The sequence below is a fragment of the Phascolarctos cinereus genome, unplaced genomic scaffold (genome assembly GCF_003287225.1).
Source record: "Phascolarctos cinereus isolate Bilbo 61053 unplaced genomic scaffold, phaCin_HiC Scaffold_4;HRSCAF=312, whole genome shotgun sequence".
NCBI classification, from domain to species: domain Eukaryota; kingdom Metazoa; phylum Chordata; class Mammalia; order Diprotodontia; family Phascolarctidae; genus Phascolarctos; species Phascolarctos cinereus.
The window spans coordinates 442342520-442414608 of NW_027555847.1; the positions used below are offsets into that span (position 1 = coordinate 442342520).

General features: G+C 38.8%; 2 protein-coding genes and 1 non-coding gene across 3 annotated transcripts; 2 read left to right on the forward strand and 1 right to left on the reverse strand.

Moving 5' to 3' along the window:
- Positions 1–4476: 4476 nt before the first annotated feature.
- Positions 4477–21200, reverse strand: LOC110214738 (serpin B6-like). The gene is made up of 6 exons (XM_020995774.2): positions 21032–21200; positions 13534–13671; positions 11951–12068; positions 10201–10343; positions 9825–9977; positions 4477–5313 (listed from the first exon to the last, which is right to left on the reverse strand). Exons 1-6 carry the CDS (start codon positions 21194–21196, stop codon positions 4900–4902), a joined length of 1131 nt encoding a protein of 376 aa, XP_020851433.1. The 5' UTR covers positions 21197–21200; the 3' UTR covers positions 4477–4899.
- On the forward strand, positions 16415–16517 carry LOC144457239 (U6 spliceosomal RNA). Its single transcript, XR_013486566.1, has one exon. It is a non-coding gene; the product is annotated as a U6 spliceosomal RNA (small nuclear RNA).
- Positions 21201–42052: 20852 nt separating the features above from the next.
- On the forward strand, positions 42053–54380 carry LOC110214739 (serpin B6-like). Its single transcript, XM_020995778.2, has 6 exons — positions 42053–42190; positions 47824–47964; positions 48370–48487; positions 50628–50743; positions 50964–51134; positions 53970–54380. The coding sequence occupies exons 1-6, from the start codon at positions 42053–42055 to the stop codon at positions 54378–54380; spliced, it is 1095 nt and encodes a 364-aa protein (XP_020851437.2).
- Positions 54381–72089: the final 17709 nt, after the last annotated feature.

The following is a 72089-nucleotide window of genomic DNA, read 5'->3' on the forward strand; positions in this document are numbered from 1 at the left end:
ATGGCCAAGAATCAAAGTTGATGGGGAGAGGAAATTCTTCTCAAACCAACCTTCCATCAGAGGGTCAGAATTCCATGAGCCTCCTAAGCATGGAGATTTCCAAAGAAGGGTCATTTGACCCTCAGCATCACGGTTAGATTTTCACATGTGCCAGCCACCAGGCATCACACTTTCTCTCTGTCTCTGTCTCTCTCTCTCTCTTTCTCTGTCTGTCTCTCTGTCTCTCTCTGTCTCTGTCTCCCTCTCTCTCTCTCCCTCTAACTCTCCCTCTCCCTCTCCCTCTCTCCTTCTCCCACCATTTCTGCCCTCCTTTCTCTCACCTCTCACCCTCTCATTTCCTCTCTCTATTTTTCTACCTCTTCAGGGCTTCCTCCCTCCTTCTCTGTCTCCTTCCCCTACTTTCTCTTCTGCCCTCCCTTCCACTGCCTCTCTTCCTCCTGTAGTAGCCCTCCTTCCCCACTTCCATCCCTCTCTCTCCTTTCCTCTGTTCCTCTCTTTCCCACCCTGTGTATACTGCCCTCTCTCCCTCCTCCTTCCCTCCATTTCCCTTCCTCTCCTTCGACCTGGCTCTCCTTTCCTCCCTTCCTCTGTCTCTATTTACATGCATTTGTCTGGGTGTGTGTGTGGTATGTGTGTGTGTGTGTGTGTGTATGTGTATGTATCAGACTGTCTCTCTGTCCCTCTCTCTCACACCCTTACACACACACACACAAATACTGGGAGGGCATGTTGTGTAGTATGACCTATGGGAATGGGAGGAAGGTGTGTAAGAGCTGTGTTAGGCTGCGGGCACAGCCTGGGGTGCATTCAGAAAGTGGTGAAGTGATAGGAGCTGCTGGATGTTGGTGGGGCTGAACATTTCATGGACAACTTCATCTAAGGTGTCGAGAATGGGCAAGATATGGATGGGGGCCAGGTGGGCGACCAGGTCGGGGTGGTAGCTTTCTGGCTGGAAGCCTCCTAGGGGGTGCATGTTCAGCATCACCTGGGCCAAGTCGTGCAGGTGGCTCAGGTCCTGGGCAGGTGCCAGCAGTTGCAGCTGAGTCTGAACGTGAGCAAGAGTGTGGAAAATGGAGGCAGTGTTGGAGTCTTCCCCCACATCTCCCAAACACTCCAGCAGCTCATCCAGGAGCTTGCAGAGACATCTGGGACCCCTTCTTGGCCAGAAGAGGGGCTTTGCAGCAGGTGACAAATGCAGCTGGGCAAGAGGCCAACAGCTTCTTGCAGACACTCCAGGCCATACATGAAGCGCCCCTCCTCCAGGCCACGCAGGATCTCGGTCACTCCTTCCAGACGCACTCTCAAAGTCATCCACCATGCTGGCCAGAAATCTCCAGACGATCAGCTGCCACGGGTTCTTGGCATCTACTGTCAGCAGAAAAAGCCTACCTAGGCTGGGGAAGCCAAAAGCACCAAGCTCTCCAAGCTCTCCAAGGTGCAAGTGGAAAATGAAGAGGGAGACCCACTCCACCTCCTTATATGGGCAGAGTACTAGGTGTGGCCAAGCGGAGACTGGGTGGCCAGCACAAAAGAGGTCTCCCTGGTGGGTGAGGCTTCCTGGAATCACTTGGTACTTCCAAAAGTTTAACCCTCCAAAATCCTCAACACATCCAAGGCTTTGGCACCTTACTCACAACTACCAAGGGAAGCCAGGACTAAGCCAATCACAGTCCCTGGCTACAAGGATGTCTTCTCCAACCGCCATTCAATCCATGGGTTGCCATTCCAACACAGGCCTAGGCAGTGAGATTACAGAATAAAAGCCATTCTGCACCTCCAAATCAGCCTATGATTTCCAAACTCACAAGTCACCAACTATTTCTCTTTCTCTCTCTGACTCTCTCTCTCTCTTTCTCTCTCTCTCTCTCTCCTTTCTCCTTTTCTCCCCCCCCACCCCAAAACCTCTCTCTGTCTTTTCAAAATTCTCTCCTTCCCATCCTCCCTCATCTGACTGATACCTAACAGGGGAAGTCCCATGGCCAAGAATCAGAGTTGATAGGGAAAGGAAATTCTTCTCAAACCAACCTTCCATCGGAGAGTCAGAATTCCATGAGTCTCCTAAGCAGGGAGATTTCCAAAGAAGGGTCATTTGACCCCTCAGCATCACAGTTAGATTTTCACATGTGCCAATCACCAAGCATCTCTCTCTCTCTCTCTCTCTCTCTCTCTCTCTCTCTCTCTCTCTCTCTCTCTCTCCCCCTCTCCCCTTCTCCCACCATTTCTGACTTCCTTTCTCTCACCTCTCACCCTCTTGTTTCCTCTATTTTTCTATCTCTCTTCAAGACTTCCTCCCTCCCTCCTTCTCTGTCTCCTTCCCCTACTCTCTCTCTCCCTCTTGTAGTAGCCCTCCTTCCCCACTCCCATCCTCTCTCTCCTTTCCTCTGTTCCTCTCTTTCCCTGTGTATCTTGCCCTCTCTCCCTTCTCCTTCCCTCCATTTCCCTTTCTCCCCTTCCACCTGGCTCTCCTTTCCTCCCTTCTTTTGTCTCTTATCTACATGAGTAGATAACGTTCAGACATCTCCAGAGGATCAGCTGTCATGGGTTCCTGGTGTCTATTGTCAGCAGAAAAAGCTTATTTAGGCCGGGGAGGCTGAAATCGGGTGACCAAGATGGGATTGAATCCTCCGGGTGGGAGGGGGAGGGGGGGTGGCGCATGTTCAGCATCAGCACCTTTCAGTCTTCCTGTCTCTCTTCTCTCTCTCTGTTTCCTCCTTCTGTTTCCCTGTGTCTCCTTGGCTCTCTCCCTACTTCTCTGTCTCCCTCCTCTACTCTCTCTTCTCCCATCACTCCTTCACTCTCTCTCTCTTCCTCCTGTAGTCTTTCCCTCCCACCTCCCCTCTCTCTCCCTTCCTCTTTCTCCTTTTCTCCCTTCCTCTATTTGCCATCCTGTCTACCCTTACATTCTTCTCTCCTTCCTCCATTTCTCTTTTCTTTCAACCTCCCTTTCATTTCCTCCCTTCTTCGTCTTTCTCTGTCTCTCTTCCTCCCACCCTCTCTCTCCTTCCCTCCCTTTATTTCTCTTGTTGCCGCCTTCTATTTCCCCTCCATCCTTTCAAAACTCTCTCTCTCCTTACCCCTCTTTTTCCCATTCTGTCTTTTTGTTACCAGTGGCCACTCCAGAATTTTATTTTTGTCATTATTTAATAATTTTTTGGAGTGAAATACATCCATTTAAAGTTTATCATGGCATTTGGTGTTAGATTCCATTATTTTTCACCAGTTTGCTTTCCAGTTTTCCTAGCAGTAGTCAAATAGTGAATCTGGGGCTTGGTGTCTCATTTAATACTAGCCTTCCAAATTTATATTATTTTATATACTTCCTACCTAATCTGTTCTACGGATTGATTTCACTTTTTTTTTTTGCAAAGATCATATTATTTTGATGATTGATGTTTTGTAATATAATTTGAGATGTACCCACCTTAGTCTTTCTTCTGAGCTTCAGTCCAACATCACTGCCTTTTGTATATCTCAAATTCATCACATCAAAAACCGACTTCATAATCTTTCCCGTAACATCTACCCAACTTCTACATTTCCTTATTGCTTTAGAGTTTCTCATTTTTGGCATAATATTTTTACATAATATTTGCGTCCCTTTCTCTTCATTCATTGACCCGTTACTCTAACTGAGGTCTACATCATTTCCTTCCCATAGTATGGTAATAGACTTATACTTGTTCTCCTCAGCTAAAGTCTTTCTTTCCCCTCTCCAAACCATCCTCTAGTCAGCTTCACATATTTTTTTCCCTATAGCACAGATCTGACTACCTCCCCACATCAAAGAACTCCACTGAGTCTCTGTTATATGGAAGCTATTCATAACCTGCTCTTTTAGTACCTTTTCAGTCTTCGTGTATCTTAGGCTCTTCCATGCACTATATATTCCAATAACACTGGCTTATTCTCATTTCAACATGACACTTCCCCTGCTTTCTCCACGCTTTCACACACATGGATGTGTTACCCCCTCACTTCTACCCCTTACTTTCCCAGATTTCTTTTGAGATTCAGCTCAAAGTCCACCCACTGCACAAGGCCTTTCCTAGTTCTCACAAAAAATGACTTCTCCTCTTGGAGGCTCTTCCATGGACTCTGTAAATATCTCTTATCTAAGTGTTGTCTTCCGTATTACAATGCAAAGGTATCTAGGTCAGGGACTAGTTTCTTCTACCACCCACTCCTTTTTTGTCTTTCTTTTCTTCCCCTCGTACTTAACTAGACTTATTTTTTCAGTTTTAAAACTTAATTTATAGTTTCCATGTGCTCTAGAACATAGTCTAGTTTTATAAAGGCCCAATGTACAATGCTAAGAAATATGTATATTCTTACAATTCCCATTTAGATGTCATAATTTTTCAGGTATTAATCTTCCATAACCTCTCCTATCATTAAATCAAAAATGTTTTCTTATTGTTAAAAGCACAGCACTTTTAATCACACACAGTATAGTTCTGTTATTTAATCTCAGGAAAACAAAGGTATAGGTGGTAGGAAGGATGGTTTTTTTTATTAGAAGTATCTCTAGGGCTCAGCCTACAAGGACTCAATGAAAATCATTGACTAATTCCCTCTACTTCTACTAAAGATGTAAGAACATAAACAAAGAAGAGAGAATATTTGATAGACTTAGACCCTCCTACCCAGGTCACACTAGTATAGGCTTTTCCTTTTACATTCTAAATCTTCACACTCCCAACCTTATCCCCAGTGCCTGCCAGGATGAAAATTTACAAGGTTATACAGTCCATATGCAAAGTTTCACAGTAAAGTGTTTTACATATTTTTGTTTCTTATCTAAGGCTTTATACGCACGCAGATAACATTTTTATGGATCTTAGGAAGAGAGAGTCAGGGAAGTAGCAAAAGGGAAAATGCTGGGGTAGTGACTGCATCTCTTTAAGGAGAGGAAACTCTGCCACAGAACAGGATACTTTTAGTTTTATAGCTCCAGATAAAAAATAGAAAGAAACCATTAGCCTTCAGTCCTTCATCTCTCTTTGAAGCTGCTGGTATCTCTGCTGCTATAGTGGCAGCAGATGCCTTGATGCCCTCTTCATTGATTTCCAGGCAAGATGTATGCAAAACCTTGGATAAATACAAATGTTTGAGTATCAACATTCCAGAGAAGTCAGCCTTTTGCTCATCAAATGCATCTGACATTCCCAAACTGTAGAGGACATGCTCCAAGTCACAGGTCTCTTCTATCTTGACTTTGGGGAGTAAAAATGTCTTGTCATGATTTTCCATCAAGGCCATTGCTTCTGGCTTTGTCCAGGTTATAAATCTTTCATAGGTAAGCCCTTTTTCCAACTGGAAGACAAAAGTTGAAAATCCTAAGATCCTGCTACCTGCATAACTCTATATGTTTATATTCCTTCCACACTGAAGCTACAAATCAGCTGCTTCCCTAGAGTCTGTTGCAACTTTAGTCTGTTTGCTAGTCAATATCTATGCTTTATGCCTCTCCTCCTTTCTTTCCTTCCTGCTAACCTCATCTTCCAAGATACATTCTTCCCTGACCTTTGGGATTAGGTTTAATTTTAACTATAACCACATAATTGAGGAGGAATTGAAGAAAAGTCTAAGCACTTTACAATTTCCTGTTAATAATACAGGACTGGGATTGGGGGTGAGAAAGCTAAAGGGATTTGACACAATGGATTGAAATCTGACAAACCATAGATTGGTTAACAGTTGGTAAATATCATGTGTTGCACAGAAGTGGATGGTTCCAGCCACACTGGAACTGGAGTAAGGAAGTCCGAGTTGTGTCTTAGACATACAACCCTTGAAAAATCACGTAACCTGTCTCAGACTTATTTAATTCATCTGTAAAATGGAAATATAGGACCTACCTCTGAGTCGTTGTGAAAATCAAATAAGATAACATAGGTAAAGCACTTTGCAAACTTAAAATACTTGTAAATGGTAGTTATTATTGTTGTTGTCGGATTCAGCATACAAATCACCCAAAATAATATGTATTCTGTAGCTTTGTGTCAATGAACCTTTCTTTTATCTTGTTTCTGAGGCATTGAATCAGGATCTCTATTAGCAACTTTGCACTTGATCTTTTCTCTTTTAGGGGATTCTGTTCTTGGCTTAATTTCTTCAATCTAACCATAAGATCTGAAAGGTCATGCTTAATCAAGAAGTAATTATTATCTATTATGTGCCAGCCACTGAGCTAAGTGCTGCAGGTATAAAGAAAGGCCAAGATAGTTCTTGTTCTCAAGGAGCTCACAGTCTGATGGAGGAAGAAAACATGGTAACAACTACGTGCAAACAAGACACATACAGGATTAATTGGAGATAATTAACACACGGAAGACACTGACTTTAAGAGGAACTTGAATAACTTCTTAGAGAAGGTAGAATTTTAGTTGGGATTCAAAGAATGCTAAATGCATACAGAATGGACCAGGGTTCACCTTGTCTCTGATACATACTGGCAATCTGACTCTGGACAAGTTCCTTAAACTCTCAGTAATCACAGGTAACTCTCCAAAACTACAGATTACAGAGAAAGTGCTGATCTGCATTGGAATTCACTTTGCCCATGAAATAATGGGTAGAATTAAAAAAAAAAAAGATTTAGAAAGCCTCTAGTGCAAACCCCTCTTTTTTACAGATGAGGAAACTGAGGCCCAGAGAGATCAAGTGACCTCCCCTAGGTTGGAGAAGTACCATTACCACTTTTTAAAACAAGATGAAATCAATAAGGGTATCTTAAAATGGAGAGGCTAAAACCCTTTCCTACAAAGTGTAAATTCAATGGTTTCTAATGCCTTTCCAGATAAATCAGTAACAAGTCTTTACAAATAAAAGAAATACACGGTAATATTTATAGAGTTCTTTGATAGAACAATAGGAGTTGGACTGGTGATATCTTTGTTAAGGAAACACTTGAGAGAGAAACCTTATTCCCTATACTCAATGACCTGCATTGGGTCTACAATTTATAGTCACACAGGTGCCTAGATCAGTGGAAAGTTAAATGACTTATAGCACATCACACAGCTAGTTTGTGTTAGCAGCAGAACTTGAATCCAGGTTTTCCTGGGCTCCAGGCTAACTTTTTATCCACTTTCCTTTTCTACTTCAAATTCACTCTATATAGCAAAAATAGCATTGCTTTCTATTCTTCATTTGGTGACAGATTAGATGGAATGAAAGTAACCTTTAGAGCTGCATGTTCTCTGCCAGCCTGCTAGGCCTGTCCAGCTTGTTTGAGATTCCTGCCTCTTTACCAAATGAGAAGCATTCCAATGATTTATTTGCAACTTCTTTATAGGTGGTAGAAAGAAAAAATGGAAGAGGAGTTTCAGATAAGGGAGGTTATGATTTATGTATATTTGCAGTGTCTTGAAGGAGTTATGAATGTGCAGAAATACATGCCCATATAATTTCACAAAAAATGTGTTTATATACACACATACATACACAACACACACACAAATATCATGACACTCCAATTGAAATAAGACCAAATTCTGGGGTGGGAGGTGAAAATATAGGTAAAGATTAGAGGTAGAATATGGAAGAATTCACCTTCTATGCTTGGACTGGGAAATGAAGGGAGATTTAGGGAAAGGGAGCCTGGTTGACAGATATATATATATATGTTAGTTCAGAGTGGGCTCCAGGACCTAGAATAAACTAATAATGTTTCTTCACTCACAGAAACAGCCACATCTAAATGTCTAGTAACCTTAACTAGACTAGTTAAGGTCTAACTTGTCTTTGGAGGAACAGGATGCTATCTGGTTGGAGATACTTTGGATTTCTTTTTGTTTGTCATCTTCAAAGGGCTAATTCAGGTTAATCTTGGGGGAAGGGGAACAGAAAGAAACAAACATTTATATAGTACCTACTGCATGCCAGGTGCTCTCATTTGATCCTCAAAACAACCTTGTAGGTAGGTACTGTAATTATTCCCACTTTATAGTTGAGGAAACCGAAGCACACAGGGGTGAAGTGACTTGCTCAGAGTCACAGAGCTAGGAAATGTCTGAGGCTGTATTTGAACTTAGACCTTTCTGACTTCAGGCCTGACTACCTAGCTCAGGGCAAACCTGGAGGTTGCTTGAGAAAGCCTAGAATGATTTCAGGGTAAAAACAAAACAAAACAGAACAAAAATCAAAACCACTTCTTCTTCCTCATCCTCCCATCTGCTTAATGTTTCCCAAAGTTCCTTTAGTGACAAGAAAAGGCCACTTTTATTCTCTAAGGAGAGATCAAAGGTACATGACAGTGTGAACGTGTATTCAACAACTGAATAATTAATAATACATTTGTTCCTGTCTTTGAAAGAAGGAAAAGATGACGTTGTTGTTTTTGAAAGGAGGGGACAATTCCTTCTTGCTGTGAGAAGGAGTCTGGGCATTTAAAAGTTTAGGACAGAGGTTCCCAAACTTATTTGGCTTACCACCCCCTTTAAAAAAAAGTATTCAGTGCCCCCTTGAAATGTACTTTCTTTAACCCCTTAATTTTTTAAAAAATTTGTGTCATTTGAAAAATATGTAAAATATATATTTAAAATAATGCATCTTAAATTTAATAATTTATTGTAAATTCGTGGGGTTTTCATGCCTTAAAATTTTGATGATGCAATATTGCTTCATGTAACTGTATAGTATCATATTGTACACAAGAAATTACACGAACAAATTCCTGCTGAAGCTTGCTGGATTTCCTGACAATGCTCAACAAGCTTGCCTGCCAACACTTGTTTGTTAAGATGTGTTGGTGGACTTCAGCACTGATCAGTTACAACTTGCCTTTTGTGTGTTTATTTGGTTGGGGTTTTTTGTTGTTGTTGTTGTTGTTGTTTTGTTTTGTTTTTAGGCAATTGGGGTTAAGTGACTTGCCCAGGGTCACACAGCTTGCAAGTGTCAGGTGTTTGGTCTGAGGCAGAATTTGAACTCAAGTCCTCCTGACTTCAGGGCTGGTGCTCTATCCACTGTGCCACCTAGCTGCCCTAGTACTCTTTCTTTTGTATTTTAACCCCAGGCTTAGCATAGTACTTAGTTAACTGCTTAATAAATTCTTTTGCATTCAGACCAAGCCTGCCTCATTTGCAGGAGAATCCAGAGGCAGGAGAGGGGTTAGGACATCGAAATACACAACTGAAAGAATACCAAGATGTATCTAAAGCAGGTACACTGTGAGAAGCTGGTTGAAGAAAGGAGGGGAATTATCCATGGAACGGAGAACAGAAGTAAGAACAAGAATCAACTTAGATTGGGAAACTAGGAAAAATAGTGGATATGCATGGTGCTTAGACATACAGGTAGCCATTAATATGAGAAGGTAATATCAATGTGGATTGTACTTGTTAAAAACAGATAATGACACTTTAAAAGGGTCAGGTTGTAGACATCAAAAACTAAACATTTTCCCAACATACCTACAAGCAATCCAAATCTCTGCTTCGTAATTATTACTAAGTTTTTTCTTCTTTTTCTCATCTTTCCTGTCCTCCTTACTCTCCCCATCCCCCAGATGACTTAAAGGAACTCAATTCTCAGGACATATTTCCTCTTTTAATGACAGTAACATCATTTCTCTTTTTTTGAGCAAATACATTTATATTGCTCTCAAAATCCAATGATGTTTCAGAAAAAAAAAAAGCTTTATTATCTCAGGAACCCATTCTGTCTTTTCTTGCCACCAGCTATGCCTGACCATTTGAATATTCAACATAACAGAACGGGAATCATTTTCAATGACTTTTGTAATAATTGTGTCCCATGGAAGGTATTGCTGGAATGAAGATGTGCCACAATGTAATGTTGCCATTCTATCCACCCAGCCTTACCTTAGTTAGGTCACTATCAGAAGTAAAGACAAGGATCATGGTTAATTCCATTCCACGATAGGGAAAGATAAATAGCTGTCCACCCAGCTCCTCTAAAGGAGATGTCAGAAACTCCTCTTTGTTCTTCATAATCTGCAATGTCGTTCTCTCATGCTTAAAAGGAAACAAACAGATTCATGACTGAAGCCAGATTACTGAAAAGGGTAGAAAAAAAGCAAACAGGTATAATTTAAAATATTTTCAAATTTATAAACTATACATGGGTACTCTTAAAATTGAAGAATACTGTAATTAATTCCAATTTATCTCTTCCTGACACTTCTAAGGTATCTGGAAACCTATTCCTCTATCCCCCCCATTCATGTTCACACTCTACCTGATTGACTTTTAAAATATCAATATAGGTGTGTTTTGGATCAAATGCCCTCTCCCAGGTTGCTTTAAAGTTGATGGCATTCACAAAGACCAGCAGGCTAAGTGGATCAACAAGACCATCAGGAAGAGCCTCTGAAATATTACCTTTGAAGAAAAATAGGAATTGGGTTTAGTTTTTTTCCCCAGAAAAAGTATTATTTTTAATAACATTTGACATGGTTTATGCAAAATAGAATCTAGATTGAGCACTGGGTTTTCAAAGTTTCTGAACTAATTTAATATTAAGCATAATCTTAATAGAAATTCTTCATTCTCAAAAAAAGATCATTTATATATCTACAAGGTACATAGCACTATATTAGGCTACTAGTGGTTTGGTAGCATGTAATCCCTACTATCAAGGAAATAATCTTTCATCAAGTAATGAGAGACCAAAAAAAGTGCACAAATAAAATACATATTTAATGTCTCGATAATATGCTTCCATGGAGATAACAGCAACCTTCCTTCCATATCTTTGTAGATTATTTATGAGTTGCAATGGTTAAAAAACAAATAAGCAAAACAAAAAACTTCAGTGGGATAATCTTCTGAGATAACTTCTCAATATTTAGTTATATTGGTCAGTGGATCACAGAAATCTACAGACTGTCACTGGACCCAGACCCCAAGTACTTCATTTTGGGAGATGTTGTGCCACACTCCTAAAACTTTCAGGAATCCAGGGTCAATCAATCAACAAACAGTTGTTAAGTATCTACTCTGTACCAGGTATAGTGCTAAGTACTGGAGATACAAAAAGAGGCCAAAGATATTCCCTGTCCTCAAGGAGCTGATAATCTAATGGATGAGACAACAGATAAAGAAGATAAGTAGAAAATACTTAATAGAAATATAGTACTAGAATTTGAAGGGGTTGGGAAAGCCTTTCCATAGAAGACAGAATTTTAGTTTGAACTCAATGGGAGCCAGGGAATGACTCTGAAGGATTAGGTGAAAGAAAATTGATAGAAGAAATAATGTAAGCAGGTCTCATTGTTGAAAAAAAAAAAGTGAAAAATAGAAAATGGGAAAAGGACACTTGGCTGGGATGGAAGGCATGAGTATCAGTTTCTGAAAAGGTGACTGTGGTTAAATAGGGTGGGAAACTGTTTTAGCGCTTCTAGCATCCTACACAGGCTTCACTGCATTTGATCACTGATTGGGCCAGAAATCACTAGAGAACTGTAACATAGCTGAAAAATGCAAGACTACCTAGGGTAGAACGCACAGAGAGGTAGATTTGGGTTCTCTGTAACGACAGTTTCCTAAAGATTATAGCATTCCAAATGTGGAATGGGCTGCGTTATGGGATACGATGTTCCTGCCCACTACATGCCTATAAAGAAAGGTTAGATGACCCCTTGTCAGGTCTGTTGTGGGAGGGATCATTGGCAAGGTATAGGTAGGACTAAATGGCTTCTGATGTGCCCATCAACAATGAGATTCTGCAGTAATGGTAGCCATCTCTAGGGTGGGGGTAGGGGTGGAGGAAAGGAAAAAAAGAAAAAAATTTGCACAATATATTTGTTGTATATTTGAAAGGAATAGCAAGCCATGCATAGTAGATTTGCAGTTTCATGTACATTCTTCTTTTTATTGTGTAAAGTTACAAAAATGTTTGTTTTAGTCCATAAATTAAAAATAAAATGAAATGAATTTTCCTGAAAAGATGACCAATATAGATAACACAGAAAGACAGAATTTATAACCTTCAGTCTTCTCTGCTACCCAAGCATTTATGTGTTTCCTGACAGCCTCTGTCTCTTGAGAAAAGCAAACATCTTCCATCACTGAATTGCAGAATTTGAAACAGGAGTCCCTAAAGGACTAGAAGAGGAAAAAATAGATCAGAGCAACATTCCTCCTTCTATGTCCCCCACATTTTCTAAGAGTTTTATATGTGTATGTATGTATATATACATATACACATATATATGTATATATACATATATATATGTGTATGTATATATATATATACATATATATGTATATATATACACATATATATGTATATATATATGTGTATATATATACATATATATGTATATATATACATATATATATGTGTATGTATATATATATATACATATATATGTATATATATACATATGTATATACACACACATACACACACACACACATAGATATGTGTGTGTGTGTATATATGTAATGTGCTATACATGCACACACATTTGCTATGTGACCCTGGAAAAATCCCTAATTCTCAATGCCCCAGGTAACTCTGAGACTGCAAGTAGCACAGAAGGTACCATCCTGCAGAGCAGAAAGGATTTTCCTCATCTGGGAGTTCACTATACTAGTTAAATCACAGGTCCAGACAAGCAAATAAATACATATCACTCCTTCTCATATACCGTTAACAACCTAGAAAAGAAACACTCTATTCAAGACAGAATCTATTCTAAAAACTAAATAAAAAAAATTCAAGAGTGTTAGTCTATCTCAAAAATGAGGTAGTAAACTTTTCAAGGATAAATAACCAATCCTATACAGATTTTGCATTAGTTTTATTTTACAGTAATGTCTTGAATACATCGTAGGTACTTATATTTGTTGAGGCTTGATGAATATGTAGTAATTGCTACCATTTCTTCCCCAAGTTTTTGGCTACCCTAATCTAGGGCCTTCATCCATTCTTAGCAATTAAGAGACTAGAAAGAAAAAAGAGTAATATCCTTATTTCTGAAAACAATCATCAAAATTTCCTAGGATTTAGAAAACTTTTCTTTGGACTGGAATGGTGGTATGTGCCTATAATAAGGCTGAGGCTAGTGAATAGCTTGAGCTGGGGAATTCAGAGTTGAGACAGGGCTAATGTGGATGGGCTGTCCACACTAGGTCTAATATCAAAATTGTAAGCTTCTAGGAATGAGGGCCACCAGGTTGCCTATGGAGGAGAACACTGGCCCAGGTTGGAAAGATAGCAGGTTAAAGCTCCTGCGCTCAAAGATTCTCAAGAGACTCTGCCATGAGTTGCCCCTGCACTTCCAGTCTGGGTGAAATAGAGGGAAGGGAAAGAGAAAACCAAACAGAAGAAGGAGGAAAGAATTTTTTCCCCTCTAATGAGCTACATCCACATCTTAACCACAAGCCCTCAATGTTCATGCAAATTGTGTTATTAGACAGTATAGTGTCTAAATAGAAGCAGTGAAGTAGGGTGGAGAAAGGACTAGTCTAGTCTCAGATTTTCTTTCTATTTTCTTCATCATTCATTGTTGTCATTTCCATTCTTCATTACCACTTTATGATAAAGTAGAAATATGTTACTTACTGCGAGGAAATTTAGAGCATTTTCTCCAAAGAGCTTGTTGGTAGTTTTAATCAGATACCAGGTGGATGACGTGTTCATTTCAGCAAGAAGTGACCGGAATCCCCAGAAAGTACTTCCACTTCTGTTTAAAGAAAGCAACTAAGAAAAACAAAGACATTAACTTTCTCAATTGGTCTCCGAAGAATGATTAGCAGTGACAAACCTCACTACTGAATGCTTCATAGGCTCTTAGACTATTGAGAAAATGGTTCATTGTGAAAGGACTCATAGGATTATGTATTTGAGAAGGAGGCAGGTGCTCAATTAACACTTTTACGCAAGGGAGAAAGGGAAAATAGCGGTCAGACTGCTGATAGAACAAATCTAACGTCATTCTGGAGAGCACACAAATGCATAGAAATAAACAGCAGTTTTGTCTGCAAAGCTGAAAGTAGCTCTCCAGACTCAGACTTCCAACTGGATTTGCTCTCATGAAGTCATAGATTTTGAGGCCAATTTTTTTTTTCCTCTAACCAGAGTAACTTGTGAAACACTTTGTAAGTTCTCTGCTCTGACCAAGCTGAATTAGCTCACTTAGAGCTGGAATCATCAGGCCCGGGTTTAAATGATGGCTCTCCCACCTAATAGCTAGGTGGCTATGGGAAAACTGCTTCAAGTAAACACTGCCTGGTAATACTATTGTGAGGAAAGCATCTTCTAACCCTTAAAGCGAGACAGAAATTGTCTTAGCTTTCTTAGGTTATATTAGTTGAGTACAAGCTCTGGGAAGTACTGCTCAAAGCTAGGAAGTCTTCAGAGGTTTTCCAACAGATCAGAGCTTTATTTGGAGTCAGCAAGACCTGGGTTTGAATCCTTCCTCAGACACGTATTAGTTGCATGGCCCTGCATAAGTTAGGCAGTTAAGTGGCGCAGTGACTCAAGTGCTGGGCCTGGAGTCAGGAAGATCCCAGTGCAAATCTGGCCTCAGATATTTACTAGCTGTGTGACCCTGGGCAGATCACTTAACCCTGTTTGCCTGAGTTTCATCATTTTTTCCCCCAGCTGGATAATAATTTATTAAACACTTCTTCTTCTGTTCATTTCCACTATAATTCTGTTTCACGCAGAAGGCTTTTTTAAAAAAGCTTTTTCTTCTTTCATTTTTCCCCCTTATATAATTTCAGTTTTACTTCCCCCATTTTGTCTGCATATTTCACTATCAGGTAGATACAGTCTTTTTACAGGGTTCTGCAGACTACAGCCTTCATTTCTTTCTTTTTTTTTTTTTAATTAAACAATTTATTTATTAATTTTTAGTTCTCAACATTCATTTCCATAAGATTAAGTTTCAAATTTTCTGCCCCTCCCACTCCTCCCCCCTCCCCAGGACAGCATGCAATCTGATATGGGCTCTACTTATAGGTTCATATTAAGCATATTTTCACATTAGTCATGATGTAAAGAATTAGAACCAATAGGAGCAACCACAAGAAAGAAGAATCAAAACAACAAAAGAAAAGGAGAGCAAATAGTATGCTTCCATCTGCATTCAGATTCTGTAGTTCTTTCTCTTGATGTGGATAGTTCTTTTTTCCCCCATTGTGAGTCTTTTGGAGTTGTCTTAGACATAGCTCTTCTCAGTAATACAAGGATCTATCAAAGTTAGTCATTGCACAACATGGCTATTACTGTGTACAATGTTCTCCTGGTTCTGCTCACTTCACTCAGCATCAGAGTTTTTCCAGGTTTTTCCTGAAGTCTGCCTGCTCATCATTTCTTACAGCACAACACCATTCCATTACATTGATATACCCCGGCTTGTTCATCCATTCCCTAATTGATGGGCATCCCTCACCTCAATTTCTAATTCTGGGCCACCACAACAAGAACTTCTATAAATATTTTTACAGATGTGAGCCCTTTTCCCATTTGTATGATCTCTTTGGGATATAGCCCTAGAAGTTCTATTGCTGGGTCAAAGGGTATGCACGTTTTTATAGCCCTTTGGGCATAGTTCCAAATTGCTCTCCAGAACGGTTGGATCAGTTCACAATTCCACCAACAATGTGATCTCCATCAGTTTTATTATCTTAAAATGAGCTGGAAAAGAAATGGCAAAGCACTCCAGTATCTCTGCCAAATGGGATCACAAAAAGTTGGACGTGACTGAACAACAACAATAATAACCTGGGTAAGTCACTTAATCTCTCTGAGCTTTAGTTTTCTCATTTGAATGAGAATGTGTGATGGGGGTAGACTTACTAAGTCTTAACGTCCCTTTCACTCTCAATCTATAAGCCTATAATCGGTGCTTCTAAGTGCAAAGAGATGTGTCACCAGATGGTATGACCACAAAATGAATAAAAAAGATAACCTTCAGTCCTATGCAGTACTTTTAATCAAGCAATAGAAGAGACATCACTTGATTTGAAGTTGGAGGACCTCGATTCACATCTCATTTCTGACAATTACTACTTATGTGACCTTGGGAAAAAACCATTTCAACTTTTGGGACCTAATTTGTTAAATTAATAGGTTAGAGTAGAGGACTTCTAAACCTATTGTATCCCTTGTATTACACTCCTGTGATCATCTACAAGAATTAATGGAGTGGTTGGAGTTAATAACCAAACCTTGCCCAATGATAAACAAGTTGGTACACCACCGGAGAAATGGAACCACCTCTACCTTTACGTTTTTGCCATCAAAACAACCAGAACACAAGAGAGTTACACTTAAGTCAGAGTTAAAATACAGGACTGACTTCAGACAGGACATAGTAGAGGAGTTGGTGCTACTGGTTTCATCATGAACCAAAAGAAAACAAAAATATATATTCTGAGTCAACTGCCCTCCTCATTCTACATAGTTCACTATGACCATGAAAAAGAGAACCCTATGTTTGCTTCAGCAGCTCATGTACTAAAATTGGAATGATACAGAGAAGATTAGCACAGCCCCTGTGCAAGGATGATATGTGAATTTGTGAAGTGTTCCATAATCAAATCAAAACAACTCTGAGGTACCACATCACACCTATCAGATTGGCCAACATGACAACAGAGGAAAATAAGTGCTGGAGAAGATGTGGGAAAACTGGAATACTAATGCATTGTTGGTAGAGTTGTGAACTGATCCAACCATTCTGGAGAGCAATTTGGAACTATGCCCAAAGGGCTATAAAAATGCACATACCCTTTGACCCAGCAATACCACCTCTAGGGCTGTATCCCAAAGGGATCATAAAAATGGGAAAAGGACTCACATCTATAAAAATATTTACAGCAGTTCTTTCTGTGGTGGCCAAGAATTGGAAATTGAGGGGATGCCCATCAATTAGGGAGTGGCTGAACAAGTTGTGGCATATGAATGTAATGGAATACTGTTGTGCTGTAAGAAATGACGAGCAGACAGACTTCAGAAAACCCTGAAAAGACTTGGATGGACTAATTTCGAGTGAAGTGAGCAGAACCAGGAGAACATTGTACACAGTAACAGCCATGTTGTGATATGACTAACTTTGATAGACTTAGCCCTTCTCAGCAATTCAAGGATCTAAGACATCTCCAAAAGTCTCATGATGGAAAAATGCTATCCACATCCAGAGAAAGAACTATGGAGTTTGAATGCATATTGAAGCATACTAGTTACTATTTTTTCTCCTTCTGTTTTGTTTTCTCCTATTGGTTCTAACTCTTCTTTGCAACATGGCTAATGTGGAAAATATGTTTATTAGGAATGTATATGTACAGCCTATATCAGATTGCACACTGTCTTGGGGAGGGATGGGGAGAAAAATTTAAAACTCCAAAGCATAATGGAAGTGATTGTTAAAAAATAAAAATAAATTAATAATAAAAAAAAGAAAAAGAAAAAGAGAACCTAAAGCTGACACCAACTTATGCACCAATAGGCAGGTCTCTTCAGTCTACTTCACACCGTGCCCTGCCTACTGAGGGGACTAATTCCAAGGACTATTATTCATTGATGAGTGCAATGCAGAATGTGGAAAAAACAGGCTCAGGAGTAGATGACAAAAACTGTGTTGGAAAACATGGTTTGGGACTCAAGCAAAGGAGGAGCCCAAAGACTTGCAAGCTACTCAGAAACTTTATACCTATATGTAAAGAATACTTTCTTCATGAAGAAAATTAGATGGGGAAAACACTGAACAGCACCAAAAAGAAAAAAGAAAAAAATTGATTATGTCTCAACTGATAGGAAGTTGATTACCAATATAGTAGTCATTTTAGAATTAGAGAAAAGTTTCTGCCTTTTTAGAAAAAGTCAAAACAAATACCATATTAGAAGGTGATATGGTACTACCTGTGATTTTACCAATATCGAGAACTCCTACGTGAGTAACTTTCCTTTACCTGGAGCTCTTAGAGAAATGTTCAATGACTTGCCCATATTCCCATAGTCAGCATGTGTCAGAGGCAGGGTTTGAACTCCAAACTTTCCAACTTTGAGGCCATTTATCTATCCACATCATTTTAACTTCAAATTAGAAGAAAAGATAAAACTGAAATGTTATGAAGTACATTATAGCAGCTCTAGTCCAACCTATCCAAAGAAATGGTCAACTCTGGAAAACAGACAAAAGGAAAGACATTGGTTCCCTGACCATTTCTTAGAGAAGTTGACCAATGCAAAACAGTGCCACGTACAAGTCAAAGAACCCAGAAATCACCTCAACCAGTGATTCCTTAATAAATGCTTTTCAACTTATGAACTGCCAAGTAGAAAGAAGCAAAGGACGATAACAGTTTCAAATATAAGCTCATCTGCAAAATATGACTGAGGAAAGTGAGGTATGATTACAAATATCATCTCACAAAATGGTGAAAAGTAGTGGAGAGAATGAGCCTGCAGAGAACTTGATGTGAAAGAGAATACAACGTAGGTTATGTTTGTTATCCATGTAGGTTGTGTGTCTACATTAGTCTGCCTAGAAGTGGCTTTCAAGAAGGCCATGAATATAGTCTTCTCTGCCCACCATTCTCCAAGGAAAACCAATTCCTGGTAGACAGGGAAATGATCAGAAACATGAGGCTTGCTGCTCTCCTCTTAGAGAAGAGGTAGCAGACTACAATTATATTTATCTGGCCTCCTAACTATTGTTAGTTTAGTGGAAATAATTTTCAGGTTCAAACCACTGTCTCTTTAATGGGACAGAAGTATTCTAAGCTATATATTCAAAGGCTTAGCCCCTTTCCCACCAAATACCAGCTCCACAATAACCATCACACAAAATAAATAGCAAACAAATCAATTTATCCAAGCAAATTACAAATAGATATTGGAAGAAGTTATACAGATTAAAATATATTGGACAACATACACAATGAATGAGCTCTTCCACTGGAAATGAGACATTTCAGTTCAATCAAAAGAGTCCCTGATCTTACTGTGGAAAAATTCCACAGTCTCTAGCAGGTAAGTTAGGAACAGGAACATGAATAAGGCACTGATTCTTCTGCATGTCCACTTCTTCCCAGAGTCATCTTCCCCCTCCAGGGACCTCTTCCTGAGGAAAGCCTGGAACCATGTGTGGTCCCTCTCAAAGCTGGAGACCCAAAGAGCAAGGATCTTTGCTCTTCCACACTCTTGCCAACTCCACCCCCATTCACATATGGAATTAATCTCTATCAACGAGAAGAATCTTATGCAATTGGGTTTGAGCATTGGGTTACCTTCTACTCATATAATGCTTTTTGTAGGAGAAACCAGAAGAAAAATACCAAAGACATGAAATCTCTAATTCTATTATCTTATTATAAAAATACATAAATGTTGTGGAATTGGGTAGAAAAGATTTTGCATGTTTCACTACTGCATTGCTTCCTTGCCAGGCAGAGATGCATCTAACATTCTTCCTGTGTCCATCCATTCAGCTTTTAAAGATCTCTTGGAGAGGCAATTCATATTTTGAATGATTCTCACTTCCATCACTCATAAATGAATAATGTTCTTTGCAATTGTCTCCTAAGTACACAGGGCATAATCTTAGGTGGACTCAAGAAGCCAGCTTGAATATTGATCTCATTCTTCCCTCCAACATACTCTGAAAACTCCCTATTAGGGTCACTCCTTTAGGTTAATTAGTCCCTAAGATTTAGGTTTGGGGAAAAGGCAAGGATTCAAGGATACTTTTAAAGAAACACAAACACTAGGGACAGCTAGGTGGCCCAAAGGATAGAGTTCCAGGCTTGGAGCCGGGAGAACCTGAGTTCAAATTGACCTCAGACACTTGACACTTAATTAGCTGTGTGACGCTGAGCAAGTCACTTAACTCCATTGCTTAGCCAAAAGAAAAAAGAAAAAAAGAAACACAAACACTGTAGAGATAGATATCTAGCTCTTAGCCATCATTATACTAACACAGTTTCATCTATGAGTATAGTTTCTTGTCACTTTAGAAAGCAGAGAGAGATTAGGCTTCATATAGTGAGACACACAAGACTAGCAACTCAATAGGAAGGTTGGAGACTGAATCTATAAGCCCTGGGTTGTTGGTGAGGGAAAAAGAATAAGGAAGAAGAGTGGGGCCATGATTCAGTCCAGTGTTATCTGGTTGCCTTCCCCTTGTAATCTATGTTCTTCCTTGCTCTGGCACCTTCTCTTACATTCCCTCGGGGGAAATTGGGACAGTAAAGAATAAGGCACCAAGAATAGAGGGCTTGACAGTTTTGATTTACAAAGGTCATACAGCCCTGAAACTTTAGCTTTCCCTGTTCCGTGAGGCATGTCTACTGTAAGAAAGAGTTCAGGGGTTAGTTAGGCTTCCACAGCAGGATAAGAAATTCCAAGATCTTGTGGATCGCCCTCAGCCAATCAGAAAGTGCTCCAAACTTTTCTATAAACAACTAATTCCTTAAGAAAGAGCCCTAGAAGGTAAAACGGTTGCAACCTGTCAGTTCAAGGACTGGGCTTTTCTCCACTGCACTTGCTTAATAAGTTTATTGAATATGAACCGACACACCCCAAGGGCACAGATAGCCACCATTTTTGAACATGGGACCCATGAGTTAGGCGGAGTTAGCAGAATACGGACAAACAGGTGATGGGCTGTTCAGGAAGGGTGTAACTCAGATGAACTAGACCAATCGTAGCCCTGATGGGTAGAGTATGGATCTTATTAACAGTTTGAAAGTTGATTCTACGTGCTAATAAAGGGCATCATGACTGCTTCTCTTGTGAGAAGCGTAATAAAGGCTTTCCTTCACTCAATCACTGTAGTAGGTTTTTGTTTCAGATTTTTCTAACATCTACTTTCAGAGTTCTCTCTGATGTTTTTCAAAGATCAACCAAAGTTTTCTAAAATCCACATGTGGGTTGGTTGGTTTGTTTGTTTGCGATATTTGGACTTGACTTTTTTGTTTGTTTGCCATCCTAATCACAGTATGTGCTGGACCATTACATCTCTATCTCCTGATAATCTTGAAACATACTATAGGCACAGGGCTCTCTCCCCAACTCACTTGGGACATGAAGGTGGCAGGATAGGTAAACATACCTGTGCTATCTGTGCTGCTGTTTCTGTCCTTGTTCCCAAGAGGATCATGTTCAGGGCAAACGAGATGCTTGGGGGAGAAAACACCACATTTCGTGGTTTTTCTTCACAAAGCTTTTTCAGAAGAGTAATGGCAAATGTAACATTTCCTTCAGAAAGAATATCCATGATGGAACCTGGAACAATAACACGGGAAATGCATAATAAATACAAGGCTTGGGAGCCTTGCAAGGCAAAAAATGCTTTGCACATAATAGGAACTCAATACACATTTCATTTTCCCACTAGGTTTCCCTCAGTATTCAACATTGCCAAACCTTCAGCCTACAGAAAAGACAAAACACCTTGAAGGAAAAGTGGATCTTCTTTTGGTGGTCTCCCAAGCCTTGTAGATGTTTCCAAAGGTAGTTTTATACTAAGTGAAATGGGCATGCACTGAACAGAACTATGCCCAAAGTATCTAAGCACTTTACAAAGGATAGGAGCAGCTCATTTTACACCCACATCCAAATGCAGACTGTGGGAAAAAGTCCACAGGGTGCTTCTGCTGTGAGCAGTGGTGAAGAGGAAGGAACTTTCCAGAGCAGTGATCCGTAGGGATAAGGGCCAGCTGTGAAGGGAGTGCTACTGACGCAGCGGTGGGGAAACTGCAGCCTTAAGGCCACATGTGGCCCTCTAGGTCCTGAAGTACAGCCCTTTGACTGAATCCAAACGTCACAGAACAAATCCCCTTAATAAAAGGATTTGTTCTGTAAAACTTGGACTCAGTGAAGAAGCCACACTCAAAGACCTGGTTGCTAGTCAAAGTAGGAGCAAAAGAAGCTGGAGGGTTATTATTAAGAATTATTTAAGGCTAGATCTAGTTTTCATGAGGGTAGAACTATTCTCCCCCTCCCCTCCCCCCCAGTTCACTAGTTACATAAGCCATTTGTTTTCCACATAGAAGGCACAGACTAAAGTCAAACCCAAAGAATAAAAATGAGTCTATGCAGGGGTCCTCATTAGTAGGATTCTCACATCTGGAAGACACACACAGAATTTAGAAGTCCTTGTTAAGATTGAACATCCCCTGGGCTTGATGGGGGAGGGTGTGTGTGTGGAGGCAATACATAACAAATGCTACAGAGTTTTTGTTGTCTTGACTTTCTTAGTATTCCTACTTTCTCACTACAGTCAGAAAATAGTCGGATGGTAGGGATAGTGTGTCATCTCTTAATGGTGAGGACTCTTGCCCGTTTTCACATACTGCCTTCTCGTTCTTTTTTCACCATAGTTGAACCTCAATCAGTAAAAAGGGATTGAAGGTCAGTGTAATTTAGCCCAACCAAAGGTTCTTCAAGGAATAAAGGGTACGATCCTCAAAGCAAACTGAACCCTCCCCTAATCCCTCCACATATACACCATTGAGTACTAGAAAGAGTGCTAAATTTGGAAGCTAGATGACACGGGTTCAAATCCCACCTTTACTACTTACAGTGAGTTTTCAGCTGCCCTAAGGTGAGACTTACTCCTTACAGTGAGTTTTCAGCTGCCCTAAGGTGAGATGCCATTGTAGGCATCATTTTTCTCATCTACAAAATGAAAGAATTGGACTAGATAAATGTCTAAACTTACAGTCCCCTGAGTTCAAATCCAGCCTCAGACACATAACACTTACTAGCTGTGTGACTCTGGGCAAGTCACTTAACCCCATTGCCTAGCCAAAATAAATAAATAAATTAATTAATTAATTAAGATAAACTTATAGTCCCATGTACAAACCTTCCTTTTGAGTTAGTTGGCTGTGGTTCCCTCTAAACGATTGCCTCTCCAAACATTCACTTTGCTATAGAAATGTAAACCTGAGCCCTTACCTGCGAAGTGTCTCTTCTGTCCTTTTTAGTTTTATTGGGAAGCTATTTCTCTGAGGTAGTTGGGAGAGTTGTTAAATAATCAGGAGTAGGTTTGACAGGTGAAGGGCATCACTGGAATTAGAGGTCATCTAGCTCTCCTCATTTTGCAAAGGAGGAAGTTGAGGGAGGATAAAGTCATGCATAGAGTGCAGAGCTTAGGTTGACCTTCTGTCTCAAAATCTAATGCTATAGCAACAAAATTACAAAGTATAAAGGGGATTGTAAATAAGGTGAATTTTAGTGTGTATAAGGTGGATTTTTGTTATTCTTTATTAGAGTTTTCTTCCCAGGATTCATAGTCATAACAATCTCTAGTTTCCAGGTGTTAGATATGAGTTCTCACCAATGAGTTTCAACCAACTATGGTTGAAAACAGCTTCTACTACACAAGCTCAATAACTATGGAGATGAAGTAATGTAAAATTGTGAGGCTATTGCTGGCAATATGCCTTCTTTGTCTGTTGCCCTATAAAGCAAGTGGGTGCTAGTCAGTGAGTGGGGACCCCCTTAGGGATGAATGCACAATCTGGAATGCTGTGCATGCCTTGATTGACCCCCATCAAGGCTTGGGAGAGGGGATCTGTGTGTTTGCCTCAACCGGCCCCCATTAAGGTTTGAGGGGATTTAGAGGAGTGCACAAGTTGTAGCTGTCTCAATTGACCCCATCAAGATGGAGGGGTAGTTGCTCTCTCTTCACAACGGCCCCTGCAGGAAGGGTTGTTAGGGAATGCTGTAGGAGTTGGTGTTCCAATTATCAGCAAACTCCATTTGAGAAGACTAGACTAGAATAAAGTTAACCCCTTCTTTTGACTCCATTCCCGTCTTCCTATCTGACCAGATCAAAAGCAAACCTGCTAGTGAGAGGTGCTAGAAGCCCTCCTGTGTATCCTGCCTAAGAAATGTAGTAGGTGTGTTTACCTGTCTAACAGGGACACTATGGTAAAGAGAACAGGAAATTAAAATGGCCGAAAGAAATACTGCAGATGCTGAGACTCTAATATTTTAAGGGATCCATGGTCTCACCAATGATTCCTTCCAGTGGGGCTGGTTAGAACACATCCACACTTCATCTTCTGTAACTCTTGTCTACATCTCCTACAGTCATCTGTAGAGTATTGATCTCATGCACTAGAGAACTTCTTCTAGAGTCTGTCTTTTTACTATCCCATGGACATCAGTGTAGCACTCATACTTCCTGTTACTCCCCATTCTAATTATATGATTGGCCTCCATTTCCAATCATCGTAGATGATACCTTTCAGGCTATTTCTTGCACAGTTCACCAGTGGTGATATATTGTAGCCTATTTTGACTCCTGCATTTCTCCATATCTCTTAATCTGTGGTGTTGAACTTCCCCCCCCCCCCCGCCCCAGTTCAGTAGTTACATAAGCCATTTGTTTTCCACATAGAGGGCATAGACTAAAGTCAAACCCAAAGAATAAAAATGAGTCTATGCAGGGGTCCTCATTAGCAGGATTCTCACATCTGGAAGACACACATAGAATTTGTAAGTCCTTGTTAAGATTGAACACCCACTCTGCTTGGTGGGGAGAGAGCCTGTGTGTGTAGATTGTGGTGTTCCAAGAGTAGCAGAATTTTTAAAATTTGTTTTGAAGCTGTATTTTGGCAAGGAAACAGTTTAAGATCACTGAAGAACTATGCATTTCTTTTTATTTATTTTATTTAGTATTTTATTTTTTCCAATTACATGTAAAGACAATTTTCAATGTTTATTTTTATAAGGTTTTGCATTCCAAATTTTTCTCCCTCTCTTCTTCCCTCCCCAAGATGGCAAACTATCTTATATAGGCTGTACATGTACAATCATGTAAAATATATTTCCACATTAGTCATGTTATGAAAAAAGAAATGGAAAAAATCATGAAACAAATGAAGAAAGTGAAAATAGTATGCTTTGATCTGCAATCAGCCTCCATCAGTTCTTTTTCATGATGTGGATAGCATTTTCCATCATGAGTCTTCTTTCTTGGGCTCCAGTTTCCTCATCTGTAAAATGAGAGGGTTGGGCTAGATATGATTCTCTAAGGTCCTTTCCTTTTCTGAATCTATGATCTGATGATTCTGTCTCTGGATCTCAGCCTAGAATTGGACAGTCAGGATTGCTGGGCCAATGTTCCTGTTCATTATTTACTGGGATGGGCACTTTTACTGTCTCCTTTCTTGGGGGTGCAGACCCCAGTGTGGGGACAGCAACTGCTAACCCAGTTTGATCAGAGACTAGCCATCGTGAAGGATGCCATCTATCCATTGAGTGGCATTTGGGAACAGTGATTTGATAGAGTCAAGAAAATCTAAGAACAAAGGTGCAAAATTTAGTGTTTGTGATTAAAAAAAAATCCTGAACAGAGTGTGTGAGTCAATCATTATACGTTACTTAGAAAGGGACACCATCACTGGGTTGCCTCAAACTGCACAGAAAAAGGGAATAAAACTAAGGTCTCTCTGTTGCTGCTACCACTGCTGCAGTCTCATTTGCTGTTGCTGTGAGGTCCAGGAGGGAAGGAAAGGAATTTCCTTTGTGTCTATGTCTGAGTTCTGAATTTGGAAGCAAAGACGCTGGAATCTAATGTCCTTGATAATACTTACTGCTTGCCTAACCTCGGACAAGCTATTGAAGGTGTTCCAGCTTGGCAGAACCTCCCCTAGCTGGGGCTCTTCTGACGTGGCTTCTCAGAACTGTGACCTCCACACCCCAGTGAGACAGAGGTATAGGATTTCAGTGGGGCATGTCATGGATCCAGCCTTGACCCTTAAGCAAAAGGAAGGTAACTGAGCCTGAATGAGAGTTAGGTTCATAGCTCTAGAGCTGGCAGGGACATCAGAACCAACTAGTTCCACTCCTTCGCTCTGTTTTACAAATGAAGAAACTGAAGTTCAGGGTGATTAAATGAATTCAGGTGATAGAATCATAGATCTAGAGCAAGAAAGGACACCAGAGGTTATCTTGTCCAACCCCTTCATTTGTCAGATTTTACAGATGAAGAAGCTAAGACCTAGAGAAGTGATGTGACTTAGTATTACAAATATAGACTTGGAAGGAACTTCAGATACCATCTGGCCAAACTCTCTCTTTTTTTTCCTTTGCATGTTTTTTTATTAATTATTTTCAGTTGTCAACATTCACTTCTATAAGATTTTGAGTTTTTAATTATCTCCCCCCTCTCCTCGCCTCCCTCCCCAAGATGGCATGCAATCTGCTATAGGCTGTACATATGCATTCCTATTAAACATATTTTCACATTAGTCATGTTGTAAAGAAGAATTAGAACCAATGGGAGGAACCACAAGAAAGAAGAAACAAAACAAAACAGAAGGGAAAAAAAAGGGCAAATAGTATGCTTTGATCTGCATTCAAACTCCATAGTTCTTTCTCTGGATATGGATTGTGAGACTTTTGGAGATCCTTGCATTGATGAGAAGGGCTAAGTCTATCAAAGTTAGTCAGCACACAATGTGGCTGTTATTGTGTACAACTTCTCCTGATTCTGCTCACTTCACTCAGCATCAGTCCATACAAGTCTTTACAGGTTTTTCTGAAGTCTGCCTGCTCATCATTTCTTATAGTACAATAGTATTCCATTACATTCATATACCACAACTTATTCAGCCATTCCCCAATTGAAGGGCAGCCCCTCCATTTCCAATTCTTTGCCACCACAGAAAGAACTGCTATAAATATTTTTGTACATGCGGGTCCTTTTCTCATTTTTATGATATCTTTGGGATACAGCCCTAGAAGTGGTATTTCTGGGTCAAAGGGTATGCACATTTTCATAGCCCTTTGGCCATAGCTCCAAATTGCTCTCCAAAATGGTTGGATCAGTTTATAGCTCCACCAACAATGTGTTAATGTTCCAGTTTTCCCACATCTCCAACATTTATCATTTTCTTCTTTTGTCCCATCTCTCTCTTTTCACAAATGAGGAAAACACAGGTAGATTGATTTACCCACAGGTAGATTGTCTGGGTAGCTAGGTGGTACAGTGGATAGAGACCAGGCTTGGAGTCAGGAAGTTCATATATGGCCTCAGACACTTACTAGTTGTGTCACCCTGGGCAAGTCACTTAACCCCCATTTGCTTCAGTTCTTCATCTATAAAATGGGGGCACATTGGAGAAGGAAATGGCAAACCACTCCAGTATCTTTGCCAAGAAAATCCCGTGGATAAAAAGTCCATGGAGACGTGTAGAATTGGACACTACTGAATGAGTCAACAACAAGTTAAATGTCAGAGATAGGATTTTAACTCAGGTCCTTTGACTCCAGAGCTAATACTCTTCAGGTGTAGATAGCATGGAAGATTAAATCCCACCTACTTTATAGGTTCATGAGTTCATATAATCATACAGTTTAGAATTCAAAAGTACATTAGAGGTCATCTTGTCTTCCTATTACAAGGGGAACTGAGATGCACAGAAATTATGTGAATTGCCCACAAGGACAGAGTAAGGGACTGGACCTGTGAAACTTCCCTTTATTTGTTTTTTTCAAATGGAGACCCTTCCCGTGTTTGAGTGAACCTCTCTAACTTTATTTCTTCCAAATTCCAAGAGAAGCAAGACTCCATCAATGGAGGCACTACTTCTTCCTCTGTGGATTACAAACTCTTCCCACTTGACAGACAGTTATATGAGTTTTATTGACTAACAGCCTTCTCATTTGTGGACCCGACCTCAGGTGATGAATCTCTATAAGCTGAAGGTAGGTTCTTCAAAAGGAGCAGATAACAGCTTGTCAACTGGCCCTGTACACAAAGCTTTTCCAGCTTGATAGGAACTTCCAGAGGCTTATACTACACTGGCATAGCTATTGAGAACCCAGAGAAGCCTCATATCTTGATGAGACATCAGAGGAGGACACACGAATAATAATAAATGGCCTGTAAGCTTCCTTCTGACTCCCAGGTTCTATGATTTTGTTTTAAAAAGTCCATCCCTGAGTCTTAGGCTTCAAAGACTCACAGTTAAGCTCTTCCTTCATAGACTATCCGAGGTATTTTTACCTATTGACCCTATTTAAAAATCAATCAATCAACAAGCATATATTAAGTGCCTACCATGTGCCAGGAACTCTAAGTTCTGAGGATACTTGCATGCATGCACACACACATCATACATTTTTTTGCTCATGAAGAATTCATATATATATTTTATTTATTTGTTTGTTTGTTTGTTTGTTTATTTATTACTTGCCCAGGGTCACACAGCTAGCAAGTACCTGAGGCTACTCCTCCCAACTCCAGGACTGGCACTCCAATCACTGCACCAAAGAATTCACATTGTAACATGGGAAATAATATATAAAAATAGATACAGCATAAATATAAAGGTAATAAATACAAATATATAAAAAGTAGTTAAAGGTGAAGTAGTTTGTAAAGGAGAGCATTTTAATAGGGAGAAAACTAATACATATAAAATATATGTGGTGTAAATACAAAGGTAACAAATACAAATTTGTAAAATATAGTTTGATACAAAAGAGTCAGGGAGGGAGGGCATTGGCAGTTGGAGGAGACAGGAGATCAGGAAAGAACACGCACAAGATGGTACCTGAGTTGTATTTTAAAGAAGCAAGAAACTCTAGGTTAAAATGGAGTATGTTCCAGGCATTGGAGCAAAAGACACTGGGATGGGAGATGGAGGGTCTTGTGAGGAATGGAGACAACATTTTGACTAACTCATAAAATGTAGAAGGGGGAGTAATGTCCAGTGAGGCTGGAAAGAAGAATTGAGGTCAGGTTACGTATGACTTCATGAACTAAACAGAGGAATTTATATTTGATCCTGCAGGCTAAATAGTGTTTGTTTAGAAAGGGAGTCATGTGGTCAGATGTGAACTCAGGGAAGAATGTTTTGTGTAGATTGGACTGGAGTGGTGAGCAGAAGGTTCATATGGTCAAATTTAAGTTTCAAGAAAATTACTTTGGCAGGAATATGTAGGAAAACTGCAGTGATGAGAGCCTAAAGTGATGAAAGCTCCAATTTAGGAAGCTATTCCAATATTCTAGATGAAAGGTAATGAGGACTAGAACTTAGGTGTTAAATGGATGGGTGGAGAAAAATGGGCATGATGCAGGAGTAGTGATAAAGGTAGAAATAGTAAGATTTCAAAACTGCGATGAAGGAGAATTGAGGAGTTGATAATTCTGAGGTTGAGACCCTGGAAGAATGGTGATGCCTTTAACAGAAATAAGGGAAAACAGGGAAGTTTGGTAGATGTGAGCATTTATAGGGAGAGAATGAATTCTATTGTAGACATGTTGAGTTTAAGCTATCTTTAGAATATACAGTTTGCAAACTTCAAGGTTCTAAAGAAATGGAAGTGATTGTTATCAAAGTGCTTTATAAACATTATCTCATTTTATCCTCACAAGATTCTGGGGAGATAGTTGAATGAAGCTGAAATGCTGCTAAGGTACATCAACAAGTCACTTGATGAGTGGGTTGAGGAGTATAACTAGATGATAATTCTCTTTCGTTTAAAATTCCAACATCCTCTGATGGTTCCAAAAGAGGAATCCTGACCACTCACATTCTGATATTTTCCAAAATTTAAATAAACAAAGCATAACTTCTGAACCACTTTTCTCAGTGTCACATGGCAAAATAGTGAAATTGCATCTAATTAGTTAAGATACCTAAGAAAGTTTAACATAAAGTAATGTCGGTCAGATGGTATGTGGAACAATGGAAAGAGTCCTGGCTTTCTAGCCTCAGTACCTGGGTTCAAGTCTTATCTTCTAATTATTACCTGTCTGCCTTTAGGCAATTCGGTTGCTCTTAACCTTTCAGTTCTCCCATCTATAAAAAGAAGTAGATCATTTTGAAAGTCCCTTCAATCAGTGACATTCAGTTGATGTTCAAAACTATGCCTATTAGACAAATAACTTCCTTTAAAAATTTTATTTGAAAAATATCAAGCATCCATTTTCCTCTCCTACTTCTACTCCCCTCCACCAATTTGGCAGGGAAAGGGAGAGAGGGGAGAGAGAGAGAGAGAGAGAGAGAGAGAGAGAGAGAGAGAGAGAGAGAGAGAGAGAGAGAGAGAGAGAGAGAGAGAGAGAGAGAAGGAGAGAAAGGGAGGGAAGGAAGAAGAGAGGGAGAGAGAGAACAAACATTCATAGTTATACAAAACAAATTTCTATGCTGACTATGTCCAAAATTGCATATCACATTCTGTGTATCTAGTCCATCAACTCTTTTTCAGAAGGTAACAGGTTTATCATGTTTCCTTTGGAGTCAAGATTGGTCATGGTGATGATCAAAGGGAATGGCCATTTAAAATCCATAAGGCAGGAGAAATGTGTGGGCAGATTGTTACCATCATGATGATAACATTTATAAGCATTTTAAAATTTATAAAATATTTTTTATACATCATCTTGTTTGTTCCTCATAACTCTGTGAGACAGGTAAAAACAAGGATTGTTACCCTAACTTTATAATCTAGGACTGAGGCACAGAGATCACTCTGCCCAAAGTCACACTGTTACCAAGTACAGGAAGCAGGATTCAAAGCCTGGGTCTCTCCTAACTTTGTGTCCAACATACACCATGCTGCAAAGTTAAAAAGGAAAGTGTAAATGCATTATATTCATTTTAAAAATATGGATGATGGTTAAGCCCCAGATAGCTTAAGAATACACCTCAGTGTAGATCATGTCTTTTCCTATATATTGTAGAAAAGAATGTACCCAAGGGGGTTATGCCCCTGTCTTTTCTTACACTCAATAGGGGGGACAAAAAAGGAAAAAAACACAACTACTGAGGGGAGAGTACCCTTTTTCATACTTATGGCTTTTCTATTTCAAATCCAGTCACAGGATCACACAGTCAGAAGAGGAAGGATCCATCTAATTCAAAGCCTAGCAAATTACAGTCCAAGATCCAAATCTGACCCTCTGCCTTTTTGCGTACATCCCAGAAATTTAAAAATTACATTTTTACACAAAGTTACATTTCAAAAATTTTAAATAAAGTTGTATTTAAACATTTTTAAATGAAGTTGTATTTTAAAATGTGAAAACAAAAATTCTCAGCTCACTACAAAAACAGGCAGCAGACTGAATTTGGCTCTTGGGACAACCCCTGATTTAGTCCAACTAGACCAAGACCTGCATCTATGTCGAGCTGTGTGGCAACTTGGGTATTTATTTAAACCCCCTATCTTTGAAGGCAGTCTTGTTTCACTTTTGAATAGTTCTATAAATGTTAGTAAATTTTTTTCTTTTGCCAAATCTAAATTGGTCTCTTTTGGAAATATTTTAAAAATCAATAAAAATTTACTTTAAAAATGCTATTTCTGGTCTTTATGTTACCTTTAGAAGAATTAGACCTGTACCTTCCTTAGCTCCCTGTGTATGCTGGGTTATTTCCTTATTAAACATCTCATTGTTGGAGTATGCCAACCTCAAGCCTGTTTGGGTGAAGTGTTAATCCAAGAAAAGACCCTCCTAGTCTAATGAAGTTTTACTTTGGATAATGCTACTAGGTTTTTTAACCCTTCTAGCACCTTCTTACCAATATTATCTCTACGCCCTAGGCCCTTGTCTCAGAGAAGAGCATTTCTTTTCTCTCTCTAGATGTCTCTTCATTACCCTCTTCCACCAAGGTCCTTCCAGCAGTTTTCTGCAGCCCTTTCTGTGAGACTTTTCCATTTGCCTCTTTCACTTATTCTCAAAAATCCTTGACTTACAGAACCTCAGAGTTGGAAGGGACATCAATGGCCATCTACTACCACCTGCTGCTGAACAAAAATGCTTCCTACCCCCCAAGGACATTAGGCAGGAAGCATAGACATAAAGTCCCCAGGGAGGAAGAATTTTCCCTCTCCCATTGGTCCTAGGTACATCTCTGACTAGAATCCATATCTTTAGAAGGTATCTGAGGTCAAGAATCCAGAAAGATTAACCACTAAAAAGAGGTTGAAAAGAATTCCATAGGTAATGAATGACTGGTAACTTGGAATCTCGACACTGTAATGCAGTTAGATCAATAGTAAGCTAGGGTAGGTTTAAATCAGCTAAGTCCTACCTAGGAGTGATGGACAAAGACAATAAAATATAATAAATGGACATAGCAGTATTCACATAACTAAGTTTGAACAAGAATGATTTTAAGCTTTCCAATATTTACCTAAGGAGAGAAAGATAAATTAGTTTCATACTGAATTAGACAAAATCTAAAACAGAGAAAGGATAGCTTCTAAAAGCAACTATAAGAGTCTTACAGATAAGGACTGGACCCATAATTTCATTGATATAATGAAATTCCCTCTACCAATGAAGTAGACATAGTCTCTGTGACTTACAGTTCTACAGGGTTGTCTAGAACACTGAATGATTAAGTAACTTGCCCAAGGTCACACAATATGTGTCAGAAATGTAACTTGAAGTCAGCTTGTCTTCAATCTTGGCTCTCTGTCCATAATCACATGTTGCTATGCCATGTCAGTTTTAAACATCCCTTTTAACTTCAAAAAAAATATTGACGTATATCTGTGCAGATTTCAGTAAAGGCACCAAGATTCTATAAGTAACATTTGACTGGGAGTTAAGAGGCTTGGATTCTGTTCTCAACTCTGCCATGTAACAGTGGATAAGTCATTTAGAATTAATGGACCTCAGTTTCCTGGTCTATAGAAAGGGCTGAGATTAGCTAATCTTAAATAGTTTTGATGCTAAAACTATTTAATCTATTTATTTTTGTCCTGAATATTCATTGTGGTCACCAGCTGTGTATCTTTCCTTATGCAGCTTTTTATCCCTGGAATACTCTCCTTACCCCTTCAACCCATTCCTGTCCCTTCTAAATCTGCCTGGGAACCCTAGCCAACTCTCAAGGCTTGGCTCAAATGTCACTTCTCTGGTTCTGGTAGCCAAAAGTCATCTCCTCCCTCCTTCTGGACTTTCATGACACTTTCTGCTTCTTTATTATATTACAGTCATTTGTGTATTCTTCTCTCTCCTGCCAGGTTGTAAGCCTCACGATGAGGTCTTGTATATCTTTATAAATTTCACACTGGAATAGTAGGGATACCATAAAGATATGTTGGGAATAGTTGCTTGCATAGTAAATACAAAGTTGGGAGTAAAATAATTTCCATAACTGAGAAATTGAAATGAAATTAACTAATGCTGAGCCACATGATTGGCAAGTTGATGTAGTTGTTTTCCACAAATCTCTCTAAGCCAAAAACCTCAGAAAGAGATAATGAACCAGATACAGTGTCTCAAGCTGCAGCCACAAGGTAAGAAGACTGAAGCACTTAAGATAAAAACATCATGAAATAACATCAGTCGTGTCCTGAAAGTATCTTAAGTCCGGCTCGAAATCATTAACTTTTCTCCCAAATGCAACCCTCTTATTTCTCCTATTGAAGATACCCCAATCTTTCCCCTGTAGCCTCACACTCATCTTTGACTCTGCATCCCTCCTTACCCCACATATGCAATCAGTAGTTGCTGTATAGATTCTATCTCTACAGAGTCTCTCTCATTCATTCCCTCCTCTCTATTGACACAGCCACCCTCATAATTTAGGCCTTCATCACCTCTTTTCTAAACTACTGAAATAGCCTTTTAATTGGTCTCCCTGAATCAGGTCTCTCTCCTCACCAATTTTTCCTCATACAGCTGAAAAAGTAAATTTCCTAAAGCGATGATTTGTGGCTCCTTATTACCTCTACACCAGATGAAAACATCTGTGTTCAGGATTTAAAGCCCTTTACAATCTGTCTCCAACCTAACTTCTCAGACTTACTACATTCTATATCACTCTTTCACATACTCTAAGACTCCGACAAACTAGCATTCTTGCTATTTTGGGGGGCAGGGGTTAAGTGACTTGTCCAGGGTCACACAGCTAGTAAGTGTTATGTGTCTGAAGCCTGATTTGAACTGAAGTTCTCCTGAATCCAGGGCCAATGCTCTATCCACCATGTCACCTAGCTGCCGCAACTCTTGCTATTCTTCCAATGACATTCTCTCTCCTAAAATGCCCTCCCTCCTTACCTCCACGTTTTAAAATCCCTAGTTTCCTTTGAGGATCAGCTCAAACTCCTCTCTTACATGAGATTTTTGCTGATTCTCCCAGATCTCCCCCTCCCCCCATTACCTTTTATGAGGCAGCTGGGTGGGCACAGTGGATCTCCCCCCATTACCTTTTATGAGGCAGCTGGGTGGGCACAGTGGATACAGCATCGGCCAGGGAGTCAGGAGGACCAAGTTCAAATACAGCCTCAGACACTTACTAGCTCTATGACCTTGGGCAAGTCACTTAACCCCAATTGCCTCCCCCTAAAACAATATACATCTTCTATAGTCAGGACTACTTGAATCCAAGTCCTGCCTCAGGCATTTATTAACTAAGTGATCCTGAGTATATCCCTTTTTTCTTGCATCCTTAGTTTTTTATCTGTAAAATGGGGATAATAATACTATCTCACTTCCATGGGTGTTACGAGAATCAGATGCAATGAAATACATTTCCAAAATGTTTTGTAGACTTTAAAGTATTATGTCAGTATTAGCCATTAATAATAATAATTACTGCTATTCTATGTTTTATATTCTACATTGTTTATTTTACACTATATTTACATCATATTATCATTACATTCTGCATTTATATTTCTATGCATATTTATTGTCTTCTGCTAATAGGTATAAGTTCAATGTGAGCAGGAACTATTCATTTCTGTCCTTAGTGCCTAGAACAGTGTCTTGAGTACCACTGTTATTGAGTCATTTCAGTCATGCCCAACTCCTCATGATCTCATTCAGGGTTTTCTTAGTAAAGATATTGGAGTGGTTTGCCATTTCCTTCTCCAGCTTATTTTACAGATAAGGACTGAGGCAAACAGGGTTAAGTGACTTGACCAGGGTTACATAACTAGTAAGTATTGAGGCCAGATTTCAACTCAGGAAGATGAGTTCCTGATTTCCAAGCCTAGTGCTGTACTCATTTTACCACCTAGCTGCCCTGTCTTAAGTACAGCAGGCATTTAACAAATGCCTATCAATTGATTATTTGATTGGTTAATTGCTTCAGAGATACCAGAGAATACAAATAAAATAGAAAAGAGAAAAAGTTCAAGGGAGAAGCTTGAGGGTAATAAAAGAGCACAGGAGATAAAACAACAAAGAGGCTAGAAAACACAGAAGAAAAAGGTCAGAACAAAACAAAAAAATCAAATTATGTAGGAAAGTAAATCAAAAGTTCCTGAAGAAAAAGGAAATTGTACAAACTCCCCAGAGATGATAGAATATCAAGAAACTCAAAAGTTGTTCTCAAGAGAAATAAAACTTTCCAAAGGAGATATTAGCAATTAAATTAGGTGAGAACATAGAGGCCTCAATTTAGCATTAACACAATACAAAGAGCAAAGTAGGAAAAATAAATATTGAAAATATGATAGAGAATCTCTCCAAGGAAGTAGAGGTTTTGAGAGAGTAATAGATTTTAAATACAGAAATGCTTAAGTGGCAGAAAATTTGGCAGAAGCAAATGGTGATGACTTTAAAAAGAATACATCTTCCAGTTTTCCTTCCTGGTCCCTCTTTTCTTCTTGTTCTAAATTATCTCTTGAGCTCCTAAGGATTAAATTATCATCTCTATGCAAATGAGCCTTAAGCTCTTTTCAGCTCCATTCCCACATCACAAACTGCCTTTTGAACATCTCAAACTGGATGTCTCACAGGCATCTTAGATTCCACATGTCCCAAACTGAACAAATTATCTTTTCTCCCAAAGAGAAAGACCTTCAAATGTAAAAGAATATCAATTCCAGTAATCCAATATTACTCCATAGTCATGAGAAATCAGGAAAAGAGTGGAATAGAATAGTCCAAAAAATGAAGGTACTGAAGATGAAAGCCTAAACAGCATTATGGAAGTTTAATCATTAATGACAAAAGATGGAAGGATTAAATTACAATTCTCAAAAGATGTGCAAACTGTTGACAATGATATGAAAGATTGCTCCAAATCGCTAATAAGAGAAATACAAATCAAAGCAATGTTGCAGTTTCATCTCATACCCAATAAACTGACAGATGTGACAAAAATGCAAATAATCAGTAATGGGGAACTGGGGGGGAAAGTCACGTGGTTCTGTGAAGTGGTCCAACCATTCTAAAAAGTATAATTTGGAATCATGCCAAGCAAGTGACCACCATGGCCATGACTTTTGACCCAGAGATCCCACTAATAGGCATATAACCCAATGGAAGACAAAAACTGAAAGAAATATCCCTACAACAAAAAAATTCACAGTGGTAGTTTCTTTCTTTCTTTCTCTCTTTCTTTCTTGATGAGGCCATTGGGTTTAAGAGACTTGCCCAGAGTCACACAGCTAGTGATTGTTATGTGTCTGAGGCTGGAGTTGAACTCAGGTCTGCCCGAATCCGGGGCCGATGCTCTATCTACTGTGCCACGTAGCTGCCCCTATTGTGGTACTTTTTGAAAGGTAGTAAGGGACTTGAAACAGCACATGTGTCCATTGATTTGGGATTGGCTAAAGACTTTTTTGTATGTTCCATTTGTAATGGAATCCTACTATACCATAAGAAATCGTAACTATGAAGAATTCAAAGAAGCATGAGAAGTCTTCAGAAGGAACTGATGCAGAGGGAAACAAGCAGAACTAAAAAAAGTAGTATAAACAATAATAACAACATAACTGAATGCTGTATGATTACAAAAAACAAACAGTGCCAGGAAGAACATAAGAAAATTTGCCTTCCTCTCTTCTTCCTAGTATTGGGAGAATATGAGTACAGAATGTTGCATGTATTACCAGGCATGGTCAATGTGTTGGTTCGTTATCTTTATGAACCATTTCTTCTTCTCTCTTTTTTAATCTTTGCTACAAGAGATGGCTTATTGAAGAGATGATAAGGAAGATATATATTTGGAAATGCATGTGATATGAAAATAAAAGGCATCAAGAAACATAATATAGAATTTTTTAAGTTAAAAAATGAATTGAAAAGCTACAAGGTTTTTTTGTTTTGTTTTGACATTTTAGTAAAGGGAATGAAAGGGCACTTGGAAGCTGGGAACTTGGAAGGTCTTCAAAAGGGAAATTAAAGCAACACTGATAATAAACATTGCATAATCATAAATTTTCTCTTACCTGGCATAATATGGTGTGAAAAATACAAAATATGGAGTCAGAGAACTTTGTCAAAATTTTAGATGTCCTTACCCTCAAGGATCTTACATTCTACCAGGAAAGACACATAGGTAAATACAAAATAGATACAAGATAATTTTTGAGGGAGAATGCACTAGCACTAGGGAGAAGGAAATTGGGAAAAGCCTCTTATTGAAAAGGTAGCAATTGAGAATCATAGGAAATTGGGGGTTTTAAGCAGCAGAGCTAAGAAGAAAGTAAATTTTAACATGAAAGATAGCCAGTGCAAAGGCATGTAGACTGGGAGACAGAGTGGTATATATGAGCAACAGGAAGAATGTCAATATGGTTTGGTTATAGAGTATGTGAAGAAAAGTAATGGATAACAAAACTGGAAAGACAACGTGGGGGCACAGCGTGAAGTGCTTTGAATGACAAAGGAGTTCAGTTTTGATCCAAGGAGTGAAACATAGTTGCTAGTATTTATTGAGTGACTTTGGCAGCTATGTAGATGATGGACAGGAGAGGGCAGACTTGAAACAGGGAAATCAATTAGAAAGCTAGTGGTGACTGTGTGAATAGGGAGAAGAGGACAGAGTAAAAAAAATCTCGTGGAGGTAGAAACAGCAAGATTTGGCAACAGTTTGGGAAAGTGTCATAAGAGATAGTGAGGCACCAATTATGACATCAAAGCTATGAACCTAAGAGTCTAGAAAAAAAAATGATCCTATGACTAAGTGATTGTTAAGATACCTTTTAGCTCTAAATTCATGATCTTTGGGTGTTGCATAAAATATCTTCAATTAATGCTAATTGAAATTGTGGGTATGAGGTAGAAAAAGAATGACTGCATGTCTTAGGCCTTAGATTTTTTTTTTAATAATACAGGAGAGTCAGTTGAATTTTGATGTTCCATGAAATACCCACTCATTTCAGATATTAAGTTCCTACTGTACATAAGTCCTAATGCCCCAAGAGAAATCCAGTACATTCTTTTCCCCCACCTGTTCAAGTCACTGTCCATTTTTAACATCTGTCCCAGATATTCATACTCAAGGAATTGCTTATGATTTTGACATATACAAAGTTCTCTTAATGAAATCAAATATCACCCTGAAACAAAGGCCCATCTTTTTAATGTCAATATTCTTTAGGTAAATAAATGAATGAAAACGCACTTATTAGGTGCCAGGCATTGTGCAGAATGCTGGGAATACAAATAGAAAAAGTGTCATAATCTCTTGTCTCAAGGAGCTTCACAATCTAATTGGGAGAGTCAATGAGCAAAAGAAAATTCAGCTTTGGGTTAGACAGAAAGGTCCACTAACCCTAAAGATCCTAAAGCAGGGTAGATGGCAAGGCCCAGGGGTCCTTAGGTTACATCAGCAGGTCAGACTATGGTATCAAGGACCTGTATACCTTAGAAGAAAGAGAAATGGTAAGACCTAGAGAACCTTTGGAGACTATGACAAGGCAGATGATGTGAAAGAAGTGGTCTCCCCTGATAAAGTAATTCCAGCCCTTCCCCTACAAAGAACTATGAGATTATGTAAATAAAGGCTGTATTTTATTCCCTTTCTTGCTGGCAACAACAAAATAAGCTTGACTGATTCTATCTTGAAAGAGGCCTCCACTATCTTAGATATTTACCAAAAATTCAGGATATTCTGATAAGACTAAGCTTAGAGAAATGCATTTTTTCATAGAAACAAACCTGACTTTAGCAACTCTTGTGACCCCAAGGCTTGTGCACATCTTTTAATTTCCTTAGTGCACTAATAAATTTCTTTCCCTTTCAGCCTGGCTACTCAATTTTTGCCACCCTCTCCCCAATCTTATAGATCTCTTGGTGGGTGAGACTCTCTTTGGGCTCTCATGTAACCCAGGCTAGTAAATTACCATGATGATAGTTAAAACCTACTAGTCTTCCATCTTACCAGAAGAAATAAAGTTGATGACTCCTTGTTCATCCAAGCCATGTAAGCAATTAAGCAATCTGAGTGGCTTAGTAATATACAGTGTCCCAAGAATTAAAGTTATAAGTCACTCAGAGACATGATGGATGAGCATATGGTGGGTATGAGCATGCTACCATGTATCACCACAAAGACATATTATCAGAAAATTGAGTTTGTCTGTTATGTGTGGAAAGTGAAGGAAAACCAAAAGGATAACCAGCCCATGAACTTTACTGATATTCACACAAAGTCAAGAGATCAAGAGGAGGATCCTCACTCAACAGATTGAGTGGATCCCCTGTAGAAGATTTATGAGAGGCTATGGGCTTCTTGGGATAAGAAAAGTCACTACTGTACCCATTGGAACCAGCCCCTCCATAATATAAGTATTTCTTTGACACCTTTTTTTTTTCTTTCTGACTTCATTGAATATTGTGGTGAAATGGAATTGAGAGATCACTTGGTTCCAAGTACACAAAAGACAGAATGAGCCCCTCTGCCTCTTCCTGGTCATCTGGAGGTCACTTTTCTTACTAATTCACCAGCATATCTCAGTCCCAGACCCACTCTAAGCTAAGGGCTCATCAAAATCCAATGCTAGTAACATCAAAGACAAAAAGTAACCAGACCTACTGGGTACAGAGGAGATTCTATCACCCCTTATCTCTGAGTGCTGCTACCTTCTCTTCCACTGTCTTTTATCCAAGAAAACAAAACAAACCTATATGTTGTCTCAATAGAATTGGTTCTGGAGGCAGGGGGCCCATCTCAACTCAGCTTCTCAATCTGTCTATGACTTAACCTCTCTGGGTCTCAACTTCCTCATCAGTAAAATGAGGTGAGTTAGATGACCTCTAAGTCTAGTGATATCTTTCGCCTGCCACACCTGCTCCTGACTATTTTAAAAACTCACCTTCTTGGCTGCCTCAGTGAAAATGGCTTCCCAGTAAAACAGAAAAGAACAAAGGGGAAACTTCTCAAGTAAGTAAGACTTCTTATTTACATGCATATAGCAAACTGAAGGTATTTGGGGAGGTCTCATTTATGACACATCCTCGCCATGCAGCTCAGAAGGAACATTAGGCCATGTGGAGCTTGGGGTTCTCTCTCTTGTTCAATGCCCTCATTTCAGAAATGAGTTACAAAGGCCTATAGAGCAGCTAGTTGGTGTAGTGGATATAGTGTCAGGATGTAAGCCATGAAGATTCATCTTCTAGAGTTCAAATTTGACCTCAGACACTTACTAAACCCTGTTTGCCTCAGTTCCTGTAAAATGAACTGGAAAAGGAAATGGCAAGCCACTCCAGTATTTTTGCCAACAAAACCCTAAAATGGGATCGTGACTGAACACCAATGACAAAAACTAAAGTCGTTAGCAGGTAAATAATTTGCCCAAACACACATAGATAATAAGAATCTGAGTTTTGAACCCAGATCCTCTGTCTTCAAATCCAGTGTTCTTTCCATTATTCCATGGGACAGATGAGGCAGGGGTGGGCTGTTCAAATTCCACCCTTTATTTTTGGAAGATCCTGAAGCCAGGACCTACATAGACCTCAACTCTACTTTTCTAGTTCCACTTCAGCTTTGGGGAAAAAAAGTTAGCAGTTCAATGAGAATAAAATTGAGCCTCACCCCTTGAGATGGTGTGATGCCTGTCTGCTGATGATTTCTAAGACTGAGGACAAAAAAAAAGAAGAAAGTCTGAAAGGGTCCAAAGCACAAAAAATTTCTGAAGCATTTCTATTAGACTACTTCAGCAAAAAACCCTCTGAACGTTATGTAGTCTCCAAAAGCCCAGGTGTATTCATTTCTTACTAGGACTTATACATCAAGTGAATAAGAAGTAGATCCAGGTGTATATTTGAAATATATTAAGGTTGGAAGGACTCTTGCATAACCCAAGGAGTTTTATTGTTTTGATTCGGTTTTTGGTCACTCTATGACCTCTATATGAAAAGTAATTACCTCATGTAAACTTTGGTTCAGAATCACAGCTTCTCCCTTACTAAGACCAGGTCCAACCTTGAAGTCTTCTTAAATATTCTATGCCTTATTTCTTTCCTATCTCAGAAACATCTGAATTTGTCTGATTTCCTCCATTAAGAGTCCTCAGTTCCTTTGGAAACATCCTTCTAAAGTGCAGAACATAATAGAAGTTTATACCAATGCATGTCAAGAATAGTTCCATCCACAAAGCTCATGGGACAGCTAGTCAAGTCCCCATTGTGTATTCTCCTGGGATGTGTTCTAGGGTCAGCTGTCTTCCTCCTCTCTGAGCCTTGTTTTCTCACTTATTCTGGTACTTTTTCTCAGTCTATATCCCTGTTTCTCAGTTAGCTATGATAGCCAACAGCTGCTGCTTTCACAGCTGGCTCTCATTCTTCATGATTACTACCCTGGAAAGCTTCTTCTTCCTTCTCCCCAAGCTCCCGCCCTGCCACCCCCTACTCCAGGCTGGTTTTTTTTTTCCATGCACATGCAAATTAGGGTTTGTCTTCCTCCCTGTGCATGTGGAAGTGTGAGTAAAATGGGCTGTCCCCATCCTCCTAGAATACTACAGCCCACATCAATCGCAGGATCACAGTCTATAACTAGAAAGGACCTTAGAAGTCATCTAGCTTAGACCTTTCATTTTGCAGATGAGAAAACTGAGGCCAAGAGAGGATAAGAGAATTTTCCAAGGTCCCGCAGGTAGTAAATGACAAAGGCAGAATTTGAAGGAAGGTGACCTCTCCTCCCTGTATATGTCCATTGTACTTCAAGCCAATCCCCTTGAGCCACTACAATGCTTGGCGGCCCATGAGGGAAAAATTCCTTCTCCTTTAAAGTGTATGTATTTTCTATAGGCTGAAGGTTGGGTAATATGAACCGCAGAAGGAAATAGGGTGAAAATAAAATATGTATTGAGCTCCCACTATGTGCGAGGTATTCTGTTCATAAGTCTTGTGTTTATTTTTCATCTTCCTCATCAAGGTTCTATCATGGATTCTCTCACTGAGGCAAACAACATGCTTGCCATTACCCTTCTGAAAAAGCTTTGCAAAGAAAAAACAGAAAATGTGTTGTTTTCTCCCCCAAGCCTCTCATCTGCCCTGGCCACGATTCTCTTGGGTGCAAAGAATGACACAGCAGCCCAAATAGAACACGTAAGTATGTAATCAAAAAGGAAGGAAATTTCCACCCAGTGTAATTCCTTCCAAATAAACTGTCAGTGGCTGCTAAGTTATCCCCCTGCTCTCTTACAGTTAAATGAAGCACATTCTGGGCTGGTGGCATTTTTAAAATTAAATTTTGTGAACTTTTAAAATATTGAAAAGTTTTATCCTTTATGAAATTCTCTGGGTCTCTTATGGGGGTGGAGTTAAAAAAATATCTAACTGTAGTTACTCCAGACCAATATGCAAGTTACTTCTTGAAGCTTTGCTGAACTGGAATGGGGCTTCCTCCCAACCCCTTTCAAATATATCTTTGTAGAATCTTTGGGTTTCAGAAAGATATTTATACTATGAACTTAGAATCATATCTGAGACTCTAGGCTTGGAGTTTGAAAGATGGCTGTTCTGGTGGGCAACATCTCAGGAAGGTTTCGGTGAAATGGCCTGCTCCACTTCTTTCTTACACTTTACTTCTCCCCTTTACAAAGACTCTCAGCCAGTATTGAGTAATATCTCCCTCCTATCTTTCAAGGGTCTGACAATCTTTTATAATTTTCCTCTTTAACATCTTAAAATCAAATCTTAAGTTTTTTTTAAATTTTTACATCTCTCACAGACTTCTTATGTATAAATTTGATAACTGGTTACTCTACATAACTTTATTTTCTTAAATGCCAGTTACTTTTCCCTTCTAATTCTAACTGCATTTATTTTGACTGTGCAAAGAGTGTGGGTCTTTACAAAAGTTGACTTTTCTAAAGGCGACTTTATAAAAGTTGACTAGATGTTGGGCTGTAAAAATACATCAACAAATGCAGAAAAACAGAAATAGTAAACATACCCTTTACTGACAACACAAAATTAAAACCAGTAAATGCATTTGAAGAAAGGAATCAAATCTAAGTGGAGACTAAATAATCCTAAAGAAGGTGGATCAAAGAACAAATCTGATGATAGGTGTCTCTGTATTTAGTGAGGCTGGCCTTCAGGCAGACCTATACCTGCAGCCTGTCCCTGAAGCCTTCCCAGCTTGGTGTTAAACCTCCCAGAGTTCAGGATCCATTGGCATGGACTAAAAGAAATAAATCACCTAGCCCATCAGACACCGAAGCCAAGGAGCCAATGCAATAACATTTTGGACTTTAGTTAATTAGCATTTAGCATAAGCCAAAGACCTCCAGTGGTGAGAGACAGTGTTAGGTGTACATAGACCCACTTTTAAGTGCACACAGTAATTGTTCATACTTATATTTTGTTTTAACATAGCACTGCCAGGCAAGGTCTCCCAGTTGAGGTAACATTCAACAGTAATTTGACTGGACCTCACTTTCCTATACTGTGGGCAAACAGTGAAATGACTTTCTTGTATTCAGACCAGTGACACACCTAAAAATGGAACCCAAGCTTTCATATCAAAAGATTTGTAATCCTCCAAATTCCTGCTTTCCTCTAAACTTGTACAAATCTCTAGAGCATGAAGTTAAACTTTGTTTAAATATTTAATTTCAGCCTTTGTAACTTTTTGAGATGGTAAATTTAAGTACTCTTTGATATTCAAGTTCTTCACTTTTAAAGGCGTCTCTATTCTAATAATTCAGGCTTTGGTCAGTTCCACATGCACATTTTCATAAGAATCCAAAGCAACTGAACTTGACCATCTCCTGTTGGCTCTTTTTCCACTTCTGCATTCATAGACTCCTAGAACTAAAAAAGACTCTTTTCATCCCTTCATTAACATTTAAAATTTTTTTCTAATTACACGTAAAAACAATTTTTAACATTCATTTTTTAAAATTTTGAGTTGTAATTCTGTTCTTTAAGGAGTTCTCTCCCTCTAGACTTTTGTGCCTCTTTTTTACATTTGGCCTATTCTGTTTTTTAAGGTGTGATTTTTCTTCAGCATTTTTTTGTGTCTTCTTTACCACGCCGTTCACTTTTTTCTTTTCTTTTTTTGTTTTTGTTTTTGTTTTTTAGGCAATTGGGTTTAAGTGACTTGCCCAGGGTCACACAGCTAGTAAGTGTCAAGTGTTTGGTCTGAGACTGGATTTGAACTCAGGTCCTCCTGACTTCAGGGCCAGGGCTCTACCCACTGCGCCACTTAGCTGCCCCTTGTTCACTTTTTTCCCCACAATTTTGAGTCCCTTATTAAGTCCCTTATGAGTTACCTTTCATGTTTACCTTTTTATGTTTCTCTTGAGTTTTGTATTTGAAAATCAAATTTTCTATTCAGTTTCATTCTTCATTAGGAGTGCTTGAAAGTCTTCTAATTCATTGAACATCAATCCTCTCACCCCCAAAGGATTATACTCAGTTTTGCTGGGTATGTGATTTGTAGTTATAATTCTAGCTCCTTTGCCTTCTGAAATATTACGTTCCAAGCCCCAGCTCTAGAGGATCCTTTATTGTGGAGGCTGCTAAATCTTGTGTGACTCTGACTGTGGCTCCATGAAATTTAAATTGTTTCTTTCTGACTGCTTGCAATATTTTCTCCTTGACCTGGAAGCTCTGGAATTTGTCTATAATATTCCTGGGAGTTTTCATTTTGGGATGGCAATCTTTTAGATGGTAATCAGTAGAGTCTTTCAATTTCTATTTTACCTTTTGGTTCTAGCATATCAGGGCAATTTTCCTGTATAATTTTTTTGAAATATGATGTCTAGACTTTTTTTTTTATCATGGCTTTCAGGTAGTCCAATAATTCTTAAAATATTTCTCTTCAATCTATTTTCCAGGTCAGTTGTTTTTTTCTCATTGAGATATTTCATGTTTTCTTCTGGTTGTTTTTCTTTTTAAACTTTATTTTATTGTTTCTTGATGTCTCATGCAGTCATGAGCTTATACTAGTCCAATTTTGCCACTTTTCCCATCTAGCCAATTCTGCTTTTAAGAGAGTTGTTTCCCACAGTATTTTTGTGCCTGTTTTTTTTTAACCAAACTGTTAACTCTCTTTTCATAATTTGCTTGTAGCCCTCTCATTTCTTTTCCTGATTTTTTCCTCTACCTCTCTTTTTTCATTTTAAAAATATTTTTGAAGTTTTTTAACGAAGTGTTGTTGGGCTTGTGTCCAATTCATATTTTTCTGGCCTGTGCTCTGGTCTGTGAGTGACCACAAGCACTCTTTTCTGTCACAGAACTATGATCAGGTTCCCCAGTCCCCTGTAACCGCCATCCTTCATTATGCTTGTGCTCCTCCTCACCCTAGGACTATGACCTAGAATCATGTATGGGCAACACAACAGAGTCTGGCACCCAGTGCCGGCAAAGAGTCCCCTGCAATCTTCTTTTGATCAGCTGTCTGACCTTTTACCATCTGTGGCACTGCTGATCCAGTTGCCCTCGAGGCCTGTGCTGGACTCTGTTCTACTTCTACCCCAGTGAGACAGCCCTTTCCTGTTGACCTTTTAATTTATCTTGGGATGGAAAATTGTTTCAGCCCATCTTTTTGTTGGTTCTCCTGTTCCACAATTTGTTTTGAGGCATTATTTTAAAGTTGTTTGGAGGGAATTTTGGAAAGCTCTGGCAAGTCCTTGCCTTTACTCTGCCATCTTGGCTCCCCCCTACCCCATCCCTTCATTTTTTAGGTACAGAAGTAGGCTCAGAGAGGTCAAGTGGTTTGCCCAAAGTGAATTAGGTTCTTTATGTACTAAAGTTTTCACAAAGAAAATGATACAAACATAAGACAACGTACTTTTATTGAGGCATGTGCTGCTTACAGAAGGGAAGATATAAAGCCTACCTTGAGGTACTTGGGAGCAGGGGCAAAGAATGAAAGTTAAACATGGCCACTAGAGGGATCAGTATCGAGAGCCTAGAGCATAGTGGTCTTACAGCCATAGCAGGAAACAGGATGGGTGTCAGGGATGGTCTGCCACTGAGACTGTCTTTAGATTGTACACACACGGATTCTAGCAAGCTCTTCATCTCTTTGATATGGGAAACCTTTATAAGACAAAGCATCTCACATTCTCATGGTGGTTTTGCTTTTACATAAAAATGTCCTTAATCTTAAATCTTTACCATCTACCCTCCCCCCTTGAGGTCATGGGTGGGGAAACAGTTTTTGATCCACATGAAGCACTATTAAGGACTATTACAAAAGAGTAGTATGTCTTCTGCAAGGCTTTTTGCATGAGGGTATAAAAGTGAAAGGACAAAAAGCAGGGAGGAAATGTATAGGAAGCCTCACTTGTAGAGTGTCTACTATATTTTCAGTATAGATCAGACCACAGGGCCACACAGTGACTTCAAATCTTTTTATTTGTCCATCCTTGTTTCTTGGTTTATAGTTGTGATTGTGGCTTGATTTAGTATTTGTTAAATACCTATTGTATGCATGCTAATGAAAGCCAATATACATCATTTTCAGATGAAAAGGGAAGGTGGCCAACACTGCCATATGCTTCAAACTGGGCAAGGAGAATGAATGAGAAAAGACTAGTGGATTTTGATGGTCATTAAACTGCTGAAAGGAGAAGTCAAGAAAACCGTGGCTTTTAGGCCTGGCTCTGACATTTAATTTTGGACCTCATCTATAAAGGGGAAACAGTGGTGTTTATAATACTTTCAATGTCCATTTCACAGAGTCGTCAGAGGGGTAAAAAGTAAAGTGCTTTTAGGCCATGAAAAGATGACTGATGTTAAGTATAGTTTGAGTAATAAAAGGTGGAAACTGTCTTAAAATAGCATTAAAGGTTAGAAGGCATTAATTGGTAGAAAAAAAGATGGAGGTAGGGACTGGTCCATTTACTTGAGAAATTTGGCAACAGACAGAAGAGGACAGTAGTTTGAAGTAGCTTGGCCAAGTCAAGAAAAGGCATTTTCAGAATAAGAAAACTGAGAATGTTTGTAAGAAAAAAGGCAAACAACAATAAAAAGGGAAGGATGATCATTTTGAAGATCAAAAGTGAAAGGACAGAATACTGGAGGGGAAAAAATGAGATGGAGTATAATTTGTCCTTATGAAACTTATTTTGAATAGGCTACTGGGTGATCTCTTTACATTTCTTGCTGTAGATAATTTTTGCTGGTTGTCTCCCTCATTACATTGGAAGCTTCTGAGGGCAGGGACTGTTGGTGACTTTCTTTTTACCTCCAGCACTTAGCACAATGACTGACACAGTGAGTATTTTGTACATGCTTGTTGACTTAACAACACAGCTACTAGGTAGGAGAACCAGGATTCACACCTGTCTCATTAGTCTAAATTCCAAAACATACTTGACTTCTAGGTGGACCAGGGCAGACTTTGTTGGGAGAGGGAGGAGGATAACCTCAAAATTTTATTCCCAAGGGACAATTCTAATTGAAGTTTGAGTCTAGAGACTACTCTTGGCTTTGGTGATAAAGCTACTTATGTTTCATTTCTGTATATTTTTGTGTCCTCCAGAATGACATGGTTTGTTCTGTCAGATGTTTGGCTTTGCTGTATTTTTTCCCCTTAGGTAAAAGGTAAAAGCAGATATTCCCCTCCTAGGATATCATGCATATAGTCAATTTACAATTAACCAATTTTCTTCAAAGTTAAGCAAAAACTGCATGAAGCTTTCACTAGAAAGGTTTCTGTTTATTTGTGAGAAACCAACTGAAAAAGTTAATCTCCTCTTCTCCCCACCCCCTTTTCTCAGTTGTTTTCTTTAGACAGAGATGGAGATATTAACCTGGGTTTCCAGTCACTTCTCACTGAAATGAACAAACCAGTCACTTTGTACCTGCTTGGAACCACCAATAGGCTCTTTTTCAGAGAAAATGCTCTAAATTTCCTCCCAGTAAGTCAGGTGTTTCTGCTTAGTCATAAAATGATAATGAGGAATGGAAATGAAAACAGATATGTGATGAGGAAAATGGGATCTAAGTCTTAGATTAGATTAATCCTCTCTCCACTATACCTTGCTGCCCTTGCTTGGATACTATGTAGTATTAAAATGTAATTTGCATGAACATTGTATGGGAAAAATGAGATGGAATATAACTTGTCCCTATGAGACTTCTTTTGAATAGGCTATGAATTTATGGTTAAGACATGCTCTTGTTCATTGGGAATATATGTGTGTGTGTATGTTTGATAAAACATTCATAATAAAATATGTATATTCTAAATATTGTTTTTTGTCCCTTCTCAGAAATGGGTCAGAGAAATGTCTCTGACATTTTTTTTTCCTGCCCTCTTCCAGTCCTTTAAAGAATCCTGTGAAAAATTCTACAATTCGGTACTGGAAGATGTTTGCTTTTCTGAAGAGGCAGAGGCTGTCAGGAAACACATAAATGCTTGGGTAGCAGAAAACACTGAAGGTCACAAATTTATTTTTTCATGTTGGCTATGTCAGTAATCTTTTCAGGAACATCTGTATCAGTTGCTACATCTTCACAGAACTACAAAATCTCAGAGGCTTTCTAGTGCTATCTGCACCTTACCAAGGATCTCTTCCACAACAGACCTGACAAGGGGCCATCTAGGCTTTCCTTGAAGGTGTGTAGTGAAAGGTAGCACCCTACCCCATGAAATGGCCCATTTCATCTTTAGAGAGCTATGATCCTTAGGAAGTCGTTATTACAGAGAACCCAAATAGATCTCTCTGTACCTTCTGTCCTTGGGGGGTCTTGCATTTTTCATCTACGTCACAGCTGTCTCGTGGCTTCTGGCACCACCAGTGATCCAATACAATGATGCCTGTATAGTATCCTAGAAGCTCTACCATATTTTCTTACCTTCCTTTACTACAACCATCTCTTCAATAACTGATATTTGTGTCCTGTCCTCCATTCCAGACCTGATGTTGAAGTACTCACATACAATCATCCCTTTCCCACTTTCTATACTTTGCTCACCCTGTTTTTCCATACTGGGAATAGTCTACATTCTTCTACCAGTTTTTAGTCACTGAATGCTTCAGAATTTGTTCTTATTAAGTCAGATATAAGTTCCATCTGGTTGCGTCCAGCATATTTTTGGTTTATCATATTGTACATGTTTGCATCTCTTTCCTGTATTTATTGATGGGAAGGGAAACAAAAATGTCTTGAGCACTTAGTTTTTGCCACTATGTTGAGTGTTTTCCAAGTATTATCTCATTCAATCTTCACAGCATCCCTGTGTGGTAGATGGTATCATTATCCCCATTCTATTGTTGAGGAAACAGAGGCAGATAGAAGCTGTGATTTGCCCAGGGTCATACATCATAAGTGTCTGAAGCTGGATTTGAACAAAGGTCTCTTTGACTCCAGGCTCAATTCTTTATCCACTTTACCACCTAGTTGCCCCAGTAGATGATGGAGGACTAAGGTCTTAATCTAATGCCTCACCATGGAAGAGAAATGTTACCCTGGGTTCTTGGAGGTAGCACGATATCTAGAAGGTCCTGCTAAGCTGACAGTGTTTAGAGTCTGGGTCCAGTGAAAGTCTCCGATTTTCTGTTATCCAAGGGGCAATATAACTAAGTTCTGAGAAACTCATCTCAGAAGTTTGCCAACTAAGTTATGATTTTGTTAAGCCACATCAGTTTAAGAGGAAGTTGCAGTCTATGTCCATGGAGGGAACATAGATTCTTGAAACACTGAATTATGCATTTTATTTGCATATATTATGTGTCTTTCTATATCTCTTTTCTTGATTCAAGATTACAATTCCTTTGATAGTAGGGACTATATCCAATCAAAATCTCTGCTGTCTAATATAGTATCATTGGGTGATACAGTGAATAGAATGTTGAACTTGGAGTCAGGAAGACTTGAGTTGAAATCCTGGTTCATATCCTTATTAGCTATATGACCCTGAGCAAGCCACTTATTCCTTATCAGCCTCAGTTTTCCCTTCTGTTAAATAGAGACAATAACAGTACCTACCTGACAGGTTTGTGTGGATCTAATGAGATAATAGATATAAGATGGATTACATACTTTGAAATGTTGCATAAACTTGGGCTATTATTATTATTATACATGAAAGGGTTTTTTATGACAATGAAGTTTTTTTTTCTTAAAATTTTTGTTCAGAGCTAGGTATGTTGGCACATGTCTGTAGTCCCTGTTGCTGAGAAGGCTGAGGATGCTGGATATCTTAATCTCATGAATTCTGAGCTGCAGCAGGTGTAAAACAGATTAATTATCTACACTAAGTCTGACACCAATAAGGCAAGCCCCAGTAATAGAGGGCTACCAGGTTGCCTAAAGGGAGGGGAACCCATCCAGGTTGGAAAAAAATGGAGAAAGTTAAAGCTTTCATGTTTTTTCAAAGCTTTTCATGCTATAGCATGAGAAGCTATAGCATTTCAAGTCTGGGTAAGATAGGGAGGTTTATCTCTTTCATTCAGATATCAGATTAACAGAAACATAAAACATCTGGTGCTCAGTCTAGGATTTTTAATCTATGCCATGGCAAAGTTAACCAACAGATGTATGTCTAAGAATGAAACATTTTCTAAATTTCTTAAAGGTAAAATTTTAGAGGCTTTACCTGAGGATTCCGTCAATCCACTTAGCCTATTGATCTTTGTGAATGCTATCAACATAAATTTAAAATGGAAGACTGATACCGAACCTATGAAGAGAGTCCATAGAAGTGATGCCCGCAGAAAGGTAGGGTGAAACAGGGAAGGGGAAGGAAGGGATTTACAGATAACCTAGAACTGTCATGAGGGAATATATATTGAAAGCAATTGCAATATGCTTTTATGTGAGAAGATAAATGAATGGTTTAAAAATTAAAAAAAATTTAATAAGCTATTTTTGCTTTTTGCCTGCCTCTTTCCATAATCTGGCTTTGATTAAGTGTTCATTTGTTTCATTTAAACAGATGCACAGAATATCACAGATTATGGTGAAGGAAGAGGGATTTCTAGGATTCTATATAGAAGAGCTAGGTGCTAATGTTTGTATAAGTACACATAATAGAATGGATTGGAATATTATCTTAGTGCTTCCTGTTGATGATGGCAAAAAGGTAAGGCTTGAAGGATACAATGACAACTTGGCATTCTTAAATGTTCTTATTCTAATTTTTCTTTTCTTATTTTAGAGCTGTTACAACAGACATTGGATATGACTTCCATTCTTCCATGCAGATCTTTCAAAAGGCCAGAGGTGTAGTAAATTTTTTTTTTTAATACCAACTTAGTTCCTGGTGTAAGGTACTGTTCTTTATCACAATACTCAAAAAATTGTTGGGTTTAGGAAAAAAAAAATTGAATTTATTTGCTCAAAAAGAGAGATATTACCTTCATGCAAAAGAAAAAGCAAAGGGAGAGAACCTTCCTTAGGGATGAAATACCTTTAGGTTAGCTGTAAGGACAGGAGTCAAGTAAGAAAAATATAACATTTTATGAGTTTATGAAGCATAGATTTAGCCTGAAACTTGTAGAAAAATCTTTGGTTTCTGAATCCAGAAGGTACCCAAAAATGAGTTCAAACTTCAACTCAGAGACTTATTAGATGTGAGACTCTAGGCAAGTCACTTAACCTCTGCCTATCTCCTTGACTGTAAAATGGGCATAATAACAGCACCTACCTTGAAGGGTTGTTGTGAGGATCAAATGAGATATTTGCAAAGAACTTAGAGTGCCTGGCACGTAACAAGTACTAGATACATGTTTATTTGCTTCTTTTCCCCTTTTCCTTTAGAGGCAATATCAGTTATGGGGGGTACAATGACTCATAACCACACACACACACACACACACACACACACACACACACACACACACACACTCTCCCTCTCTCCCTTTTCCCCTTTCCCTCGAGGTAACTGCTTTGTATCTTGAGTATTTTCTTTCAGTTGTGGATTTCAAGGTCTAAGCCTTTCTCCTGCAAATGAAACATCCAGTCTCATCCAGTCTTATCCATCACCAGGCACTGTTTCTATCTCTTCTCTACCAGTTGAAAGTAAAGCTAGACTTTTGGCAAAACTGTCAAGTCTTGTCCTCAGCTTCTAGCTTCCTATTTCTAAACTCTCTCAACCAATATAGAATTTTCTCCACATTTCAAAAGTAAAACCCTCTTTTCCTTCTATCAAAGCCAGAGACAAATCCAATGTTGGTCATTCTAGTTGTCAAATGAAGGTAATGAATGAAGGTAACTATATCCTGTTCAAATAAAAGTACAGACTTACTTCATTATTTTATTCCTTTGACCTCTGCTTAAGGATTGAAAATGGTCTTGTCACAAAACAAATTTCTGGCAACAATAAGCATTTGGAGAGATGAACAGGAATAAGTTTTTAGGGATCCCTGAAATGATTCAAGGCCTGTCCAGTGGGATCTCAAGATAAACCAGACAGCCATTTGAGGATGACTTAAAAGGGAGAGAATATGAAGTCTCTTAGATCTAGACAACTTTCAACTGATGTTGCTAAGGTTCTTAGAAAAATTTCTCGGGCTGAAGAAGCATCATTAGGTATTTCTAGGTCCAAAAGTCCACTTTTAATTGACAGTCTGCCAAGAAGACCTCTTTTCTCCAGACATTTGTTAACAGAAGCAGTGATTTCTGGCAAGTGGAATAGGCCTGGCAGGCTGGCAGAGAGAATAATGGGGCAAAAATGCTGTGGCAGACCTATCTTTCATGCATTCTAAAGAAAATAATGATATTTGTATTTATCAAAGAACACAACAGACATTAATAGATAATAATTTCCCTTTATAAAGAAGGGATAATTAAGAGATTATCTGGAAAAGTACCCATATACATGAATTCAACACTGTGTCAGAAATAGCAGTAGCCTTTTCATTTTCCATTTTTTAGGCTAAGTTGAGATCACTGAAGGAGAGAATGTAAAGTATTTATCAGATCTTAGGAAAATCGCTTCAACCTTCTGGTTCTCGTTCCCCTCATTTGTAAAATGATGGTTTTGATGTGGTAACTCCATGCTCTAAATCTATTAATCCTAAGATCCTTTTTATTGCCATTATTTTGGCAACTGGATCTATTATTTCATTGACAAAGAAAGCCACCATCTGGTAAACTCCCTCTACTAGGGAAGATCAACACCTAATCCGAAAGGTAGAATGTTAACAGAGTTGCCTGTGGTACTGAGAAATTAGAGTTTGTCCAGATAATCCCTGTCAGAGATAAGACTTGAACTAATGTATCCAAATTCCAAGATAAGCTTTCTATTTACTATACATCCATATACTATATATTTACTTCATTGTCTCTTGGATCCATTTTTTAATATGGAAAAAAATTAGGCAAGGCAAAACAACTGAATGAGAATTTAATAAGATCTTGCTATGTTTCAACAACTGTGCTAAGTGCTGGGGATACAAAGAAAGAGAAAAACAGTTTCTGCTGTCAATGAGCTCAAAATCTAATGGAGGAGAAAGTAAACCCAAAACCATACAGTAGTATATAAAGATATGTAGGGTGATAGATATGTGGTTTCTAGCAACAATTCTCTAAGTGCCTGCTATGTGTAAAACAGAATAATTGATCCATTGCGTTCTCTCTTCTCAGCTCTCCTGCCCACTGTTAAGCATTAAAGCATATAGCAACAGAAAACTTTAAAGCTCTTATGCTTTCCTCAATCCTTTTTCCCCTTGTGTGGTTATATCTATTTAAATATAGTCCCAGGAGATAGTGATGGTTGTGTTTTGGGAGATGAGGGCATTGGCTAGGCGTTGGAGGGAGGGAGGCAAGGGAGGCATCCAGCATAGTGTGTTTGACCAACATGCTCAAAGGGCAGCAGATCTGGGAAGTTATTTTCTGGCTGCATAGTGAAAGAAGTATCAACATATGGGGCTATGCAGGCAGCTTGATCTTGGGATTTTCAATTCTTTTCTTCCAGATGGAAGAAGGGCTTACCTATGAAACATTTATAACCTGGACAAAACCAGAAGCAGTGGACTTGATGGAAATTCTTAGGAAACAATTGTTCCTCCCCAGAATCAAGATAGAGGAGTCTTATGACATGGTTCATATTCTCTGTAGTTTGGGAATATCTGATGCCTTTCAGGAGGATAAGGCTGACTTTTCTGGACTGTCAACACTCAAAGATTTGCACCTATTAAGTGTCTTTCACTTATCTTTCCTGGAATTCACTGAAGAAGGTATCAAAGCATCTGCTGCCACTGTAGCAGTGGAGATACCAGGAAATGCAAAGGGAAAAGGACTTAAGACTCCTAGTTTATTCTTTTTCTTTATCTGGAGCCATAAAATTAAGAGCATCCTGTTTTGTGGCAGAGTTTGCATTCCTTAAAGTGATACACTCATTCTCCCCAAAGCGTAGCTATTTCTGCTGCTTCCCCACCTCTCTCTTGTTAAGCTGCATAAGGATGCTATGTGTGTATGCAATTCATTGTAAACTTATCAATGCAGTGTGATAGGAAAGAAATATTAGTAAAGTACTTCATTATGAAACATTGCATATAGACCATAAAACCCTATACATTTTTGCCCTTAATAAAGTATACCCACTTACTGGCAGACTCTAGGGTCAAGGTCAGGAGTGCAAAACTGGCTAAAATGGAAAAAAAAAGTCTATGCTAGGGTCACTTGGGTAGGAGTGTCTAAGGCTATTAAATAGCAAATATATTCCCCTCTTTTTTAATGCTCTTCTTAACAGATAATACTTTTATAAAATCCTTGTTGGTTGATCACTAAGTCAATCAATCTAGCAAACACCACTATTTTGAGCACCTGTACCTTTGCTCTCTTGAAATTAAATAATATATGCTATGTGTGACTGTGAGTTCTATGCTTTCAGCAACAAGAAAGCCCTTATGATTGATTAGTAGGAAAGGTGAGGTGAGAGCCCAATTTCTCCTTGGAATCTTTGAGAGATTTTGCTTAAAGAAACTATTAACAGTTGACATACCTAACTGGTTATGAGTCAAAACAGAGAAAGAAAACAATATGCACATATCTAGAATATGGATGAGTGTATATATAGTTACATATCTATATATCTATTTATACCTACATCTATATCTCTAAGCTGTCAGTAAGCATTTGTTAAGTGCGCTTTATATGCCAGCCACTAAGGCAAGTGCTGAGAATATAAAGAAAGACAAAAGACAATCTCTGCTCTGAAGGAGCTCACCGTCTAAGTGGGGAGACAACATGCAAACAACTATGTACAATCTGTGTATATATATGTAAATACACACATACACACACATACATATATACACATATAATAAATTGGAGATCAACAGAAGGAGGTCTTTACATTAATGGAGACTGGGAACTACTTCTTGAAGAAAGTGGATATGTAGCTGGAACTTAAAGGACGCCAGGGAGGACAGGCAGTGGAGATGGAGAGAGGGTAATTTCCAGACAGAGGTGACAGCCAGTGAAAATGCCCATAAATGAGAGAAAATGTCTTGAGTAAGAGCAAGGAGGCCAGTGTCACTAGAACACAGAGTATATGGAGGAGAACTAGGTTATAAAGGGCTTTGAAAATGCAAAAGATGTTGATTTTATATTTATCCTGGAAGTGATAGTGTAATGCAGAACATTACTTTACCATTTAGGTAGTAGAACCCTTCAGGCCATGGAAAACTCCAAATTCCTTAGCAAGACCCTTATCTGGCTGCTCAGGTCCTAGCCCTCAGATCATATCTCTGGAAGCCTCCATTGTAAAGAAAGTTTGCAGAGCATTATCATATCTACACAGAGGGAGAAGGGTGTCCTTGACCAGCCAGACTTCAAAGATCCATCCCCCTCCCTGTCCTGTATACTCCCTATATAAACCCTAGCTCGACCCCTGATGGGGGCTGCTTGATTTGGATGTGAATATCCCTGGCAGCCACGCGCTAATATAATAAAGTCCACAATTTAAAATTAGCCTGGGTGGTCAACTCGCTAATTTCTCGGTATAACATTTTGAAGGCCCCAGCGAGATAGCAGCCTACCGTGTCGCTGCAGAGACCCACCTGGAGAGGACATCGGCGTCGGGAGGGGGGGAATTGTTCTGTTCTGACTTCTAGGGGAGCCGGCCCCTGATGATGTTCCAGGGCCCCAGGACTCAGGACTAGGAGAAGCCTCCCTCCCCGACTCCGACTGTACCTCATTTCGGCCCTCGTGGACCTGGTAACCCTCTGGAGGTAAATGTTTGCAAACCTGTTTTCTGGTGGGGAACGAGTGCCAGACGTGGCAGAGCACCTAATTAGTGCCTCAATCCCCCAGGCACCCCGAGACGTCGGGACTATGCCTGTATCTGGTTCCTGGTACCCGGTTTCTGGTTCCTGGTTTCTGTCTTAGTTCTGTTGGGCCCGTGTCTCGTTCCTGGTTTCTGTCTCAGTGTTGGTCTATTAGTTTATATGTGTAGAGATTGTGTTTTTAAGAGATTCTGTTTTGCAATCATCTGCCTGAAGCCACCTCTGTTTCATACTGAAAGACAGGTGTCAGACTGGATTGCAGACAGTTTTCTCCCAGACTTCCATTGGGAGGATGTGTTTGTGTTCAGGCTCTTATTGTTTGTCTGTGTCTGTGTTCTGCAATAATGGGGGGATACGGCCAGTACATCATTTCCCTCCCTTTTGGGTTGTTTGCAGCCAGACAGCCAAAGGCTGCAGCAGGACTCTGAAAAGTTGCCTTCATTCTCCCCCCTCCCTCCCCAGGTAACAGCAGCTTCAAAGCAGTGCGTGGATGGGAGAGGGAAAGAGAGAAGAATACTTTATTATTTAGGTTATATGGTTGGTAGAGGGCAAGTTGGGAAGGATTTTTGAAGTGTCAGGTCAGAATTAGAAAGGAATGAGATATGTACAGGTTTTAAGGGGATTTTAAATCATTAGAAAGAAAGGCAAGGAAGTTTAAGCATGTAGGAGAGAGGAGTGTGTGTAGAAAATTTGAAGGGAATATGATTTAGTTGCATGGTGTGACTGGAGGTTTTGAAAGTGAGAAGGTTTTGGGACTTTTGCATGAGTAATAGTTTCTCTCTCTCTGCATTCTAACTCTGGCCAAGTTTGAGTGTGGAGACAAAGAGAAAAGTTCTTGTGTACCAGAACATAGACAAATGGTTTATGTGCTGAGGACTAGGGCTTGCTGGGTTTAGTTGATATTTTCCCACGAGCCCCAGCTCATCCAAATTGGTAAATATGTGAGGTTTTCAATTTCAGCATTTGTTACACTGTTTTGCACTTAGGTACATTGAAGGAAACTCAGACGAGTGGATTGTTTTGAGTGCACAGTGAGGGCAGTTTGAGGAGAGATGAGGGAATTATGTCCACCCACCTTTCAGGCTAGATCCCCGGGTGGGTTCTTTTAAAGACTGGTCATTATGGGAAAGAAAAAGCAATCAGAATACTGGTCCAGTACATTTCTAAGCTTAACAAGGGTATTGCATTTGGGAATATATTTTTTCTACCCCTCCAAAACTAAATAAATAAATAGGAGAGAATGAATGGGTTAGAATAAACTTCCAAATTTTATTTGGAGGAAGTTTCACCTATAATTCTTATCAAATCTGTGTAAACGTTTTCTGTGTTGTGAAATTCCTGAGTAAATGAGAATTCTTGAGATAAAAATTGAGTAAATTTTTAAAGTTTGATAATATTTGTTATTGTGGTAATGTTCTTCACGCATTATAAAAACTGAATTTTTTTCTCTGTTTTTGACTAAGGAAATTTGATGTCTAGGAATTCTGTAACAACTAGGAATTTAGTTTGTTATGATACTTTGGGAAGTTATTTATGTTACTTGAGGACATTTTACATCAACTTAGTTTTAATGAATTCCATTTTTAAAGGTTTATTTTTACTTTAAGGTAGAAAGGAAAGATATCTATCACCTTAAAAATTTCTAACAAATGTTTTCATGAAAGTTTAGTGATTATTCCTTCTAACATCAGGATAAACTGTAAGCTTTTTTAGAAAGGGAAATACTTTTTACAAAGTAATGTTTTGCAAAATCTTTTTGTATGATTTTTAGAAGGCCTACTAAATTTCCATTTGCAAGCTAATTTGTTGCAATAATTTAATACTGATAACAATTATGTCTTAATCCACTGTGAATTTTCTAAGTTTCATTCCTATGTAAATTGTGTCCTTGAATTGGCCTTAAATGGGTGCTTTCAGAGAAACAGAGTCAATGGTTCCTGCTTCAGGTAGCATAAGAAAGGGCACTGGTCTCAAGAATGTAGGTTTGAAAGTTCAATGCCCCACTCTAAGTTTTTAAGGGGTGGACGTAGAAGTGAAAAAGATAGGACAGCTAAAACATCTTAGCAGATTCTGGAAGTTTTTGAGATTGATCATTAAGGAGTTTTTAAACACCTCCTTACAATCTTGTCACTCCTTTCCCCCACTTCCTCCCCTTGAGTCAAGAGGGTATCTCTGTGTGGGGATCCCAAACAGCCTGGGTTTCTCTATTAACCCCTTTCAGCCCAGATCAGATTAGGAAGAGAGTGTTTTACCCCCTCTCCCCTGCCCGCAAATTCACCTTCCCCCACCTGGCTATAGGAAGGAAGGGGAGGGGCAGCAGCTACAGCCTGGAAGTATCTTCCAGCACACAGCCATGGGGAGTAAAAGGGGATGGGTCAAGGTAAAGAAGCCAGTCTATAGGGATGGAGTGGCCCCAGGAGACTGTTGGACCTGGTGAAAGGGTCTAGAAAGAAGAAAGATTTTTTATTGGGTCAATTGTATTAGTTATGTTGCTGGAAGGGCAATTTCTTTTATAATCTAGAATGTTAAATTAATTGTGTCTTCAAAAAAAAAAGGAGTCAATTTGGCTGTTGGGGCATTTTATATGATCCTGTTTTGTAACATTTCCTTTTAAATATTGTAATTCAAGGAAGTATAAAATTTTCAAATTTTGTCTCTATTGAAAGGGAATTTTCAGTTGAAATTGTTTTGTTATAATTTATAAAATTTGTGAGATTGTTAACTAAGTTATTTGGGGTTATTGTTTTAATATCAAAACCTAAGATTGTTAATTGATTACTTGTGTGTGAAAAGGAGGGGCACATGGCAATTCCCCTTATTTTGTAAACTTGCCAGGATCCCTGGAAACTATGGGGGGGGGCAAGGTCATCTGCCCTAAAAAAAAAAATGCAGCTTCCATATGTTTGTTTGACATGTGGCATGGGAAGGAAATTTTCTTAATTGAATGGGTTGTAAATTCAATAGAGCGGGAGGGTGTCAAAGTGTCAGTTGAAATTATAGACCAAGATATCTGTGTTTCTTTTACCATTAACATGACATAGCATAGTCTATGTCCATAAGATACCGAGATAAGAAAAGTCCCATTGTTCTGGAGAGTGTTTGGTCCCAGACATCAGTGATAACACAGAAAGAATGTTGGTCAGTTCTATCTGGTCCTGGAAAGGGGTGTTTTTGGTTCACTTGAAAAAAAAAAAGAATTAGCTCAGGTTTTTTGGCCCTTATTGGGGTTCAATTGATTATACTCACCTCAAGATGTTCCCATTGTTTAAAGGAATTATGAGAGCAGTAGTATTTTTCTGTGATCAGTCTCTTACTATTACCAATGTGAGATTAAATTCTTATTATCTAGGATTTGTGATTTTATGGGACAGACATTTACTATTGTTTTGAGCTTTGATTACCAGGGTACTTGTCTGAGTTGTCATAAAGCCAATAGTAGAATGGCATGTGCTGCAGGCTGATAACTGATAAAGGTGGAAGTCTGTTCCTGGGAAGACTTTTGAGGACAACCTTGGACACAGCCTAGATAGGATCTTCTGACTCTATTTCCCAATTGTGCTATTTCCTTTTGACAAGGGAAATCCCCACCTGATTAATCCCAGGCCCTGCTTTTAACATCCAGTGACTACGTGATTACCTATCAGATATGACTCATGCCTGGAATCAAATGGAGCTAAGGAAGTTCTTTCCTTCTGATATGATATATGACCCTGTCCCTCTGGAACATCTCTGTGTTACCGTAATAGGATGCAAGTACATTCATGGCCACATAATAATAATATAGGGATAACATCCCCCTAAGGAGGAAATGTTTACACACAATAATAGGACAAAGGTGTAATGTGATAGATGTCTAATTAAATAGGATAGCAAATTTTGAGAAAAGCAATAGGATTAGACTGATATGATTGGCTTCCAAGATGTATCTATCATGGCAATCAAGCTTTAAGCATGTTTAGGTAGGAAGATCACAGTTTTGGATTTTTACACTAAGCCAGAGAAGCAGAGCTCCCTTTTTGAACTGCCTATGAATTAAACCGATTGTACATGAGCAAGGAACTTAATGTTAGTTAATATAGGTAATACTGATTGTATTGATTTGTATGATTCCTGTCTAAGGTTTTCTTTGTTACCCTGATTACATGTAAATCTCTCTTTTCCAAACTAGTCTATTGTGAGCTCTCTGATTGGTTTAATCTGTACCTGACTTAATGTAATTATGCAGTTTTGCGAGTTATGAGTAAACTTTGTTGTATTGTTTGAACCTAGTCCTGTGTGACTGGGAGAACTGAACTCTCTATGTGCCTTTAACTAAAGACTTATGAGGGATTCTGGAATACTTAGGAATTCAGTTTCCTTAATACTACTCTGGAATTTGTGTTATTTAAGAACTTTTGCCAATTTAGTGAGGTTTTATGAACAAGAGTAGAAATGCATGCAAGCTTTTTAGGGCTCATTTTGGAAATGTTCCTTAGGCAATGTGACATCTTAGGGTACTATAGAACTGGGACTTGTGTTCCTGTTGTGTTCCTATATGAGTTAAGGTTCTTTACAATTAGGTCAGGGGTTTGTGAGAATGTTATTTTGTTATTTGGGTAATATCACTTGTTTAAAGTTGTGTTACAATTAATAATGTTAAAAGGAAATGGCTTGTGGTTTATCTTGTCCATGTCATCAGAGAAACATGGCATGACTGAAACATTTAAGATCCTATATGTACTGTGTTAAAATGGATTCTTTCATATATCTATGTATGTATTGGGGCCTGTGGATTAATGTAAGGTATGCATATTGTTGTTTGCTCTTGTTTACTATTTAGTGGGGGTTGGCAGTATGGGTCCGGCTCTTACGGCAGTCCTCTTCTTGGATGATTCCTTTGCCAAAAACTAAAAGGGGGAGTAGGAACTCAGGGGGATGGCACTAATTCTTCCTTAACCAAGTTCCTGCAGGGACTCCAGAAAGAAAACACAGAGGACTCTTCTAAAATCTGTCCAGGACACCTACCAGTCTCTACCTGTCAGCCTGTACCCGCTTTCAGCCCAGGAGACCCAGTCTTGGTCAAGAAGTACACTGCCTCTGGCCTGGAACCTAAGTGGAAAGGTCCCTACACCATGATCCTGACCACTCCAACAGCCATAAAGGTGGACTCTATCCCTGTCTGGCTTCATCATTCACGAGTAAAGGCAGCCGCTTCATCTACCAGTCCTGAGAAATGGGAAACGATACCTGGTCCAGATCCCCTCAAGTTGCGTCACTCCCGAACATCCCCTTCCTAACCTTTTCCCTTGTTTTTTTTAATCCCTTGCATTGGACATCCTAATCCCCATGTTCCTTTGCCAAAACCTCAATGGGTCCTCAAATCTAGGGGTGCTAACCCCGAATACACCCTCACTATGTCTGACTGCCTACCTGGACCCCAAGGCCCTGGTGCCCTCTTCAATGTTCCAAAACCCGTGCTCTGGCATCCCTTCCAAACCCTTTCTCTGCCAGGGGTTAAGGGTATGTCAGCCTCCTGAGTACTTTGACCTGACAGCATCTTTTACCCTCATGGCCAACTCTACTCATGTGACTCTTGTTATCCCTAATCAACAGTCCCTCCAGTGGCTCACACCCCAGACCTGGGGTTTGTATGCCTGTAAGAGGGGAGAAGGAGTGCTCCTCACTGTGTATAAACAGGTCCCTGAGAGGTCCCCTTTGCCCATCGGTCCCCTAGGAGGACTGGCCCACCCACCTGAAATTCCTCCCAATCCTCTGTCCCCCACTAGGATCCCCTCCGACCGGCTCAGCACCCCTCAGCCACCTAAGATTCTTCCCATCCTCTGGCTCCTAGTAGGACCCCTCAGGCTGATCCCCCTCACCCCTCAATTATAAGACTGCTCCGAGCCATCCATAGCATTGTCAACTCCACCAGGCCTGACCTAGGACCTAGCTGCTGGCTGTGTATGGATGCACCACCCCCATACAATGTGGGAGTGGCAGTTAATGGTTCTGTTTCCCATAGCCCAGACTCGGAGAATTGTCGGTGGGAACAACCTAAGTTGACCCTGGGGAATGTCCAAGGAAAAGGTACCTGTCTTACCTCATCCACCACATCCCTGAAAACTTCTCCTTACTCTCCTGTCTGTAATAGTACTGTGGTTGTTCCCCAATCCTCCTCCTCTTTTTATTCAGCGCCATCCGGCACTTGGTGGGCCTGTCTGGATGGGATCACACAGTGTGTCTCCGCTGCAGTGTTCCTAAAAGAATCTGAGCCTCTATGTATATTAGTCTCCATTATCCCCAGGGTCTCCCTTCTTCAGGGCCCGGAGGGTTGGGAGTACTTCAGTCATGAGGGCAGTGTGTCCTACTGAAGCAAGCGAGCTGTTCCCTTCCTCATCCCTGTCCTCAGTAGGGTTGGGGTTAGTGGGATCAACTGCTGTGGGTACCGCTGCCCTAGTCCGAGGAGAGGCCAGTTACCAGGAACTTAGTGCTCAGGTCGATGCAGACCTCAGTCAGTCATCTGGAGCACTCTATATCCCAACTGGAGAGACAGGTCAACTCCTTGGCAGAGATGGTTCTGCAGAACCAGAGGGGTTTGGGCTTATTGTTTCTCAGGCAAGGCGGCCTTTGTGCTGCCCTAGGGGAGGCCTGCTGTTTCTATACCAATAACTCAGGTGTAGTTCAGGAGAGCCTTTCCCTAGTACAGAAAAATATTGCAGACAGGCAGAGGGAACGAGAAGGGAACGAAAATTGGTACCACAGCCTGTTTCGGACTTCCCCATGGTTAACCATTCTTATTTCTGCCTTAGCCGGGCCTTTGCTCCTCCTTACTATAGCCCTAATTCTTGACCCTTGTCTAGTTAATTGGCTCCTTGACTTTGTTAGATCCCATATTAATTTAGTTAAGTTACTGTAGGTTAGAGATCCCCGTTATCAGACCCTGGCATCTGCCTTCTTTGCACCTTTATAATGAGGCAGCCCCCACCACGTCAAAGACGTGGTACACAAAAGAAGTGGGAAATGTAATGCAGAACATTATTTTACCATTTAGGTAGTAGAACCCTTTAGGCCATGGAAAACTCCAAATTCCTTAGCAAGACCCTTATCTGGCTGCTCAGGTCCTAGCCCTCAGATCATATCTCTGGAAGCCTCCATTGTAAGAAAGTTTGCAGAGCATTATCATATCTACACAGAGGGAGAAGGGTGTCCTTGACCAGCCAGACTTCAAAGATCCATCCCCCTCCCTGTCCTGTATACTCCCTATATAAACCCTAGCTCGACCCCTGATGGGGGCTGCTTGATTTGGATGTGAATATCCCTGGCAGCCACGCGCTAATATAATAAAGTCCACAATTTAAAATTAGCCTGGGTGGTCAACTCGCTAATTTCTCGGTATAACAATAGAAAACCATAACAGCTGCTGAGTAGGGGGAAGGGAAAGGTGACATGGTGAGATCTGTGCTTTAGGATGAATAGAGATTTTAGGCAGGGACACTAACCAGAAGGCTTATTACAATATTCTAAGCTTGAGGTAAGAAATATCAGCAAGAAAGTTACAGCAACATATATTATAGATTACATACTATTACTATGTTGGATTTATATCAGGAATATAGAATTGGTTCAGTATTAAGAAAACAATAAACAAAAAGCATATAAATGTAACAATGAGCATATACAAATTTTTAACAAAATACACTACCCATTCCCATGGAAAAATTCATACTCTAGAAAGCATTGGAATAAAATGATCTTTGCTTAATATGTTAAATAGTTTACATTTATAATCAAAAGTTAGCATTAATAAAAAAACAAAAAACACAACAAAAAAGTTAGCATTATATATAATGGGGATAAACTAGAATCCATTCCAACAAGACCACAGGTGAAGCAACGATGTCCATTGTCACCACTTGTATTTAATATATTGTTAGAAATGGTATCTACAGTAATAAGAAAAAGAAATTAAGTGAATAAGCATAGACAAGAAATAAATGAAATTATCACTTTTTACAGATAATATCATCGCGTACTTAGGGAACTCTAAAGCATTAACTAAAATTAATTCAAAGAATAACTTCATCAAAGTAAGAGGACACATACACACAGCATTTCTCTAGATTACCAATAAAACTCAGCAGGAAGAAATTTCATTTAAAATACCTACAAAATGTATAAATTATTTGGGAGTCTACCTACTAAGAAACATAAAGGGACTATAAGAATATAAAAACAAAATACTGTGTACAGAAATAAAGACATACCTAAATAATTGGAGGCATTTTAATTTCTCATGGGTACGTTGAGACAATGCAGCTAGGTGGCACAGTGGATAACACACTAGGCCTGGAGTCAGGAGTGTGACTTGGGTAAGTCACTTCATCTCTGTCTGCCTCAGTTTCCTCATCTGGAGATATCTGGATCACTGTCTCAAAGTGATCTACTGGAGAAGGAAATGGCAAACCACTCCAATATCTTTACCAAGAAAACCACACAGGGGTCACAAAGGGTCAGACACAACTGAATGACTGAACGATAACAAGCTGAGACAATAAAGACAATAATACCTAAATTTACATACTTGTTCAGTGCCATACCCATCAAAGTACCCATTGATTACTTTATAGAACTAGAAAAATAGTAAGGAAATTCACCAGGAGAGACAAAAGGTCAAAAAGAAGCTTAAGGAAAATAATTTTTGAAAGTATGAAGAAAAGGGACTAGTAGAACCACATTCCAAACTAAGTTACAAAGCAGTAATCATCAAAACAACTTGGATTAAAAATAGTCACTGATCAGTGCAGTATATTAAGTACACAATATACAAATGCAAATGAACACAATAACCTAGTGTTTGATAAACTCAAAGACTCTACCACTATGTGAGAAAAACTGCTAAAATAAAAAAGAAAACTTGACAGTGGCTTGGCAGAAATTGGGTTTAAACCAACACCTTACGCCATATTCTAAGATAAGCTCCAAATAGATATATGATTTGGATAGAAAAGGTCACATCATAAACAAATTAGAGGAACGTGGAAGAAATTACCCTTAAAGTCTATAGATAGGGGAAGAATTCATGACCAAACAAAGGACAGAAGAATGTAAAAGATAAAATGGATAAGTTTGCAGAAAATTATAAAGTTTTGGGCAAATACAATGCAGCTAAAACTAGAAGGGAAGCCATTCACTTCGGGGAAAAAATCTGCAGCAAGTTTCTCTGAAAAAAATCTCATTCCTAAGATTATATAAAGGACTGATTCAAATGTATAAGAATAAAGACTACTCCCCAATTGATAAATGGTTAAAGGATATGAACAGGCAGTTCCCAAGAAAAGAAATTAAAACTATCTCTAGCCATAATGAAAAGAAAGTCTAATCAGATTGACAAAAAAAGACAGAAGAGAAAAAGACAAATGATGGAATTGCTGTAAGAAAACAGGCAAATTGATGCATTGTTGATGGAGCTATAAACTGGTCTGCCATTCTGGAAAGCAATTTAGAACTATGTCCCAAAAATTACTAAACTGCTCAAAAGTCATCAAAGAAAAAGGGAAAAGTTCTTATGTATAAATGTATTAATAGAACTTCTTTTTGTAGTAACAAAAAACAAAAACAAAAACAAAAACTGGTAACTAAGGGAATGCCCACTTAATAGGGAATGGCTGAACAAATTATGTCATTTTAATTGAATGGTATCTAATAGTGCTATAAAGAAATGAAAGCATTTCAGAAAAACCTGGGAATACTTGTGTGAACTAACGCAGTGTGAAGTAAGTAGAACTAGGAAATAATTTATACTATAATATCACTTTGTAAAAACAAACAATTCTGAAATACTTAAGAATTCTGATCAAATTTTTAAAAAAAGAACTGATCAAGGTAGAGATCAATTATGATTGCAGTGAATTGATGGTGAGGAATGCTGTCCATCTCAATAGAGAAAGGTGATAAATTAATGTCTTATCTATTTCTATTATATCTATAAATACAGTGTTTGGATGTAGTCAATGTGGGAATTTGTTTTGCTTGACTACGCTTATTTACTAAAAGGATTTTGTATTTTTTTTTTCCCTCAGTGGGGAGCAGGGCAAGGTAGGCAGGCAAAAACATTATTTGTAGTTGGAAAAATAATTTTAATTGTAAACATATTTTCAAAGCCAGTACTAAACATATTCTTTACAAACCTCAATGCAATACAATCAGTAACTAATACATGGTATGAAGTCAAAAGATACAGACTTACATGTAGATTTCATAATGGCATCTTGAATGAGCAGGGAATCAAAAACCAAATAATAAAAATAATAAATAGCTAGTTGAAACATAATGATGAGACAGCATACCAAAATTTCTGGCACACAGCTAAAGTGTCCTCAGAAGAATGATTATGTCTCTGAAAAACACATATCAAGTTTGTTTTTTAATGAAACTGAGGGACTCTACATGTACTTTCAAAATTGCTAATTAATCCTAAAATAAACAGATAAAAGATAAAATGGAAAATGTTCAAGAGGAACAGATAAAAGGGAAACTTTTTTTTAAAACCCAGTACTTAACACTGAATAATATTAAAGGTGTAGACCTTCTTGTGATTAATTAATACTTGGAGCTCTTCTTCAAGGAGGATTTAATTATCTACTCCATCTAAGCATCGCTGCTTAGTGGCGTGTTTTGTATGGTCATACTACAATTGTGCTCCCATCTCCTCCCAATAATAACTTGACTTCTGCAGCTCTTCAGTTTCTGCATGAATTCCCTCATAGATCACATGGCTTTTTATATATGCTCTTACATGAAACTTGAACTTAATTATTGCTTAAGAAGGAATAATGCTGCAGATAGCTTCTGCATCTACTCAAACACAGTATGCTAACCATAGATTCCATAAAACATTTCAAAAGTAGTTTCATTCCCCTGGAGTAAGAGTTGCACTGTTTAGACAAAGTTACTTTCAAATTCAACCTTATGACTAAGCACGAAGAAGCAGATGACTTTTAATGTTTCATTCATTTAAGGTTTCCATATTTTTGATTTTTCTTTTTCTCTTTTGGCTCGGACTTATATCACTGTAGGTAGATTCACAGAAGTGAAACTCTTTTCACCAGTGCAAGTCAGCACTTCTGTCATTCATACTTTGAGAGAGTTATACTAAGTGACTTTCTCAGGAACACGCAGTTATTATTTGACAAAAACAATATTTGAACCCAGATCTTCCTGATACCAAGACTTGTTTGTTCTCTATCAATAACACCAAGCTGCCTCTCTATTATTACATATCAGCATGAAGTAGTTGTGATAGATTACTGACAATTGCTAAATGGGAAAGAAGTATACATATTTCTCAGCTGTTTATAGCACCACAAAATTTGACCATGTTCTAGGGCATAAAAACTCAAACAAATAGAGAAAAACAGAAATATTAAACACATTCTTTGCTGACAATACTCGACAAAAATATAATCAATAAGTATACTTTGAAGAAAGAATTATAACCCAAACAGAGACTAAATTTAATCATAAAGAATTTGTAGGTCAAAAAAGAAATTAAAGAAATATTAATTTCATCAAGAAAACAACAAGACAGCCTGTTAAATTTTGGAATGCAACCAAAGCAGAACTTTGGGGAAATCTTGTATAACTTAACACCTTTGTCAACAAAAGAAAGAATATAAAAATGAATTGGGCATGAACCCCTCAACCCCCAAAAAAGAATAACATTTTTTTAAACTCTGGAAGAATAACATATCAGAAACAAAAGTAATTAAATAACAAAATAGAAATTCTGAAAGAGTAACAAAACTGAAAGCAAAAGAATAAAACTTTGAATTTATAAATAAAATAAGTGTTTTAAAATTAATAAAATTTATAAATTATAAAATAGTCCTATTTTGAAATGTGTGCCTGTGCATGTGACTGCGTGTGTGTGTGTGTGTGTGTGTGTGTGTGTGTGTGTGTGTGTGTGTGTGTATGAGAGACAGACAGACAGACAAACAGAAGAGGGAGGGGGTGGATGAAAGTTCCAGTATAAAAAATGAAAATTCACAACAAATAAAGAAGGAAGGAAATTATTAGAAACTATTTTGTTCAATTATATACCAATAAAACTTATAAGGAATGAAATGAAAAAAATACTGAATATTTAGTTACTCGAATATAATCACTTGGAGGCTAGGGACTGTTTCACTTTTATTGTTATTTTTTTTTTTATCTCCAGCACTTGGTACAGTGTCTGGAACATACAAAGTGCTTAATAAATGCTTGTGGATTGATTGGTTGATTGACTATATATAGGCTATAACCAATTCTTGATTTTTACCACTTAAAAGATGTTATAGTCCACAAAAAAGGTTAAGTCTTTCTCCCCCAAAAAAATAATGGAAATTTTTGGAGCTGATGGATAGAAAATAAATAAGCAAAATGTGACTTCCCAGAGAAAGAATGTTCATCTGTCCTATGTAAGTGCTAGATGTTCAGAGAATGATGAGAGAGCACCTTGTGTAAGGAGTTAGTCAAACTTTGAATTCTTGGCTTCCAACTTCTCATTCAACAAGAATAAAAGACTGGATTATCTAATCAGAGCAGACTAAGCAAAGTGAAATAAATACATTCTTCCTCACGAGGGCGTAAGAGTCATTCTAGGCTCAGTGACTAATCTCTCTATATCTTAATAGAGAAGTTAAGTCATGGGCTTGGCCCTCACTGTTAAGCCCTCTACTTATTTAGTGTATCCTTTCCCATGTATCTGGGCAGTTTACCCTCATTAAGAAGGAGGAAGAAGAGGAAGAAGAGGAGAAGGAAAAGGAAGAAGAGGAGAAGTAGGAGGAGAAAGAAGAGGAGGAAAAGGAGGAAGAGGAGGAGGAGGAGGAGTTTACTAAACTAAAAGGGTTTTTAAAATGACTTTTTAAATCCTTTGACTAGTTGGATCATTTCCACAGGAGAACAATCCAAATAGGTGGGACTCAAAACCATGCAAGAATTAATTAAAAGAGCCAATAATGGTTAGTCTTTGGAAGAGAAGACTTAGGATGACATGATAGCTGTCTTCAAATCATTCACACCTATATAGAACTTTTTGGGTTTACAAAGTGCTTACTTCACAACAACCTTATGGGGTAGGAAATATCAGAGTAGTAATTAGGGTAAAGAGGAGTAAATAGGGTTTTAGTCCAGGTATCAAGAGTAGCCAATAGCCAGAAGCACAATTATGCCCCACATTGGTTATCAACTGTCTCCAATCTCTCACTCAGAACAGGACAACCACCCCTAGGGATTTCATGACCATGACACCATTCTTATGGGGGATGGGCCACTTTCTCTCCCAGCAGACATTCACTTGTCCAGGTCAGACTGCTTTCTTTCTCCCCACAGAAAATTTGCCCTACATGCCAGAATTTCTGCTTATAGTCTTGGATGATACCATAGTAGCAACTGAAGGGTTATGTCCTAGATGGAATAAACTTATTTTGTTTGGTGCTGGAGGGACTAGCTAAAATCAGTGAGCAGAAATTGGAGAAAGACAGATTTGGGTGGGGGGGAGAATTGCTAATGATTAGAGCTAACAAAAATAGGAACAGGCTACTTTGGTAAGTCGTGAGTTACCCATCATTGGTCCTTTTTAAGCAGGGCAGAATATCGAAGAAATTTTGTCTCATAGGCATATTGACACAGGTTACCTCTAAGCTCCCTTCGAGGTTCTATAATTCTACAAATTTCAAAATAGAGGTTAGACAAGGTAAAATTTAAAAGCCTTATTCCAGTGTAGGATTCTATGATTTCATATTCAAGGTCTTCTGTTTATTTTAGGTCAGCAAAGCACATCATACTGACATGTCCACAGTAATTATTTGATAGTTTTAATGATTGATCTAAACATGAATTAGAGATTAACTATTAATGGCTCATTTCTTTAAGATGACCAATAGGATGAGAAGGCACAGAGAGACTGCTGTTAGTATCAGCAATATCTGATAAAACCATGAATTCAATAAATATGGAGGTATCCAAGTCAAGTCCTTGAGATATAAATGTTTTGATGACATTGTTCCTATAGCTGAAGCCATTGGTAGGCACCAAATGGTTAAGAAGTTACTATACTAGTTACCCTCAGGCCCAAGACATCATAAAACAAGTATATACAATCCAATAGAATTACAGTGCCTATACAAACCTGAAGAAAGACAGGCAAGAAAGGCAACGTGGAAAAAAACAACAACATATAACTCTAAATAGGGAGTGAATATATAAATATATAGTCAGTGTTTATCAAGTACTTACCATGCACCTGGCTCTAGGTTAAGTGCTAGGGATACAAAGGAAGGCAAAAGACAGTCCCTAACTTCCAGGAGCTCACAGTCTAATGAGGGATATCACATGCAAACTACAATGTAGAATTAAGGTATAAATAGTATAAATTGGAAATGATCCACCAAAGCAGGCCATTAGAATTAAGAATGATTGGAGAGGGTGGAGCCAAGATAGCAGAATAAGGCAGGAACTTGCCTGAATTTTCTGAAATTCATCCCCCCATAACTATAAAATAATGCCTCAAGATGAATTCTGGAGTGGCAGAACCAATAAAAGGATGGAGTGAAACAATTTTCCATTTCAAGACAACTTAGAAAGTTGGCAAGAGAGGTCTTTTTTCACAGGTACAAAAAGGGAATGCAGTCCAGCACAGTAGCACCTGGGTAAGCCAGAAGCCAGGCCCCAATCCCCAGGACAGGCCAGAAGTGAGGCCCTGGGGACTCCAGTTCAGCCAAGTGGTGAGGCCCCCAGAACAGCAGTGAAGCTCCACAGCCCTAGACCCCCAATGCAGCCCAACAGTGTGACCCCTGCCCTGGCACAGCCCAGTGGTGAGGTCTTTCAGCACCTGGTGGAGCCCAGTAGCAAGGCCCCATGCCCTTCTATGAGAAGCTTGGGACAATACCCCCTAAACACTGGAGCGGAGCCCAACTTTAACATAAAAGTCACTCAGAAAATAATTCCTTAAAAATTGAAATTGGGCACGTAGAAGTTAATGACTTCATGAGACAACGAGAAACAATTGAACAAAATCATAAGAATGAAAAAATTGAAAAAAAATGTGTAATATTTCATTGGAAGAATAACTGACCTGGAAAACAGATTGAGGAGAGGTAATTTAAGAATTATTGGACTACCTGAAAGCTATAATCAAAAAAATAGCTGGACATCATATTTCAAGAAATTATCAAGGGAAACCTCCATGCTATCCTAGACCCCAAGGGTAAAATAGAAATTGAAAGAAGCTAGCATCCACGTCCTTAGAAATCCCCAAATGAAAACTCCCAGGCATATGATAGCTAAATTCCAGAACTCCCAGGTGGAGGAGAAAATATTGCAAGCAATCAGAAGGAAATGACTTAAATATCATGGAGCCACAGTTAGGATTACACAGGATTTAGTATATTCTACATTAAAGGACTGAAGGGCTTCTAATGTCATGTTCTAGAAGGCAAAGGAGTTAGGATTACAACCAAGAATTACCAACCCAGTGAAACTGGGTATAATCCTTCAGGGGGAAAATGGATTTTCAATGAAACAGAGAACATTCAAGTATACCTGATGAAAAGATTTTTTTCAAGAGAAGCATAAAAAAGTAAACACGAAAGAGAAAATATAAGGGACCCAATAAGTTTAGACTATTTACATCCCTGCACAGGAGGATGATACTTGTAACTCTTAAGAACTTTATCACTTTTAGAGCAGCTGAAAAGAGTATACATAGACAGAGGGTGCAGGTATAAGTTGTCTATGATGGAATGATATAAAAAATTAAGGGGTGAGAAAGAAGATTGTACTGTGAG

Bases quoted from the DNA above. Each gene is read 5' to 3' on its own strand.
- LOC110214738 (XM_020995774.2), bottom strand. From the start codon at position 21,196: ATGGATATTCTTTCTGAAGGAAATGTTACATTTGCCATTACTCTTCTG. The intron at 13,672-21,031 runs GTATGTTTACCT...TGTTTTTCTTAG, and splicing joins CAGCAGCACAGATAGCACAG to TTGCTTTCTTTAAACAGAAG. The intron at 10,344-11,950 runs GTTATAAATTCT...TTTTCTTCAAAG, and splicing joins GGTAGCAGAGAAGACTGAAG to GTAATATTTCAGAGGCTCTT.
- LOC110214739 (XM_020995778.2), top strand. From the start codon at position 42,053: ATGCTTGCCATTACCCTTCTGAAAAAGCTTTGCAAAGAAAAAACAGAA. The intron at 47,965-48,369 runs GTAAGTCAGGTG...GCCCTCTTCCAG, and splicing joins ATGCTCTAAATTTCCTCCCA to TCCTTTAAAGAATCCTGTGA. The intron at 50,744-50,963 runs GTCCATAGAAGT...GCTTTGATTAAG, and splicing joins ATACCGAACCTATGAAGAGA to TGTTCATTTGTTTCATTTAA.